Raw genomic sequence first — 72,089 nt, forward strand, 5'->3', positions numbered from 1 at the left:
CTTGGGTCTCGTTTAACATACGTTTTCTTCACTGCCTTGTATAATTTATATTCTGTGTGTTGTCTGTACTGATGTGCCTGTGACGCTGCTGCAAGCAAAATGGAGACAGAAGAGACGGCAGATGCTGGGGAGCAACACACAAGATGCTGGGGGAACTCAGCGGGTCGGGCAGCGTCTGTGGAGGGAAACGGACAGTCAACGTTTCAGGTCGAGACCCTTCACCTGGACTGGAAAGAAACAGGGGAGATAGCCGGGGGGGGGGAAGGGGTGAAGCAAGAGCTGGGGGGGTGATGGTGGATCCAGGTGAGGGGGTGATAGGTAGGTGGGGGAAGCGGGAGAGTGGGAATGATGTCAGAAACTGGGAGGTGATAGGTGGAAGTGACCGAGGGCTGAGGAAGGTGGGATCTGATAGGAGAGGACAGTGGATCATGGAATAAAGGGAAGGAGGTGGGGAGGGGAACCGGAGGGGGGAATGTGTGGGTGAGGGGCAGATGAAGAGGGCAGGGGAGGGGAAAGAGATGGGGTGATGGGGGCCAGTGGGATAAGGGGATAAAAGGGGACAGAGAGGAGGGGTTACCAGGAGTTAGAGAACTCGATGTTGATGCCGTCAGGTTGGAGACTCCCAAGGCGGAATATGAGGTGTTGTTCCTCTAATTTGTATCTAATTTAGTCCAGAATGGCCAATCCAGATGAAAGGATCTTGACTCAATACGTCGACTGTCCATTGCCCTCCACAGATGATGCCTGACCCACTGAGTACCTACAGCACCTTTTTAGTTTTAAATTGTAGCTGTAAGCATTACCAAAGACCCCACCCACCCCGGACATTCTCTCTTCTCCCCCCTCCCATACAAAAGCCTGAAAGCACGTACCACCAGGCTCAGGGGCCGCTTCTATCCCGCTGTTATAAAACTATTGAATGGTTCCCTAGTACAATAAAATGGACTCTTGACCTCATAATCTACCTCGTTATGACCTTGCAATTTATTGTCTGCCTGCACTGCACTTTCTCTGTAACTGTGACACTTTATTCTGCATACTGTTATTGTTTTCTCTTGTGCTACCTCAATGCACTGTGTAATGAATTGACCTGTACCATTGGTATGCAAGACAAGTTTTTCACTGTACCTCGGTACAAGTGACAATAATAAACCAATTTCCCTTACTGTACCTGTGCACGTGACAATGAGCTCGACCTGACTTGAGTGTTTTCTGTTTTAATTTTCAGAATTCCAGCATCTGCATTTTAATTTTGATTTAAATCCAGCTGTTGAAGCATTTTTTGCTGCTTTCTGGTTGAGTGCACTTTCCACTTCTGTTGCTTATCTTCCGGCTCTGGGGAGAGAGAGAGAGAGAGAGAGACAAGTGTGGCGAGCAATTTTATTTGAGCAGGTTAACTCGCCTGTGAAACGTCAGGGTTATTGGGGAGCTGGCTGGCAGGACGAGGAGCCGTGAGCGGCCTGAGAGAGGACATCGGGAGGCACCCATTCACCGGGTCTGGGAGCTCCTGCTGTCGTGGGATCCTCCCGTGTCAGTCGCAAGGAGGGGCCAGTGTGCAGGGTTCAGTGACTCGCCGCGTTGTTTCCTATCACGGGAGGCTTCCTCGCTGAGACGCGAGCCTGGTCAGTTCCAGCACGGCGTGGCTGGAAGACAAGAGGGGACTCCGCGGTTGGTGACTCGGGGGCAGAGGGTTGAGGAGGGTGAGATCTCGGCCAGAGCTCCGTCCCCAAGGTCCTGAGAAGTCCACGGTCACCCTCCCCTGCTCCAGGACGCCGGCCAACAGAAGGCGAGAACCTCCTTCCCCCCTTTGCTTGCCTCTCCTCCTGCCTTACCAGGTGAGCCAGAAATCGGGCGTAAGTGGTTGAGGCAACCTCTCGCAAACCCCCTTCTCCCCGTTGCGAGAGGTCCGTCCAAGAGTCTGATAACGGTGGGAGTCTTATAGAAGCTGGTCCTTGATCCTGGTGGAACGTTTGTATCTTTTGTCTGATGGGAGAGGGGGGACCAGAGAATGTCCGGGGTGGGAGATGTCCTTGATTATGTTGGCTGCTTTCCCGAGGCAGCGAGAAGTGTAGACAGAGTCCATGGAGGGAAGGCTGCCCTCTTCACGTTACTGCCATCGGGGAGGAGGTACAGGAGCCTGAAGACGCACACTCGATGATTGAACGGTCCATGAACCCTACCTCGTAATTCCTCTTCTTTTTCTACTATTTATTTATTTTGTAATTCATAGTAATTTTATGTCTTACACTGTACTGCTGCTGGAAAACAACAAATTTCACATCATATAAGTCGGTGATAATAAATCTGATTCTGAACGGGATGCTTTCTATTGTGCATCTGTAACAACTGGTGAGGGTCAACGGGGACATGCCGAATTTTCTTAACCTTCTGAGGGTCTGTTCCCACCCACGCTTGGCAGGTGGGAACAGACGTGTGGGCCAAGGGTGTGTTATGACACTTTCCCATTTCCTCCAGGGTCCGTTCCCAACTTTTCCCACGTTGCTGGTTTCTGGGATTGTCCTGGTGGAGAGGCTGGTAAGGAAAGCATATAGTATACTTGCCTTCATCGGTCGGGGCATTGAGTATAAGAGTTGGCTAGTAATGTTGCAGCTGTATCAAACTTTGGTTTGGCCACACTTGGAGTAATTTGTGTAATTCTGGTCACTGCATTACAGGAAGGGTGTGGAGGCTTTGGAGAGGGTGCAGAAGAGGTTCACCAGGATGTTGTCTGGATTAGAGAGTATGAGCTATAAGGAGAGGTTGGACAAACTTGAGTTGTTTTCTCTGGAGCGTTGGAGGCTGAGGGGAGATCTGATAGAAGTTTATAAAATTATGAGAGGCAGAGATAGGGTAGACAGAATCTTTCTCCCCAGAGTAGAAATGTCAAGTACTAGAGGGCGTAGGTTTAAGGTGACGGGGAAAAGTTCAAAGGAGATGTGAGGGACGTTTTATTTACACAGGGAGTGGTGGGTGCCTGGAATGCACTGCTGGAGCTGGTGGAGGAGGCAGATACGACAGAGGCATTTAAGAGGCTTTTAGATAGGCATATGTGCAGAGAATGGAGGGATATGAACCTTGTGTAAGTAGATGGTACATTTAGAATGGCACCATGGTCAGCACAGACATTGTGGGCTGAAGGGCCTGTTCCTGTGCTGTATTGTTCTATGAATCACAGGTCACTCCCCCAGGATGTTGTAGGAAAGTATTGGATGGGTGGGAAGGAAGGGAAGAGTCCCTCCTCCCAACCAAGGAGAAGATACTTCCAGCTAACGAAGCAGTTTAAACACAGTTTATTTTATTTTAAGTGAGACACATTTAACTCTAGTAAGTAATTCTTAACAATGACTTGTAACTTACAAAGGATTTCCAAACACAAGTACAATTCTTACAAGCTAAAAAGTCAAACCAACAAGTTGCAAACGAACAAGTCGTCCATTGCAAAAAACAAAGGCTGAGGAATGAATTCTAGATCTTCTCTCTGCCATTCCCCCCTACCCTGACTGCTTTCTAATATTTATGCTGTGTTTTCACTTAGTTGACATCATTGACTGTGATGTTTTTTCAACCACGTTTTCAGTCCAGGTGACGAGGATTTAATTCAGTAAACGTGGACCCCGTTGTTCTCCAGTTTCTGTAAAGAGGCTGAGCAGGGAATATTGGTTGGAAGTTTAACTCAGCAAACAACAAACATCTTGAGCCTTGGACAGTTTCTGCAGATTTTGCAACAGGGATTTTAGCTTAATTGCCATAGAGTCATAGAGTCATACAGCTTGGAAACAGGCCCTTTGGCCCAACTCGTCCATGCCAACCAAGATGCCCATCCAAGCTGGTCCCACTTTCCTGCATTTGGCCCGTAACCCTCTAAACCTTTCCCATCCATGTACCTGTCCAACTGTATTTGAAATATTGTTATTGTACCTGCCTCAACAACTCCCTCTGGCAGCCCATTCCACATACGTACCACCCTCTGTGTAAAAAGGTTGCCCCACAAAGTTCCTATTAAACCCTTTCCCTCTAACCTTAAAACTATGCCCTCGTGTTCTTGATTCCCCAACCCTGGGAAAGAGACTGTGTGCATTCACCCTATCTATGCCCCTCATGATTTTATACACCTCTATAAGATCACCTCTCAGTTTCCTACGTTCCAAGGAAAAAAGTCCTACCTGTCCAAACTCTGCCTATAATTCTGTCTCTCCTGTCCTGCCTACTGCCTTGTAAATCTACAGCCTTGTGACTGATAAAATGTCGGCACAACATTGTGGACCGAAGGGCCTGTACTGTGCTGTAACGTTCTATGTTCTAAATCTATTCTGCACTCTTTCCAGTTGAATGGCATCTGCCCCAGACCTCAGCTCTTCTTCTGTGCAAGTTCTTCATAGTCTTACATTCCCCAGTCTTCCAAAACAAAATATCCAGCTTCTCTTTGAGTACCTCCAATGGTCTAACCACAACCTTCCGAGATGGAGAATTCCAGACATCTACTACTCTGTTGTTTGTGGGAGCTTGCCATGTATAAACAGTTGCACTTTAACAAAGTGCTGCATGCAAACTGACAGTGTGATACGGTGGGGCAGCATTTACCTGTTACTGCCACACAGTTCCAGTGACTCAGATTCCAACCCTGATCCTCAAATGCTGCCTGTGTGGAGTTTGCACGTTCTCCCTGTGATTGCGTGGGTTTCCTCCCACACCCCGAAGATGTGCCGGAAGATTAATTTCCTCCAATACCATATCCCTGGTGTTGATGAGTAGCAGGAGAATCGAAGGGGAGTTATATAACTTATAAGTTATGTGCCCTTCATCTCATCATTAGGACCCTGGTCAGACCCCACTTGGAGTACTGTGCTCAGTTCTGGTCGCCTCACTACAGGAAGGATGTGGAAGCCAGAGAGAGGGTGCAGAGGAGATTTACAAGGATGCTGCCTGGATTGGGGAGCATGCCTGATGAAAACAGGTTGAGTGAACTCGGCCTTTTCTCCTTGGAGCGACGAAGGATGAGGGGTGACCTGATAGAGGTGTATAAGATGATGAGAAGCATTGATCGTGTGGATAGTCAGAGGCTTTTCCCCAGGGCTGAAATGGTTGCCACAAGAGGACACAGGTTTAAGGTGCTGGAGAGTAGGTACGGAGGAGATGTCAGGGGTAAGTTTTTTACTCAGAGAGTGGTGAGTGCGGGTAATGGGCTGCCGGCAACGGCGATGGAGGTGGATAAGATAGGGTCTGTTAAGAGACTTTTGGATAGGTACATGGAGCTTAGAAAAATAGAGGGCTATGGGTAAGAGGACGAGTAATTTCTAAGGTAGGGACATGTTTGGCACAACTTTTTGGGCCGAAGGGCCTGAATTGTGCTGTAAGTTTTCTATGTTTCTATTTCTAAGAACTGTCTTCACTCAGAGGGAACTGAAACTCAATCCAAGAGGGCTGTGAAGGTTCAATTGCCGAGTATAATCAAGGCAGAGATTGATAGATTTCCAGATACCAAGGGAATCTAGGAACGTGGTTAATACAGGGAAATGTTGTGGTTAAAAAAAACCAGCATGATCTTATTGAATGGCAGAACATGTGTGAAGTGACAAATGGCCGACTCTTGTTTCCATTCTTATGTTCCTCAGATAATTGGTTAAGTCAGAGCACATTTATAAATTAGTGAACAGGTTTAAGATTTCCTACAAGTATCAGAATAGTTGGAGAATCATAAGACCATAAGATATAGGAGCAGAATTAGGCCATTCGGCCCATCGAGTCTGCTCTGCCGTTCAATCAGGGCTGATTCTTTTTCTCAACCCCATTCTCCCACCTTCTCCTCATAGACCTTAACTCCCCTACCAGTCAAGAGCCCATCAACCTCAGCCATAAATACACCCAATGACTTGGCCTCCACAGCCCTCCGTGGCAACAAATTGCACAAATTCAATTCTAAAGGGACGTCCCTTTATTCTGTGCCCTCGGATCCCAGACTCTCCCACTGATGGAAGCATCCTCTCCATGTCCACTCTATCCAGGCCTTTCAATATTTGCTAAGTTTCAGTGAGATCCCCCCTCATCTTTCTGAACTCCATCGAGCACAAACCCAGAGCTGTCAGACGCTCCTCATACATAACGCCTTTCATTCCTGGGACCATTTGTGAACCTCCTCCGGACCGTCTCCAGGGCCAGCATACCCTTTCTTCAAATGTGTGGTGCAAGTCAATGAACAAACATGACAGTAATTCCCAACGATAACCTCCCTGCCTTCTAATGGGATATCCCATATATGAGCGAGCATTTCTTGACCTTTGGACAGGTCGTGCTGCTGTGCTGAAAAGCTGAGAGCTGGGGCCTGGAAAGTGAATATCCATCACGTGAAGAATTCTCTGCCCAGGGAAGAAGTAGAGGCTACTGCATTAAATCTATTTAAGACATAGATAGATTTTTGCATAGTAGGGGAATCAAAGGTTATGGGGAAAAGGCAGGTCGGTGGATCTGAGCCCACGGCCAGATCAGCCATGATATTATTGAATGGCGGTGCAGGCTCGATGGGCCGGATGGCCTCCTCCTGCTCCTATTTCTTCTGTTCTAATTGGACACTGAGAAGCAGGTGCCAGGGATCCCAAACCTTGCTTCCCCTGGTGGGGTCTTCCACGTTCACCCAAGGGAGCGGTTGGGTGATTGGGTTGGCCTCACCACCGACGTAAGGCACCGTCAGCAGCACAGTCCTCCCTTGGCGATGCGAGACTGGATATCCGTGCTCAAGTCTGAACCGGGGCTTGAACCCACAACATCCTGACTCGGGGGCACGTGTGCAGCCCACTGAGACACAGCTGACAGAAGGCAAAAGCTCTGCTTTTAATCATTGCTCCATCTGTGAAGTTTCAAGTCCTACACGCGACTGTGATTCTGTTGAGCTCAGCTAAACTTGTCCTTCAACGTAAAGTGCAAAGTCTAGTTTATTGTCATCTGCACAAGTCCATGTGTGCACAGGTGCAATGAAAAACTTACTTGCAGCAGCACCACAGACACATATAAGCAGCATTCACAAGCAAAACATAAATTAAACAAATTATACACAATTTTTACGAGAAAGAACACAATTAGAACAAAAAAAAAGTCCAATGTAGTGCAAAGTGATCAAAGTGGTCACAGTGTTGCTACACTGTAGTGATTAGGGTTGTTGTGGTTGGTTCAAGGACTGAATGGTTGAAGGGAAGTAGCTGTTCCTGAACCTGGTGGTGTGGGACTTCAGGCTTCTGTACCTCCTGCCCGATGGGAGCTGCGAGAAGACGGCATGGCCTGGATGGTGGGGATCTTTGATGATAGATGCCACCTTCTTGAGGCAGCGACTCCTGTAGATGCTGTCAGTGGTGGGGAGGGATGTGCCTGTGATGGACTAGGCTGTGTCCAGTACTCTCTGCAGCCTCCTGCGTTCCTGTGAGTTGGAATTGCCGTACCAAACCGTGATGCAATGTCGGAGAACGCTTTCAAAGAGCCAACCCAAGCACAATTGGCCAAATGGCTTCCTCTGTGCAGTATCGTTCTACAAGTTAATTCTGCGAAGGAATTGGCATTTGGAGGAGATGTGCAGAAGGCAGCTGGTCTTAAACTCTATCCCTCATACCACATCTAACCATCAGCAGGACACAGCATGTCTGAAGATCATTTGTAAGGGTGCAAAGCAGCCCAGTGATTTCCCTTGCACACTCTCCACAGTTCAGTACAGCTGTATAAAAAAGCTGACATAAACAATCCTAAATATAGACCCGTGACAAACATGTTACAACTTCGATTGAAAAAGATAAATGTGGTCTGTGTAAAGATCCAGTCATGAGTTCAGAACACTAAAAAACAAACTGCTGGGGGAACTCTGTGGGGGGAGCAGGGGGAATTGTTGATCGGATGCCCAAGGTGCTTTATGGCCAAAGAAATACTTTTGAAATTAATCACTTGCTGCACCATTGGAAACATGGCACAGCAAGCTCCCACAAACAATGACCGGCTCCAGTGGTTAACAATTAACTCCCTTATTCAATAATTGTGGGATTATTTGCGATTGTTTAATGCCAAATCTCAAAAAAAAAAGCAGCTGATAAAATGAGGGATCTGTCCAGTGATGAGAGATTGAATAAAGATGGGACCTCAATGGTTTGTGAGGTGATCTCATTGCAATGTCCGATGTTGGTAGGGTGGGTGACTCTCAACGCAGAGTTACTGGACGCGTGGGTTGGCTCCCTGAGGGGAAATTTCTTGGCCCAGTGTTGCGAATCTTTGGAAATCTCTTCAGCTATGGACTGGGGATGCTCGGTCACTGTGTACATTCAGGGTTGATAGATTTTTCAATTGGGAATCGAGAGGTATGGGAACTGAGTTAAAGCAGAAGTATATCGAATGGCAGGGCAGGCTAGAGGGGTCAAGGTCGACTGCTGCCCCCACTTCTTACATAACTGTCGGGGTGTGAGGCAGCATGATGAGAAAGGGGAATTAATATTGGGTAATGTGGAAATGGCTGAAGCCTTGAATGACTATTTTGTGTTGGTCTTAACGGTGGAGGACATGTCTAACGTGTTAAGGATGCGAGAGGCTATGGATTATCTGATGGGAGGTGAGGACCTCAATACAATCGCTGTCACTAAAGAGGTAGTGATGAGCAAACTAGTGGGCCTAAAGGTAGACAAGTCCCCTGGTCCTGATGGGATGCATTCCCAGGGTACGGAAAGAAATGGCGGAACTTATAGTAGAGGCGTTTGTGATAATTTACCTAAATTCTCTGGACTCTGGGCAGGTCCCGGCAGATTGGAAGACAGCAAATGTCACACCACTGTTTAAAAAAGGATATAGGCAAAAGGCAGGTAACTATAGGCCAGTTAGCTTAACGTCGGTAGTTAGGAAAATGCTTGAAGCTATCATTAAGGAAGAAATAGTGAGACATCTGGATAGAAGTGGTTCCATCAGGCAGACACAGCATGGATTCAGGAAGGGCAGGTCCTGTTTGACAAACGTACTGGAGTTCTTTGAGGATATAATGAATGCAGTGGATAGAGGGGAACAGGTGGATGTTTTATTCTTGGATTTCTAGAAGGTGTTTGATAAGGTGCTGCATAAAAGACTTGTCTATAAGATAAGGATGCATGGAGTTGGGGGTAATGTATTAGCATGGATAGAGGATTGGTTAACCAATAGAAGGCAGAGAGTTAGGATAAATGGTGTTTCTCTGGTTGGCAATCAGTGGTGAGTGGGGTGCTGCAGGGGTTGGTGCTGGGCCTGCAACTGTTCATGATATACATTAACGATTTGGAAGAGGGGACCGAGTGCAGCGTATCTGTTTGCTGATGACACTAAATTGAATGGAAAAGCAAATTGCACAGAGGATGCGGAGAGTCTGCAGAGAGATATAGACAGGTTAAGTGAGTGGGCAAGGCTCTGGCAGATGGAGTACAATGTTGGTAAATGCGAGGTCATCCACTTTGGAAAGAAAAATAGATCAGATTATTATTTGAATGGTGAAAGATTGCAGCATGCTGTTGTGCAGAGGGACTTGGGAGTGCTTGTGCATGAATCACAAAAGGTTGGTTTGCGGGTGCAACGGGTTATCAAGAAGGCAAATGGAAGGTTGGCCTTCACTGCTGGAGGGATTGAATTTAAGAGCAGGGAGGTTATGCTGCAACTGTACAGGGTACTGGTGAGGCCACACCTGGAGTACTGCGTGCAGTTCTGGGCTCCTTACTTGAGGAAAGATATACTGGCTTTGGAGGCGGTGCAGAGGAGGTTCACCAGGTTGATTCCGGAGATGAGGGGGTTAGCCTATGAGGAGAGATTGAGTCACCTGGGACTATACTCGCTGGAATTCAGAAGAATGAGAGGGGATCTTACAGAAACATATAAAATTATGTAAGGGATAGATAAGATCGAGGCAGGAAGGTTGTTTCCACTGGTAGGTGAGACTAGAACTAGGGGAGATAGCCTCAAGATTTGGGGGAGTAGATTTAGGACGAAGATGAGGAGCGTAGTGAGTCTGTGGAATTCTCTGCCCAGGGAAGCAGTAGAGGCTACCTCATTAAATGTATTTAAGACACAGTTAGATAGATTTTTGCATAGTCGGGGAATTATGGGGAAAAGGCAGGTAGGTGGATCTGAATCCATGGCCAGATCAGCCATGACCTTATTGAATGGCGGAGCAGGCTCAACGGGCCGGATGGCCTCATCCTGCTCCTATTTCTTATGTTCCTGTGGTGCATTGATAAAAATTGTTGAAGGTTGACGGGGACATGCCAAATTTCTTTAGCCTCCTGGCAGCTGAGTCTTTGAACATGGACCAGTCCACTGACTCATCTGTTTCCTCAGACCAGCGCTGCATGGCTCTCTGTACTGGATGCTCCCGTTTCAGTTTCTGTTTGTATGCAGGGAGAAAGAGCACAGCCTGGTGGTCTGATTTACCAAAGTGAGGACAAGGGGTGGCTCGGAAAGCATCTTTGATGGTTGTACAGCAGTGGTCAAGGGTGATACGGCCCCTGGTGGGACAGGAGACAGGCTGGTAGTACTTTGGACACACTCTTGAGGTTGGCCTGCTTGAAGTCACCTGCAATAATGAAGAGGGCCTCAGGGTATCCTTTCTCAAGGCTGTTAACCACAGAGTAGAGTTCATTGAGTGCAGGCTTCGTGTCTGTTCTCTCTGCATTCTCTCTGCTGTCTCCTGTGTCAGCATCAATGAAATGAAGAGGAAACTGGTGAGTGAGTCAAGCTCGAGTTTGTTGTCATCTGCACAAGTCAGTGTTTGCACAGGTGCAATGAAAAACTCACTTGCAGCAGCATCACAGGCACAGAGCATCAGATAAGCAGCATTCACAAGAAAAAAACATTAAACATAAATTATACACAATTTTTACAAGAAAGAACACAATTAGAACAAAAAAAAGTCTATTTTAGTGCAAAGTGGTCATAGTGTTGCTAAACTGTAGTGATCAGGGTTGTGCTGGTTGGTGCAAGAACCGAATGGTTGAAGGGAAGTAGCTGTTCTTGAACCTGGTGGTGTGGGACTTCAGGCTTCTGTACCTCCTGCCCGATGGTAGCTGCGAGAAGACGGCATGGCCCGGATGGTGGGGATGTTTGATGATGGATGTTGCCTTAGAATATAGAACACTACAGCACAGTGCAGGCCCTTCAGCCCACAATGTTGTGCCGACATTTTATCCTGCTCTAAGATCTATCTAACCCTTCCCTCCCACATAGCCCTCTATTTCTCTATCATTCATGTGTCTATCTCTTAAATGTCCCTAATGTATCTGCCCCCACAACCTCTGTGGGCAGTGCGTTCCACGCACCCACCACTCTCTGTGTAGAAAACTTACCCCTGACATCCCCCTTATACCTTCCTCCAATCACCTTAAAATGATGTCCCCTTCTTGAGGCAACGCCTGCTGATGGTGAGGAGCATGGAAAGATGGAACAGAAGGCTGAGTTGTTGGGACAGGAGGGTTACGAGGAGGCTCAGGTAGTACGTAAACATCAGCATCAAACGGATGGGCTGCACGACCAATTTGTGTTCTGTAGCACTGGACCTGACTATAAATCATTACATGAAATGGCATCTGTATCTTACACTTTAATGATTCTAGGCTGTTTGCAAAGGCAGACCAGACCGCTACACTCTCCATCTTTTTCACTGTTGACTGTGTTTTCTTTTATAACACGTATCAAGGCCTCTGCTTTGAGCATGCTCTCCCTCAGAGTATCCTGCACTCTATTGGGAAATCGCACACACTGAGAACCGAAATTGAAGAACTCTCAAAGCTGCCAACAAGTAAGATGTTTCTCTCAATCACACAGCCCAAATCCCACATAACTTCTTGAAAGAAAAAGCCCTCTTTCAAATTTCCTGGGATCTTCTTTTGTGGAGGTAGTTGCAGATAGTTATCTCGTATCTTTTGGAAACCAGGCACACTCTTCAATAAGTTGCTGGAAGATGTGAGGAGATAGTGGCTTGTTGATTCAAGTGCTCGATCAGATAAATGTTGTGAGAGTCTCTGCCTCCACCAGCTCCTCGGGCAGTGTGTTCCAGATTCCAACCCCCCTCTGGGTGAAAAAATTCTTTCTCGGATCCCTTATAAACAGCTTGCCCCTTACCCTAAACCTGTGCTCTCTGGCTGTAGACAGCTCTCTTGTGAGGAGAAATCCCTTTAGAATTCTCTACCCCAGAGAGCTGTGGATGCTCAGTCATGGAATTTAAGTCTTAGACACTGAAAGTATTGGGGGAAATACAGGTTGGTCAGGAAAATGGAGCTCACTTCGAGGGTTGATCTCATTGCATGGAAGAGCAGGCTCAGGGGTACAAATGATTTAATCCCGTTCCACATGTCCTGAGGACAGGCTCAAGGACAGCTTCCATCCCACCATTACAAGACTATGGAACAATCCCCTAGTAAGATAAAGATGGGCTCCTGACTTCGCAATCTACCTCGTTATGACCTTGCACCTTATTGTCCGCCTGCACTGCACTTTCTCTGTAGCTGTGACACTTTATTCCGCATTCTGTTATTGTTTTCCCTTGTACTACCTCAATGCACTGATGTGATGAAATGATCTGTATGGATGGCATGCAAAACAACGTTTTTTGCTGTACCTCGGTACATGTGACAATAATAAACCAATTTAGTTTACCAGTTTAATGGTTGCTAGTGTCAAACGTGTGCCAGCAATGGGTTGCACAGATCCCATTGTTTGGGTACATCGATGTCTGTGACTGGAGGATGTGGTAGCAGCAGAGAGAATGCAGAAGAGATTCACAGATGTTACCTGGAATGGAGGGCTGTGGTTTTAAGGAGAGATCGCACAAGCTGGGTTAATTCTCACTGGAACGCAGGAGGCTGAGGGGTGATCTTGTAGAAGATTATAAAATTAAGAGGGGCGTAGTAAAGGTGGATAGTCAGAATCTTTCTCCCAGGACAGGGGGAGTCGAGAACGAGGGGGGCACAGGTTTGTGAGGGGGAGAAATTTAAAGGGGATCTGAGGGGTAAGTTTATCACACAGAGTGGAATGAGCTGTCAGAGGAAGTGATGGATAAAGATGCAATGTCTAAGGTATTTGGACGGGGACTGGGATAGGAAATGTGCAGAGGGATAGGAGCTAATGCAGGCAAATGGGGTTAGCGTTGATAGGCATCACAGTCAGCATGGACGAGTTGGGCCGAAGGGCCTGTTTCTATGCTGTATGATTCTATGAATATCAGGGAGGGAGGGCAGTGGGGAGCGGAATCTGGGACTGGTCCATGGATGAAGATTAAATTGTTTTCCCAGATGACTAAAATATCTTTTCCTTCTAAGTCCTGTGTGCTGTCCAAAAGCTGCTTGGATATCCCACAACCTTTGTCTCTGTTTAACATCTGCATGAAGTCGCTGTTGTTGGACAAAAAGCATTCAGTACTTTTGCCTGAAATCTCTTGAGAAGCATTCCAAATTAGTTTCCATTACATCTGCCCACATTTGGAATAATGTGAGGGAAAAATAGATTGCTGTGTTCCTAAGGAGATCTGAACAACCCTGGCAGGTCCAATAGTATTGTACACATCTTAGTCGCCTGTCACCGTTGTAATCCTGCTGTCAATTTGTACAGAGCAAGATCCCACAAACAGCACAGAGCAGGCCCTTCACCCCACATTGACTGCATTGAAAATGATGCTGAATTAAAGCCAAGTCTCTTCTGCCTGCACATAATCTACACTGGTATTAGTATTGGTTTATTATTGTCACTTGTACCGACGTACAGTGAAAAGCTTGTCTTACAAACCAATCATACAGGTCAATTCATTACACAGTGCAGTTACATTGGGTTAGTACAGAGTGCATTGAGGTAGTACAGGTAAAAACAATAACAGTGCAAAGTGTCACAGCTACAGAAAGCTACACATCTCTCCATTCCCTGCATATTTATCTGTCTGTCTCACAACCTTTTAAAAACCACTATCATATCTGCTTCCACCAGCTCCCCTGGCAGCCCGTTCCAGGCACCCACCACTCTCTGTGTAAACAAAAAAAAACATGCCCCGCACATCTCCTTTAAACTTTCCCCCTCTTAAAATTATGTCCTCTAGTATTTGACTTTTCTACCCTGGGATAAAGATTCTGGCTGTCTACCCTATCTGTGCTTCTCATAATTTAAAAAACTTCTATCAAGTCTCCCCTCAGCCTCTGCCGCTCCAGAGAAAACATCTCAAGTTTGTCCAACCTCTCCTCATAGCTCATACCCTCTAATCCAGGCAGCATCCTGGTGAACCTCCTCTGCACCCTCTCCAAAGCCTCCACACCCTTCCTGTAATGGGGTGACCAGAACTGCACACAATGCTCCAAGTGCGTCCTAACCAGAGTTTTATACAGCTGCAAGGTGACTTCCTGGTAAGATATCTTTATTAGTCACGTACATCAAAACACACAGTGAACTATACCTTTTGCGTAGAGTGTTCTGGGGGCAGCCCACAAGTGTTGCCATGCTTCTGGCACCAACATAGCATGCCCACAACTTCCTAAAACGCACGTATTTGGAATGCGGGAGGAAACTGGAGCACCCGGAGGAAACCCACGCAGACACGATGCAGTGGAATTGGAATTGGTTTGTTATTGTCACACGTACAGAGGTGCAGTGAAAAACGTGTCTTGCATATCATCCATATAGATCGATTCATTACACAGTGCATCGAGGTAGTACAAGGTAAAACAATAACAGAATGCAGAATAAAGTGTCACAGTTACAGAGAAAGTGCAGTGCAGGCAGACAATAAGGTGCAAGGTCATAATGAGGTAGATTGTGAAGTCAAGAGTCCACCTTATCATACAGGATGTCGGTGAGGTCACACCTGGAGTACTGTACAGAGATTTGGTCCCCTAACTTAAAGGAGGATATCGTAACATTGGAGGCAGTGCTAAGGAGATTCATTGGGCTAACTCCTGGGATGAGAGGGTTGTCCTACCAAGAGAGGCTGGAGAGTTTGTGTCTGTATTTGGAGTTTAGAAGAATGAAGGGTGACCTTATTCAAACATACAAATTCTTAAGGGGGCTCAATAGGGTAGATACACACAAAGTGCTGGAGGAAATCAGCAGGTCAAGCAGCATCCATGGAGGGAAATAAATAGTTGGCGTTTCAGGCAGAGACCCTTCATCGGGACTGGAAAGGTCTCAGCCCGAAACGTCGACTGTTTATTTCCCTCCATAGATGCTGGCTGACCTGCTGAGTTCCTCCAGCACTTTGTGTGTATTGCTCCAGGTTCCAGCGTCTGCAGAATTTCTTGTGTCTTCGACAGTGCAGATGTTGGGATGTTCCCACTGGTGGGAGACTCACGAACAAGGGGACATAGCTACAGTCATTTAAAACTGAGGTGTGGAAACTTCTCTGATGGTGGCGAATCTCTGGAATTCTGTTTTCCAATATACTGTAACCATAGTTAAGGTGGAGATTGATAAAAATTTGAAAGGTCGAGGAATTGACACTCATGGGAAACTGGCACAAAAGACGCCAGCGTAGTTCAGCTATGATTATATTGAATGGTGGGTAGGAATGAAGGGCTGAGTGGCCTTCTCCTGCTCTTATTTTCTTGTGTATTAGAGAGGTGGTGGGTCGGATGGATATAAGATTTCCTGGGAGTGAATATCACCAATAGCCTGTGCTGGTCCAAGCACATAGATGCTACGGCCAAGAAAGCTCACCAGTGCCTCTACTTCCTCAGGAGGCTAAAGAAATTTGGCATGTCCCCTTTGATCCTCACCAACTTTTATCAATGCACCATAGAAAGCATCCTATCCGGAAGCATCCTGGCTTGGTATGGCAACTGCTCTGCCCGGGACCGCAAGAAACTGCAGAGAGTTGTGGACACAGCCCAGCACATGACGGAAACCAGCCTCCCCTCCATGGACTCTGTCTATACCTCTCGCTGCCTTGGTAAAGCAGCCAACATAATCAAAGACCCCACCCCCCAGACATTCTCTCTTCCCCCCTCCCATCGGGCAGAAGATACAAAGCCTGAAAGCACGTACCACCAGGCTCAAGGACAGCTTCAATCCTACTGTTATAAGAATATTGAATGGTTGCCTAGTACAATATGATGGACTCTTGACCTCACAATCTATCTCGTTATGACCTTGCACCTTATTGTCTGCCTGCACTGCACTTTCTCTGTAACTGTAGCACTTTATTCTGCATTCTGTTATTGTTTTCCCTTGTACTACCTCAATGCACTGATGTGATGAAATGATCTGTATGGATGGCATGCAAAACAAAGTTTTTCACTGTACCTCAGTACATGTGACAATAATAAACCAATTTATCAATTCACCAATATATAGGAGCAGAATTAGGCTATTCGGCCCATTGAGTCTGCTCCGCCATTCAATCATGGCTGATTTTTTTTCAACCCCATTCTTCCGCCTTCTCCCCGTAACCCTTAACCCCCTTAGCAGTGCAGAACCTATCGATCTCCACCTTAAATACATGCACATGTGTGGATGGTGGGAACAGAGCTCGCTGTTTGTTTCTCTGACCCTTTCTTTGTCCCCAAAGGTTGCGATGGCAGACGAATTGTCCCAGACTGTGGGAGTGCTGAGCGCGATGGTGGATGATACGGCCCCTGCGCACGTGTTGGAGATCTGGGCCATCGTGCTGGTGATTCTGGGCACCATTGTCCTGATGAGCTTCCTGATGTTTGGCCCGGCCATGTCCATCATCATCTACCGCATGTGGAAGTCCCCACCGCAGAACAGCGTGGCGTGACCGGAGGTCATGCGACCCCTGGCCTCGGAGGGGTCTTGACCCCCGCCATCAGAGAGGCTGTGACCCCTCTATGGTTGGAATCTGCATGACCACTGGCCTTGGAGGAGCCGTGACCTTTGACAGTGAAAGCAGCGCCACCTTGGAGGGTCTTTCACCCCTGACATCGCATGCTGGGACCCCAAGATCTGAGCGCTCATGACCCCGATATCAGAAGGGATATACCTCTAGTATCAAAGTCGAGTTTATTGTCATACACACAAGTACAGGTGCATTGAAAAACTTGCTTGCAGCAGCATCACAGGCACATAGCATCAGATAAACAACATTCACAAGAAAAATGTAAATTAAAAGTAAATTCTGCACACTTTTTACAAGAAGGAAAACCATTAGAACAAAAAAACGAAGTCCATTGTAGTGCAAAGTGGTCATAGTGTTGCTATACTGAGGTAGTGATTAGGGTTGTGCCGGTTGGTTCAAGAACTGAATGGTTGAAGGGAAGTAGCTGTTCCTGAACCTGGTGGTGTGGGACTTCAGGCTTCTGGACCTCCTGCCCGATGGTAGCTGTGAGTTGACCCCCTAACATCGAGGTGACATCAGTAGTGTCGTGACCCATGACATTGAACCAAATGAGAACCAAGATGCCAAGTGCAATGTGACCTCTGACTTTTGAGCAGTCTTCCCCAGTGTTCCTCCAAGAATTTCCAGCATTTCAAACAATTCCAAGAAAAAAGGGTTAACAAGGTGAAAGTGTTTCTCGTTGAGAAAGAGTTCACTCCGGGAATCTTGGCGATCTGTCGTGAATGTTTTCAATCAGTTGAATTCACAGCCACAACCCCTGCTCCTACTCTTGGATTCGTAGAGATAGAACCATAGAGTTGTACAGCAGGGAAACAGGCCCTTCGGCCCAACTCGTCCATGCTGACTGAGATACCTATCTACACTAATCTTACTTGCCTGTGTTTGGCCCATATCCCTCTACACCTTTCCTATCCATGTACCTGTCCAAGTATCCTTTAAATGTTCTAAATATACCCACCTCTACCACCTTGTTTCATATACCCACCACCCTCTGTGTGGAAAAGCTTGCCCCTCAGGTCCCCTTTAAATCTTTCCCCTCTCATCTGTCTTTGGCTTTGAGGTCCTGACATAGTCATCTCTGAACTGAAGCAAGTCAGAGACTTATTCTCAGAAATGGCCATCAACGTGAGCGGTTAACTCTCATTCAAGAGTTTGTCTCTGACCTAAGTGAACATCCAGCATGTTCTATTTATTTATGACAAAGACCTGGTCTACTTTACACACAATGCAAACCATTTCACCTTGCAGCTTAGAAACCAACTTAACTTGGCCTGTTAGAAAAACTCAGTGAAGCTTGTATGGGGTGTGGGATCAACTCATCATAACTGGGTACCTCTTGGCTGATACACCACAGGGTCCGGGCTGCTCTGTACTTGGGATTAAACTCTCGCTCTTGGGTTTTGATGGTCCTGAAGGTTGATGTGTATCAGGTGTAGAAAATTACACACATCAGGGTTTGGGAGTGGGACGAATTGCATGGAATCATGCAGAAAGGGCTTTACTCTACACGTAACCCACGCTGTTCCTGTCGCAGGAGTGTTCAATGGGACAATGTAGAGGGAACTTCAGTCTGCATCCAACCTATGATCTCCCTGCTCTGGGAGAGTTTGATGGGACTTTGTAGAGGGAGCTTTAATCTGTATGTAACCTGCACTGTCCCAGCACCGGGAGTGTGTGGTGGGATGGTACGGAGGGAGCCTTGTACTGCACCTAACCCGCGCTGTTCCCTTCCTTGGAGTGTGTGTGATGGGACAGTGTAGAGGGAGCTTTACCCTGTATCTAATGTGTGAAATCCCTGCCCTGGGAGTGTGTGACGGGAGAGGGTAGAGTGAGCTTTACCCTGTATCTAACATGTGATGTTCCTGCCCTGGGAGTGTGTGACGGGAGAGGGTAGAGGGAACTTTACCCTGTATCTAATGTGTGAAATCCCTGCCCTGGGAGTGTGTGACAGGACAGTGTAGAGGGAGCTTTACCCTGTATCTAACATGTGATGTTCCTGCCCTGGGAGTGTGTGATGGGACAGTGAAGGAAGTGTACTCTGTATCCAACCCATACTTTCCCTGCTCTGGGAGTGTGTGATGGGACACAGTCTCTAACACATGCCATCTCTGCCCTGGGACTGTTTGTCAATGAGCCTCAGTGGCTGAGTATAACCCGAACTCCCAGATCAAAATTGTGCACTTGCTTGAGAAGAAGTTTCATTTAATAAAAGCAATCGATGTAGTTATTTTTTCTACATTGTTCGTGTATTTTCTTCCAACATCGAAGGAGGCTGTTTGGCCCAATGAGTCAATACTGGGTCCCAGAACAGTCCCATCCCTCCACTTATTTCCATGTAACCCATTCTCTCTCACACACTCATCAACTCCCGCCGATTCTTCTGCCCTCACCTCCCCCCCCCACCCCCCCAATTGACGCCAGGGACAATTTACAGAGGGCATTTTGTGTTTTTATATTTAATTTCTCTCCCATTACCTTATTCCACAAATAGCTTCCCCAGTTTCAAAGGGACCCAGTGACACTAACCTTTCCCTTCCCACACATCCATTAAAGTGTTTACAGTTTGTCTTTAAGCTTCTCTCAATCGGTGGTGTCACAGTTAGCGTAACGCTATTACAGCACCAGCGACCCAGGTTCAATTCCGGCCGCTGTCTGTAAGGAGTTTGTTCTCCTCGTGTCTGCGTGGGTTTCCTCCGGGTGCTCCGGTTTCCTCCCACATTCCAAAGACGTACGGGTTGGGAAGTTGTGGGCGTGCTATGTTGGCGCCGGAAGCATAGCGACACTTGCGGGCTGCCCCCAGAATACTCTGCGCAAAAGATGCATTTCACTGTGTGTTTCAATATACGTGTGACTAATAAAGAAATCTTATCTTGTCTTACTCTTGTATCCTATCTTCCATTTCCTTGTCGATTCCTTGATCCTCTGAATGTTATCAAATCTCAGGTATCCTGCTGTTTTATTCAACATTATAAACCTTCTCCTTTGATCTAACATCATCTCTTGATAGCCACGGCTATATCACTGTTCCTTTTTTTGAGCCTTGAAGGGATGTATTGTATCCTGTATAATAATTCTTCAGATCACTTGATAACTGTCTTAAGGTAGTTTCCCAATCCGCCATAGCCAAGTAATGCCTCTTGCCTTTGTTTAGATATAACCCTCCATAGATGCTGCCTGACCTGCTGAGTTCCTCCAGCATTTTGTGTGTGTTGCTTTAGACATAACACCTTGGTTTCAGATTCACGAAATCACTTTCGATCTTGATATAAAATTTAATCATATTCTGATCGCTCTCCCCAACCCCTCTTCCATAACCTCGACTACCAGATTACTAATTAACCCCTTCCCATCTCGCAATCCTGAATTTAAAATAGCCTGTTCCTTTATTGGTTCCTCAATGCTGATCTAAAAATTCATCCTTTCTACACTCCATCGATTTGGGCTTCCACATTATTCCCATGCATTTGGTTGACCAGTCTGTATTTTGATGGCATGGTAGTGTAATGGTTAGTGTAACGCTATTACAGCGCCAGCGACCCAGGTTCAATTCCGGTTGCTGCCTGTAAGGAGTTTGTACGTTCTCCCCGTATCTGCGTGGGTTTCCTCCGGGTGCTCTGGTTTCCTCCCACATTCCAAAGACATACGGGTTAGGAAGTTGTGAGCATGCTATGTTGGTGCCGGAAACGTGACGACACTTGCGGGCTGTCCCCAGAACACTCTACACGAAAGATGCATTTCACTGTGAGTTTCGATGTATGTGTGACTAATAAATAAACACCTTAAGGTGTTGATCAAAGTCCCCTATGCTGATTGGATTGGTTACATTCACCTCCAGTTTCCTCAGTTATATACTATGTCTGACATTGACATTTAGGACTATATAGACAACTCCTACTAACATTTTTTGTGAAGGGTCTCAATCCAAAACGTTGACTGTCCATTTCCCTCCACAGATGCTGCCCGACCCGCTGAGTTCCTCCACCGTTTTGTGTGTTGCTCCAGATTCTAGCATCTGCCGTCTCTGGTGTCAACACTTTCTGCCCTTCTGCTGTTTCTTAGCTCCACACAAACTGATTCTATTTCTTGACTTTCCCTGCTATAACCCTTCCTCCCTGCCACCTTTACCCCATCCCCTAGTATTAGACCAACCCTCCTTTCCCATTTTGCCTGAGAATCTTTCTCTGAAAGTTAAGATTCCTGGATTATTTCATTCCCGACGTTCCGCATTTTGCAACCATGCCTCTGCAATGGCTGTTGGGTTGGATCCATTTATCACCATTAATTCACCTATCGTGTTTTAAATGCTGTGTGCATTCAGATAAAGAGCCTTCACTTTTGTCTCTCCCTGCTCTGACTTCAATTGGAGATGTATCTTTGTTTGCTTTATCCCTTCTTGTCACCTACTGGTTATTAATCCCCTTTTCTCGACCCCATGTCCTTTCACTTTAGCTTTCTAAATTTCTCCGGACCAGATTCCTCCCTTCCCTGTTTCCATTTGGTATAAAGTATTATCTACACCCTTAGTTATTCATTTCACTGCCACATTGGACCCAAACCCATTAAAATGAAGCCCATTCTAGCTGAAGAGCTTGTTCCTTCCTACTACAAGCTGCTCTCTGGTAATGAGCAGGTTGTGTTTTTACAGACATTTCTCAGTCGATTTTTGTCCGTGTGGGAAAGTACACAAAGGTCACTCGATATGGTAACAACACCTCCACAGTACTGTAATGAATGGCATCGAAAGCACACCAGACTGATAAGAAAGAATAATTACTATAAGCGGAGAGAGAGCGCGGAAACTAATTCTGCTGTTTGTAGGAACATATGTACCTACATTCAGACTTCAGAATTTAATAGAGCAATGCAGCACGGATACAGGCCCTTCGGCCCAACCAGTCCACGCCGACCATGGTGCCCACCCAACTAGTCCCAACTTCCTACGTTCAGCCCATATCCCTCTAAGCCCTGCCCCTCCATGTACCTATCCAAGTGCTTCTTAACTGATCCTGTTGTACCTGCCTCGCCCACTTCCTCTGGAAGCTTGTTCCATACACTCACCACCCTCTGCGTGGAAAAAGTTGCCCCTCAGTTCCCTTTTAAATCTTTCCCCTCTCACCCTAGACCTATTCCCCCTGGTTTTGGACCCCCCTACCCTGGGGAAAAGACTGTTACCGTCCACCTTATCTATGCCTCCTGTAATTTTAAACACTTCTATAAGGTCACCCCTAATTCTCCTACGTTCCAAGGTAGGACAATAATATTATGGGAGGTCATAGGTATGCAGAGGTGTCCATAAATCAGGCATTCATAATCCAGGGACAACCTATACTGGTACCAGTGCCACATGAATTGAATCTTTCTATCACATCAGTCTTGGAGCAATAGAACTCTGGTTAGGCTGCATTGTGTGCAATTCTGGTCACCTCACTATAGGAAGGATGATGACGCTTTAGAGAGGGTGCAGAGGAGGTTTACTAGGACGCTGCCTGGATTAGACGGCATGTGCTATCAGGAGAGGATGGACAAACTTGGGCTCTTTTCTCTGGAGCGGCAGACACTGAGGGGTGATCTGTTGGAAGTGTATAAAATTATGAGGAGCATAGATAAGGTGGACAAGCAATATCTTTTTCCCATTATTGAGCGATCCAATACCAGAGGGTATGCATTTAAGGTGAGAGGGGGTAGGTTCAGAAGAGATGCGAGGGGTACATTTTTTACTCAGAGAGCGGTGGATGCCTGGGATGCATTGCCTGATAGAGTGGTGGAGGCAAATTCATTGGGGGTTTTTAAGAGGGGCTTGGATGGGCACTTGAATGAGAGGAAAATGGAGGGATGTGGGCATTCTGTAGGTAGGAGGGATTAGCTATGTTGGCACAACGTTGTGGGCCGAAGGCCCTGTTAGAAACCATAGAAAACTACAGCACTGAAAACAGGCCATTTGGCCCTTCTAGTCTGTGCCGAAACATTATTCTGCTAGTCCCATTTACCTGCCCCCAGCCCATACGCCTCCAGACCTCTCTCGTCCATGTAGCTATTCAATTTACTCTTAAAAGTTAAGAGCGAGCCCACATTTACCACACCAGATGGCAGCCCATTCCACACTCCCACCACTCTTTGAGTGAAGAAATTCCTCTAGTGTTCCCCCTAAACCTTTCCCCTTTCACCCTAAAGCCATGTCCTCTCGTACTGTGATGTACCGTTCTATGTTCAACACATTCAGTTCTTATTGACTTTGTACCAACTTGCAAGCATCTTGGGCAGTAATCCAGAGGTTGTTACTCCTGTGGTTCTACTGCTGAATTTGGATCCAAGCTTCTCCTACTCAACATTTCAGATCCAACCAAAATTTTTCAAAGACTCTTCAGATTTTGTTCCTCTTTCTACATGACGGACTTTTGACAAAGTTAACTGTGCCTCTCTCCACAGATGCTGTGTTTCCAGCATTTACTTGTTCAAAAAACAGAGCAGGGTTTGATCCTTGTGTGTTCTGTCTGTGAGCTGGTTGCATGATTCAGTTCTCTCCTCCAGCTGCACATTGTCTGCATCCTTGAATGTGAACAGCTGTAGTTTTATTATTTTGCCTTGGAATCCACAGGCAATTACTCTCACAATCCGGCTGCTGATACGGTCTCGTCCACCTCCCAAGCACTTTGCTGCTTTAAGCAACGCCGTGACCATTTCAAAGTCATTTCAGTGAACCACTCCCTCCATCTCTTATGGGTTTATTAGCAGCTTGTGTGGCCCTCCATTCAGAAGCTGTGCAAGTTTACTAATCCAAAGTTTATTGATACGTGCGCAAGTCCGTGTGTGCACGGGTGCAATGAAAAACTTACTTGCAGCAGCATCACAGGCACAGAGCATCAGATAAGGAGCTTTCACAAGAAAAACAAACTAAACATAAATTTTACACAATTTTTATAAGAAAGAACACAAATAGAACAAAAAAAAAGCAAAGTCTGTTTTAGTGCAATGTGGTCATAGAGTTTCTAACGTAATGATTAAGGTTCCTGCCATTAACTTTAGTAGATTAGATTTGTAGTTGGTCAGAAGTTCCTCTTGAACAATCAGCAACTGAATAAGGACAAGGAACAAGCTGGTATGAACATACGGAACAGTACAGCTCAGGAACAGGCCCTTCGGCCCACCATGTCTGTGCTGACCATGATGCCAATCTAATTAATCCCATCTGCCTGCACGTGGTCCCTAACCCTCCACTCCCTGCTTATTCATGCGCCTGTCTAAATGCTTGTTAAACCCCACTATCATATCTGCTTTCACCACCTCCCCCGGCAGCCCGTTCCAGATACCTTCCCTCTCATGTGGAAACCCCCCCCCGCCCCGTACATCTCCTTTAAACTTTCCCCCTCCATCCTTAAAGCTATGCCCTCTGGTATTTGACCCTTCCACCCTGGGATAGACTCTGACTGCCTCCTCTGTCTATGCCTCTCATAATCTTATAAACTTCTATCAGGTCTCCCCTCAGCCTCTGCCGCTCCAGAGAAAACAACCCAAGTTTGTCCAACCTCTCCTTATAGCTCGTGCCCTCTAATCCAGGCAGCGTTCTGGTGAACCTCTTCTGCACCCTCTCCAAAGCCTCCACAGACAGAACTGCACCCAATACTCCGTGTGCCTTCCAAAGTCTTCTGTAGCCAGTGAACTATTTTTAAGTAACAGTGGCTATTGTAAAGTGGGAAATGGAGTGCCCAACATGCACACAGCAAGATCCCACAAACGTCAATAATCTGTTTATGGTGATGCTGGTTGAGGGGCGAGCATTGGTCCAGGATACCTAGCTTTAGCTACTGATCTCTCACTTCGTATCCATTCACAGGAGATGGAAAGCAGGCATTTGATTTAACGTCCCGTTTGCAAGACAGCACTTCTGACAGTGCTGCACCCCCTCACCACAGCACCGGGACTGTCAGCACAAACATATGAACATAGAACAGTACAGCACAGAACAGGCCCTTCGGCTCACAATGTTGTGCCGACATAGCTATTCCCTCCTACCTACAGAATGCCCATATCCCTCTATTTTCCTCTCATTCATGTGCCCATCCAAGCCCCTCTTAAAAGCCTCCAATGAATTTACCTCCACCACCCCATCAGGCAACACATTCCAGGCATCCACCACTCTCTCAGTAAAAAACTTATGTCTGTTCTGAACCTACCCCCTCTCACCTTAAATGCATGCCCTCTGGTATTGGATCGCTCAATAATGGGAAAAAGATATTGCTTGTCCACCCTGTCTATGCCCCTCATAATTTTATACACTTCCAACAGATCACCCCTCAGCCTCCACCGCTCCAGAGAAAAGAGCCCAAGTTTGTCCATCCTCTCCTGATAGCACGTGCCCTCTAATTCAGGCAGCGTCCTAGTAAACCTCCTCTGCACCCTCTCTAAAGCCTCGACATCCTTCCTGTAGTGAGGTGACCAGATGTGCACGCAATACTCTTAATGCGGCCTAACCAGAGTTCTATAAAGATGCATCATAACCTCTTGACTCCTGTACTCAATACCTTGATTCATGAAAGCAAGCGTTCCAAAAGCCTTCTTTATCACCCTGTCTACCTGTGTAGCCACTTTCAGTGAGCCATGGACTTGCACCCCAAGGTCTCCCTGCTCTTCAACACTGTTAACAGTCTTGCCCTTAAAAGTGTATTGCTCAGATCCTCAAACACATGAATCCGAGATGATGGGGAGCTGCAGCTGAACCGTCACACTACCTTCGCCTTTGGAGACCATACACCCGCTTTCCTCAAGGCACAGTGGCCTGGGCTTCTGAGAAGCTGCCGTTGACGTAATGCTCCATCACTGGGCAAGTTGAGGCAAGAGAGAGCTTCAACAATCAGCTTCAGCGAAGAGTCAGCAGACAGGGTCACACCTGAAACAGTCGTTCCAGCGGATGGAAAAGATTGTGTGCTGTCACTTGGAGGACAACTTTCAATTCCCTGGCCCCCACTACTTCATCCAGTATTGGTATTGGTTTATTATTGTCACTTGTACTGAGGTACAATGAAAAACTTGTCTTACAAACCGATCGTACAGGTCAATTCATTACATTGAGTTAGTACAGAGTGCATTGAGGTAGTACAGGTAAAAACAATAACAGTACAGAGTAAAGTGTCACAGCTACAGAGAAAGTGCAGTGCAATAAGGTGCAAGGTCACAACAAGGTAGATCGTGAGGTCAGAGTCCATCTCATTGTATAGGGGAACCATTCAATAGAACTTATCACAGTGGGGTAGAAGCTGTCCTTGAGTCTGGTGGTCCGTGCCCTCAGGCTCCTGTATCTTCTACCCGATGGAAGAGGAGAGAAGAGAGAATGACCTGGGTGGGTGGGGTCTCTGATTATGCAGACCCTATGCACTTCCACAAGGCCCTAAGGCTCTTTGTTTCTCTCCAGAATACAGATCCAACCAGTTAGTAAACACTCTCCTCCGCCTGGCAGAACTTGTGGCTCCTCTCGCTCCCTGCAAATCAAAGGTGAAGGCATGGGCACCTGCACGAGCCCCAGTTATGCCTGCCTTTCCACTGACTACGTGGGGCAATCTTTGTTCCAAACCTACCCTGGCACCACTCCCCAGCTCTCTCTCCACTAAAAAATAAAGTCTTGTGCCTCCAGATCCCAGTTGGAATGAGCACATTGTATTGCCTTCTGAGGAAAGATTGGACAGGTTACACCAGAGTTTAGAAGAGTGAGAGGGGAGTTGATTGAAAGGTAAGAGAGGCGGCCCAGTGGCACAGCGGGTAGAGCCGCTGCCTCACAGCTCCGGAGACCCGGGTTTGATCCTGACCTCCGGTGCTGTCTGTGTGTGGAGATTGCTCACTCTCCCTGTGACCCTTCCCCTTGGTTTCCTCCTACATCCCAGAGGTTGGTGGTGGTGTGTACTGAGAGACGGTGGTGAGTACGAAGGGGTGTCTGGGGGGAGGTGTAAGTCAGAGGATACGAATGAAATTCCAAACGCAGGAGGGGAGAGAGGGGAAAGAAAAACTGGAACTGAGACCAGAGCTCTTCAGCCAAGTCATTGTCACTGCCACAGTCAGTCAGCACCAAATACAGGAGTGTGGGTGAACCATCACCTGGGGGGGGGGGGGGGGCGATGGGTCACAGGGCAATGGGAGGCGAGTGGGGAGAGGGCAGGTGTTCTGTCTCCTGCAGTTGTGGGGTAAGTTCTGTGAGAAGGGAGTTGTTGGTGGGGCCAGAGTGTCCTGACTGAACAAATGAACGAACACAGATTCACAGACACACACACACACACACACTCAGACGCATACAGACATGCATGCACACACACACACACACACACGCACACACACTCAGATGCACACACATACCCATTCTCAGACACACACACACACACACGCTCAGACACATACAAACACACACCCAGAGACAGATGCACACACTCACACATACAAACACACACAGAAACTCAGATACACACACAAACACACACACAGATACACACACATACACACATTCACCCACACTCAAACACACATTCAGATACACACACGCACACACGCACACAGAGTCATGCATACACACATTCACACACACATGCACGCATGTACACTCAGATACACACATACATGCACAAACATGCACACATATGCTTGGACACACACACACCGTCAGCAGTGGGGTGAAGGTCCCAGATTTGAGGAGCACACTCCCTCTGGCCACCTGCCCTGAGCCAACCCAAGTATCCCCATCGCTTTGCAGATTGCAGGAAAGCAGGGAAGGTTCACAAGAAGTTGTTTGGATTCTGACTCTATGGAAGTAATTAGTGTTCACTCGGAGAGATCAGCGTATCGCCGCTGGACATTGAGATGTCTCCAGCTAAAATAAACAAATATTCCGTGTCTGGGAATGGGAACTAAATTAGATTCTGCTTTTAAGTGGATTCATCAGTTAAAGCATGAAATAGTTTTCTGTTTCTGAAGGCTTCCTGGATCCTTCTGGTTTTCATTCAGCGGGCAGACATCTCTCCTTCGTTCTCTCACTCTGAGTCAGCAGATCAAGCACAAACCTGGGCTTCAGTTTTACATTTCCTCTGGGAAACGGTGCCTCTGACAGTGCAGCACTCCCTGTGTAGTCAGTGTCAGGACTCTGGAGTGGGGCTTGAACCCATGACACGAGGAGATACCAGCACAGGGGAGCAAGAGCCCAGTCAAAGAAGGAGGAGAGAGGGGTGGTGAAGTTCAGGGAGGGAGTTCCCCAACCCAGGACCTTGGCAGCTAGCGGGCATTGACTCAAAGGCCAGAACTGGAGGAGAACAAAGGTTTCAGAGAGGAGGGGGTAAGGGGATAAAAATTTTCATTGCCGAGAAATCTTCGGTCCGAGAGTTGACATGGCTCAATGTTCAACATATTCTCACAGTGCACTAGAGATAGGACATAGAACAGTGCAACAGAGGAACAGGCCCTTCGGCCCACCATGTCTGTGCCAACCACGATGCCAAATTAAACTAATCCCATCTGCCTGCACGTGGTCCATCTCTCTCCATTCCCCGCCTGTTCATGTGTCTGTCTAAATGCCTCTTAAACGCCTCTATATCCCTGGCAGCCCGTTCCAGGCATCCACCACTCTCTGTAGAAAAAAAAACGTGTCATAAATCTCCTTTAAACTTTTCCCCTCTCACCTTAAAACTAAGTGCTCTAGTATTTGACATTTCTACTCTGGGGAAAAGATTCTGGCTGTCTGCCCTATCACTGCCTCTCATAATTTTATAAACTTCTATCAGGTCTCCCCTCAGCCTCTGCCGCTCCAGATAAAACAGCCCAAGTTTATCCAACCTCTCCTTATAGCTCATACCCTCTAATCCAGGCAGCATCCTGGTGAACCTCTTCCGCACCCTCTCCAAAGCACTCAATTCTCCAAAGTTAATGGAGGATGTTTTCCTGAGATGTTCTGCCTATGGTATTGGAAGTGCACCTTGCAATATTTGCGACTTTCAAGTAATAAAATAAGACTTGAATTTACAAAGGATAACAGAGGGTAAGGGTTAAGTGCCATAATTTTAGTAACAAGTTAGAGAGAGGTTTGGAGAACAACTGCTGAATGTTAACTGGTTAATTCTAAGTGTGTGGTCTAATGGTTAAAAACCTTTAAGATTGTAGCAGTGAATGCGACCATTCAGGATTAACACATCGATAGAGAGAGAGGGAGAGTGAACAAGGGCTCCCACGTTTCCAGGACAACCACTTGCCAAGAGACTGTCTGAGCAGATCCTGTGAAAGTCAGACATTCCTTTCCTGATTTCCGTGATCAACTGCATGCACACACATGCACACACTCTCTTAAAAACGCACACATGCGCACATTCTGTATCTCACACACACACACACACACACACACACACGCATGCACACGCAAACACACACACAGAACATATACTTGTGTGCACTCTCACACACACACAAACACTCACACACAGACACACACTCACACTGTCATACACACACCACACACAGACACATTCACACACACACACTCATATATACACAAGAAACAAAGGACTGCAGATGCTGGAATCTAGATAAAAATTCTCAACATGATACTGGAGGAACTCAGCAGGCCAGGCAGCATCCGTGGAGAAAAGCAGGCGGGTCAACGTTTAGGGTCAGGACCCTCCTTCAGGACTGAAGATAGGAAAAGGGGAAGCCCGATATATAGGAGGGAAAAGCAGAGCAGTGATAGGTGGACAGAAGAGGGGAGGTGGGGTGGACATAGGGTGGTGATAAGTAGATGCAGGTAAGAGATAGTGATGGGCAGGTGCGGGGGAGGAGGGGAGAGCAGACCCACTGGGGGATGGGTCAGAGGTAAGGAGAGAGAGGGGGAAAAGGGCTAGTAAAGGGAAGAAGAGAAGAAGCGTGGTGGGGGGGGGGGGTTTGTGGGGAAGGGGGTGGGAATTACTTAATGTGGGAGAATTCAATGTTCAATCTGTCCAGTTCCGCACGGGTACAAGAGGTGGCACCAATGCAGTCGTCGATATAGCGGAGAAAGAGTTGAGGAACGGAGCCAGAGTCGGCTTGGAACAGAGACTGTTCAGCGTAGCCAACAAAGAGGCAGGCGTAGCTGGGGCCCATACGAGTGCCCATGGCTACACCCTTGGTCTGTAGGAGGTGAGAAGAATCAAAAGTGGTTTATGGTGAGGACAAGTTCGGCCAGGTGGAGGAGAGTGTTAGCAGAAGGGGACTGGTTCTGTCTCTGATCAAGACAGAAGTAGAGGGCGGTGAGGCCATCTTGATGGGGAATGGAGGTGTATAGGGACCATGGTGAAGATGAGGTTGTGCATGCCAGAGAACTTAAAGCTGGAGAGTGCGTGATGTGTCACGGATGTAGGTGGGAAGGGATTGGACTGGGGGAACAGGAATTCTTCCACTTTAAGTAATCCCAACCTCCGAACCCTCTTCCCCACCCCCCCACCCACCCCCCCCCCACCCCCCCACCGCGCTTCTTCTCTTCTTGCCTTTCCCAGCCCCTTTTTCTACCTTTGTTTCCCCCTCTCTCCTCCCCTCTGACCCATCCCCCGGTGGATCTGCTCTCCCCTCCTCCCCCCCACACCTGCCCATCACTGTCTCTGACCTGCATCTACCTATCACCACCCTGTGCCCACCCCATCTCCCCTCTTTTGTCCACCTATCACTGCTCTGCTTTTCCCTCCTATATATCGGGCTTCCCCTTTTCCTATCTTCAGTCCTGACCCGAAGCGTTGACCGCCTGCTTTTCTCCACGGATGCTGCCCGGCCTGCTGAGTTCCTCCAGCATCACCGTGTTTTTCATCTCTCATATACACACACACACACACACACACAGAGTCATATCCACACACACACACACACACACACCCACACACACACACACACCCCCACACACACACAGAGTCATATCCACACACACACACACACACACACACACACACACACACACCCACACACACACACCCACACACACACCCACACACACACACCCACACACACACACACACAATATCTGAATTAGTGACAATGGCTAACACGAGGGGACATAATTTTAAGGTGATTGGAGGAAGGTATAAGGGGGATGTCAGGGGTAAGTTCTTTACACAGAGAGTGGTGGGTGTGTGGAACACACTGCCGGCAGAGATTATGGGGGCAGATACATTAGGGACATTTAAGAAACTCTTAGATAGACACATGAATGATAGAAAAATGAAGGGCTATGTGGGAGGGAAGGGTTAGATAGATCTTAGAGCAGGATAAAACGTCAGCACAACATTGTGGGCCGAAGGGCCTGTACTGTGCTGTAGTGTTCTCTAGCTCTGTAACTCCTCTGCAAAATCCAGACCCTCGTTCAGAGATAAAAGTAGAAAATATTGGAGATACTCAACAGGTCAAGAATCATCTTTGGAGAGAGAAACAAGGTTAATGCTTCAGGCCAATAAACTTTCATCACTGTGTGAGGGTCAAAGATGTATTCATCAGGTCATCAGATATCCTCTGGCAGTTGACCTGATGGGTGTCCCAGGAGATTAGACCCACATCAACAACACATTACACAGCCACAGGAGCTTAACCTGATCCCACCTACCACATGACGTCACACCATCAGAGAAATGTTGTTTGTCACATGTTGAGAATGCCTGTGGTCTGATAAATAAGTTCGCTGGCAACCCGGGATCAATTCCAGCCGCTGTCCGTAAGGAGTTTGTACATTCTCCCCGTGTCTGCGTGCGTTTCCTCTGGGTGCTCCGGTTTCCTCCCATATTCCAAAGAAGTACAGGTTAGGAAGTTGTGGACATGCTATGTTGGCGCCGGAAGCGTGGCGACACTTGCGGGCTGCCCCCAGAACACTCTACGCAAAAGATGCCTTTCACTGTGTGTTTCGATGTACGTGTGACTAATAAAGGTATCCTGAAACTCCTAGAGAAATAAAGGACTGCAGAGGCTGGAATCTAGATTAAAAACACGGTGATGCTGGAGGAACTCAGCAGGCCGGGCAGATCCGTGGAGAAAAGCAGGCAGTGGAGTTAAAATTGGTGGAGTTGTAGACAGTGAGGGTTGTTGCCAAAGGATAAAGCGGGACAGAGATCAGCTGGAAAGTTGGATAGAGTGGTGGCAGATGGAATTTAATCCAGACAAGTGTGCGGTAATGCATTTTTTGTTGTCTAATACTGGCTAGATGTGACAGGGAGCTGAGATGTGTTGATGTTCAGAGGGACCTTGGCGTCCAAGTTCATAGCACCCTGAAAATGGTGACACGGGTGGATAGGGTAGTGAGCCTGCTTGCCTTCACAGGCAGGGGTATTGAGTATAAGAGTTGTTGCAGCTAGTTGGACATTGGTTGGACCACCCTTGGAATATTGTGTCCTATTCTGATCCCCACACTACAGGAAGGCTGGGGTAGCGCTGGAGTGTGCAGAAGAGATTCACCAGGATGTTGCCAGGACAGGTGGGTGTTGGTTACAAGGAGGGGTTAGACAGGCTGGGACTGTTCTCACTGGTTTATAAAATTATGAGGGACATAATGAGGGGTAGAAAATGACTGGGTTAGGGGAGTCTAAAACTAGAGGGCACGGGTTTAAGATGAGAGGGCAAAGAGTTAAAGGGGACCTGAGGGGCAACTTTTTCACGCAAGAGGGTGGTGAGTGTATGGAACGAGCTGCCAGAGGAAGTGGTTGTGGCAGGTACAAGAACAACATTTCAAAGACATGTGGACAGGTACATGGATAGGAAAGGTTCAAGAGTGATTTGGGCCAAATGTGGGCAAATGGGACTAACTTAGATGGGCATCTTGGTCGGCAGGGACCAGTTGGGCTGAAGGGCCTGTTTCTGTGCTGTTTGACTCGATGACTCTCAGTGCAAACTGAATTTTGTGTGATTTTCAATCTCTGCTACAAGGGGAAATGTCATTTTTGTTCTAATCCCCGCTCAGAATCCTGTCCTGGTGTTTCCTGGAGCGTTGGCTTCCTGCTGTTCCAACAATCAGACTGAGCCAAAGGCTGACCTCCAACCACGAGTAAAGCCCTGCCAAATTCCTTCACTGCATTCCCAGAAGGATTATGGACACAGCAGGGCTGTGTGGGGAGTTACAGTTCTGTCAAAGGCTCCCAAGATCTTCCAAGAGGCGGAAAGCCTGTTACATTCTCCTGCTGCAAGCACACAGAATGTGGAGCACTCACAGGGTGGATTGAACATCCCAGAGTTTCCATAACACACCAGGAAGGCTGACCATTGAAACTGTAGGTTATCACAAAGACCCAAATGGGTCACCCCCCTCGGAAAGAAAATGGTTTGCATTTCTGTGACGCCCTTCACTCCTGCCAAAACACCAGTGAGTTATCTGTTGGTGTTTGGTTCCCGCTGTGAAGTCAAGTCGAGTTTATTGTCATGTACACAAGTACGGTGAGGTACAGGTTCAATGAAAAACTTGCTTGCAGCAGCATCACAGGCACGTAGGTACAGATAACACACAGAACGTAAATTGTACAAGAGAAAAAATAGCAGTCAGAATCACAGCAGCCGATCCCAACATTGGCAAAGTGCGACCTGGCGACCTGTTCTGGTGATGTAGATCGAGGGGTAATTATTGGCTGTTGGTCTCCAAGGGGACCTGATCTCACCGTCACACCAGAACCCTTCAACTCATCTTCAATGGGCAGGCACGGTAGTGTAGCGGTTAGGGTAACGCTATTACAGCGCCAGCGACCCATGTTCAATTCTGGCCGCTGTCTGTGAGGAGTTTGTACGTTCTCCCCGTGTCTGCGTGGGTTTCCTCCGGGTGCTCCAGTTTCCTCCCACATTCCAAAGACATACAGGTTAGGAAGTTGTGGGCGTGCTATGTTGGCGCCGGAAGCGTGGCGACATTTGCGGGCTGCCCTCAGAACACTCTACGTAAAAGATGCATTTCACTGTGTGTTTTGATGTACATGTGACCAATAAAGAAATCTTAAAAAGTAGGGGCTGTTGGAATTGCTGGAGTGAGCAGGAGGGAGTTTTGGGTTAAGGTCTTTTCCGAGTGAGACCGGATTTGGCAGAGCAAGGTTTGGGAATTCCTGCCAGCCTCGCTTAGTCTCGTCCCTTTTCCTAATCCACTCCTCTCATTTCGTTAGCTTCACTCCCTCCCCCTTCCACCTCTGTTTCCCCACACCCCCAACACCTGGAGTACTGTGTGCGGTTCTGGCCACCCGGGTATCGGAAGGACGTCATTAAGCTGGAGAGGGTGAGGAAAAGATTCACGAGGATGTTACCGGGACCGGAGGGCTTGAGTTATGAGGAGATGTTGAATAGGCTGGGACTGTTTTCCCTGGAGCAAAGTAGGCTGAGCGGTGACCATATAGAGGTTTATAAAATCCTGAGGGGCATGGATAAGGTCACAGTCTTTTACCCAGAGGTAAACTAGAGGGAATAGATTTAGGGTAAGAGGGGAAAGATTTGAAGGGGACACGAGGGGCAGGTTTTTTCACACAGAGGGTGGTGGGGAAATGGAGCGAGCAGCCAGGGGAAGTGGTAGAGGCGGGTACAATTACAACACTTAAAGGCCATTTGGACGGGTACATGGATAGGAAAGGTTTAGAGGGATACGGGCAAATGGGACTAGTGTAGATAGGCGCCTTGGTCAGCAAGGACGATTTGGGCTGAAGGCCCTGTTTTTCCTTGCTGTATAACTCTTGCTCTAACTCCCCTCAAGAGTTAGAGTCAGAAAGCACGAAATAGGCCCTTCAGCCCATCTAGTCCATGCCAACCACCATTACCAACTCCCCCCAGATTCTGCCACTCACCTACACACCAGGGCGATTTACCCACCAACCCTCTCATATTTGGGACGTTGGAAGAAATTAACTTGCCCGATTGGGGGGGTGGGGGGGAGGTGGGTGTCTGTGGGGTCAGAACTCCCCAGATTCACACGCCTCTTGGTGAAGAAATTTCACCTGAATGGCCGCCTTAGACTGACGAAAGAGTATCAACCCTGCCAAGTCTTACATAAAGCACGTTTTCACTGAAACGACCTCATTCTGGTAAACTCCAGAGGTTACAGACCCATTGTACACATCGATCCCCAGGAACTGCACCCGAATCAATATTCTTTCTATGATGTACCTCGTCGTGGCCCTTGCACCTTACTGTCTGCCTGCACTACACTGTAACTGTAACACTTTATTCTGCATTCTGATTTGTACTACCTCCATCAGAATCAGATTTTCTCGACGTACTTATGTTTGGAATGCTCTGTCTGAATGGCATGCAATCAAAAGCTTTTCACCATATATCAGTTTTAGAGATAAATCAAGTTTATTATCACTGACATATGTGGTGAAATGTGTTGCTTTGCGGCAGCAGTACAGTGCGAGACATAAATATTACTACAAGTTACAAACATAAATAAATAGTATAAAAGAGGAATATCGAGGTAGTGTTCATGGACCGTTCAGAAATCTGATGGCGGAGGGGAAGAAGCTGTTCCAGAATCGTTGAGTGTGGGTCTTCAGGCTCCTGTACCTCCTCCCCGATGGTAGTAACGAGAAGAGGGCATGTCCTGGATAGTGAGGGTCCTTAGTGATGGATGGCGCCTTCTTGAGGCACCGCATCTTGAAGATGTCCTTGATAGCGGGGACGGCTGTGCCCGTGATGGAGCCGGCTGAGTCTACAACCTTCTTCAGCCTCTTGCGATCCTGCGCATTGGAGCCTCCATACCAGGCGGCGATGCAACCAGTCAGGATGCTCTCCACCACACATCTATAGAAATTTGCAAGTGTCTTTGGTGACATACCAAATCTCCTCAAACTCCTGATGAAGTAGAGCCGCTGGCGTGCCTTCTTCGTGATTGCATCAATGTGTTGGGCCCAGGATAGATCCTGTGAGATGTTGACACCCAGGAACTTGAAGCTGCTCACCCTTTCCACTGCCTTTTGTCATTGTAAACAAATTACAATGACAAATTACAATCCTTTCCCCTGCACGGATACTCCAAATGTGGTCTCACCAAACCGATAGATAGTTGCTCCAAATATAAACCTCCCCTTCCCCCTCCTCTGCCCCCACATTTCCCACTTCTAAGCCTGCTTGATCTTCCTGTCAATACAGCCTTCCTCTATTTACAACCTCTTCATCATCTCACTAGTGAAATAACATTGTGGTTAGGCTACTGAGTCAGTGCTTAGAGCACAAACCCAGCTTCAATTCTCGCTATGCCAGAGGACTGTCACAATGTCACACAAAGAGCGAGATCGCAGAGAACCCAAATGCAGAACACCAGAACGAGACTGGAGTCAGGATGCTTCCTCGGTACCGAATGCAGAACGGCAAACAGAAGGAATCTTGCCTCGGGACTCTGAGATGGAGTCCTGACATGGAAACCGGGACTGCTCTTGCATTAATACCTCTAAGCAGCCAGGAGATGAGGTATACCCTGAGATAGACCAATAATCTAGCAACCAGTGTTTGTGAAACCAGGGTTCTTATACTAGTCTCCTGATGGAACTCAGGTGTGTGTCATTAGGCAGATAGTAGTGCATGGAAACCATGTGCTGCACACAAGGCCCCATCAATGGGGATAAGGGGCAGAATCGAGAACCAGCACTCGGAACCATGACAAGGACGAATTTAAGTTTAGTTAACCGAGTAAATCTTAAATTATATTAGTAACGGTAAACATGAAACAACTGGACTGCTTAAATAAAAACATTTACTTCACTAATGTCCTTCAAAGAATAACATCTGCATGAAATAGACCTTGACCTTGTCCATATCAGAAAATCTAAAACTGCAGATGCTGGAAATCGGAAATAAAATAGAAAATGCGAGAAACACTCAGCAGGTCGGGCAGCATCTGTGGAAAGAGAAACAGAGTTAATGTTTCAGGTTGGAGACTCTTCTTCACTAGGAAACTATAGATTTATATGTTTGCAGCTCTATAGAACGCTTTGCAGCTCTATCGAACTCTGGTTCGACCACACTTGTGTTCAGTTCTGGTCGCCTCATTATAGGAAGGATGTGGAAGCTTTAGAGAGGGTGCAGAGGAGATTTACCAGGATGCTGCCTGGATTGGAGAGTGTGTCTTATGAGGATAGGTTGAGTGAGCTCGGGCTTTTCTCTTTAGAGAGAAGGAGGATGAGAGGGGACTTGATAGAGGTGTACAAGATGATAAGAGGCATAGATCGAGTGGACAGTCAGAGACTTCTTCCCAGGGCGACAATGGCTAACACGAGGGAGCATAACTTTAAGGTGATTGGAGGAAGGTATAAGGGGGATGTCAGGGGTAAGTTTTTTACACAGAAAGTGGTGGGTGCGTGGAACACACTGCAGGCAGAGGCTGTGGGGGCAGATACATTAGGGACTTTTAAGAGACTCAGAGAGGCACATGAATGATAGAGAAGTGGAGGGCTATGTGGGAGGGAAGGGTTAGATAGATCTTAGAGCAGGATAAAATGTCGGCACAACATTGTGGGCTGAAGGGCCTGTACTGTGCTGTAGTGTTTTTTTTTAAATTTTATTTACAGTGTGGCAACAGGCCCTTCTGACCCAACGAGTCCGCACTGCCCATTTTAAACCAATATTAACCTACCCGTACGTCTTCGGAATGTGGGAGGAAACCGGAGCACCCGGAGGAAGCCCACGCAGACACGGGAGAACGTACAAACTCCTCACAGACAGCGACGGGAATCGAACCCTGATCGCTGGCGCTGTAATAGTGTCGCGCTAACCGCTACGCTACCGTACCGCCCCCTATGTTTATATGTTCTATGAAACTCTTTCCACTAAGAAACAGTTAACATTTCAACAGTTAACAGAAGCCACAGGAAATGTGATTTCCCTTCTGTCGTTGAAGGAGTTCTCACTCACATTTCCTCCACTTCCCACCCCTGTGCTCTCACCTCGCCCTTCCCCCAGACAGAACAGAGAAGAGCTCCCTTTGTTCTCACGTTTCACCCCTCCAGCCTCTCCATCCAGCACAGTCCTTTGCCAGTTCCGCCAACTGCAACGTGATCCCCCCACCAGACCTTCCCCTCTCCCCCATCTCTCTGCTTTCTGCTGGGACCACTCTCTCCGTGAATCCCTGGTCCTCTCCCACCCCACCCCATCCCACCCCTCCTAGACCCCTGGCACATTCCCCAGCAACCGCAGGAGATGTAACACTTGTCCTTACATTCTTTCCCCAGTAACCCATTCTCCCCACACTCTCTATCAACTCCCCCCAAATTCTACCCCTCACCCACACTGGGGGCAACTTACAGAGACCAATTAACCCACCAACCTGCACGTCATTGGGATGTGGAAGGAAACTGGGAGAACGTGCAAACTGCACACACACACACCCACACACACACACACACACCCACACACACACACACACACACACACACACACACACACACACACACACACACACACACACACACACACACACACAGTGCCGGAGGTCAGGATCGAACGGGGGTCACTGGAGGACTGGAGGTCTACTAGCTGCACCAGTGTTCTGTCTATATAGAGTACCGGAGGATTGCAAGATGTGTTTACGACCATTTCTGCTCACATCTACCACAAGCGAAACTGGTTCTCTGTCAGTGATTATTGTTCTTGGCTTGCCTGACACAGTAGTGTAACGGTTAACGTAACGCTATTACAGTGCCAGTGACCCGTGGTCAATTCCAGCCACTGTCTGTAAGGAGTCTGTACGTTCTCCCCGTGTCTGCGTGGGTTTCCTCTGGGTGCTCCGGTTTCCTCCCACATTCCAAAGACGTACGGGTTAGGAAGTTGTGGGCGTGCTACGTTGGCGCCTTGAAGAGTGGCGACACTTGCGGGCTGCCCCCAGAACAGTCTATGCAAAAGAGATGTATTTTACCGTGTGTTTTGATGTACATGTGACTAATAAAGATATCTTATCTTGTCTTTTCTTCACGTCCATGCCAACTATTAAGTACCAATCAGTGCTGACACAAACAGGAAAGGCAGGTTATCTGAAATTGTTGAAGTTGGGCAGGCTGGGACTTTATTCCTTGGAGAGTAGGATATCTTATCTTATCTGTGGTACTTTCCATGGTGATGAATCAGAATCAGAATCACAATCAGAATTAGTAGCACTGACACATGACGTGTTGTTTATACAGCAGCGGTACAGCACAAAGACATGAAGTTACTAAACTGCAAAATAACTAAATAGTGCAAAGACAAGGAAGGACAGAGTGGTTTTCATGCGGCGTTCAGAAATCTGATGGCGGAGGGGAAGAAGCTGTTGTTGAATCACTGAGTGTGGGTCTTCAGGCTCCTGTACCTCCTCCCCAACGGTAGTAACAAGAAGAGGGAATGTCCCGGATGGTGAGAGTCCTTAGTGATGGATGCTGCCTTCTTGAGGGTCCGCCTCTTGAAGATGTCCTCGATGGTGGGGAAGATGTCTCAAGGGTCTAATTCCAAACCGCTTAGGTCCTCTAAGGATTCTGAACTACTCAGTGAGGTCTAATTAGCTGGCTGGGACATGTCTACACATGAATGGGTGTTGATCTGCACTGCTGACAGTACACTGACTCATCAGCACACTGCTTGTTCAGATCCTGATCCAGACTTGGCCAATATACAAACCCGCTGGTCTTCACTGCTCCTCTACTAGTGTGTTCCCTACATAATTCAGTATCTTTAGTCTTAAAACAACAGGTAGCACCACACCTTACTGTCTACACCAATGGTGCTGAGGTCGAGAGGGTCGTGAGCTTCAAGTTCCCAGGAGTGAACATCACCAATAGCCTGTTCTGGTCCAACCATGTAGACACCATGGCCAAGAAAGCTCACCAGCGCCTCTACTTCCTCAGGAGGCTAAAGAAATTTGGCATGTCCCCTTTGACACTCACCAATTTTTATCGATGCACCATCGAAAGCATCACCTCTGGATGCATCACGGCTTGGTACGACAACTGCTCTGCCCAGGACCACAAGAAACTGCAGAGAGTTGTGGACACAGCCCAGCAGGTCACAGAAACCAGTTTCCCCTACATGGACTCTGTCTTTACCTCTCGCTGCCTTGGTGAAGCAGCCAGCATAATCAAAGACCCCACCCACCCGGGACATTCTCTCTTCTCTCCTCTTCCATCGGGTAGAAGACACAGGAGCCTGAGGGCACGTACCACCAGACTCAAGGACAGCTTCTATCCCATTGTGATTGGACTATTGAACGGTTCCCTTATACAATTAAATGGACTTGTTTGACCTTGCACCTTATTGTCTACCTGCAATGCACTTCCCTGTAGCTCTGACACTTTACTCCGTATTCTGTTATTGTTTTTACCCTGTACTACCTCAATACACTCTGTACTAACTCAATGTAACTGCACTGTGTAATGAATTGACCTGTATGATAGGTATGCAAGACAAGTTTTTCACTGTACCTCGGTACAAATGACAATAATAAACCGATACCAATATCTGACAATTAATTTTGGGGGAGTTGAATGGTCAGCTAGTCGTCTATCCAGCAGTGTCTGGAATTGGATCAACTCACACCTGGACCTTTTGTGTTTTCTCTGCAATTTCCGATGTGCTCATTGGGAGACCATCCCTCATGGAGTTGGGATCTGGATGGTACTTCCACATGCTGCATTGGAGCTCTCGTGGAGTAGTCTCGACAATGCATCATCCACCACAGTATTCTTTGTGGTCTTGTCCTACAGTCATAAGAGTCAAACAACACAGAAATAAGCCCTTCATCCCATCATATCTATACTATTCCCATTTACCAGAACTTGGTCCTTTGCCTTCTATGCCTTGACAATGCATCCAGATACTTTCTAAGTGTTGTGAGATCAGCCTCCATCACCCCCTCGGACAGCGAATTCCAGATCCCAACCCCCACTCCTTGGGAAATTGTTCTTCCTTTGACTTCCTCTAAATCTCCTACTCCTTACCTTAACCCTATGCCTTCTTGTTTTAGATACCTCTGCTATGGGAAACTTTTCTTACTGTCCACCCCATCTATGCCATAATATTGTGCACCTTGTGAGTTACAGGGAAAGGTTGAATAGGTTAGGACTTCATTCTCTGGAGTGCAGGAGAATGAGGGGAGATCTTATAGAGGTATACAGAATGATGAGGGGTACAGATAGGGTGAATGCATGCAGGCTTTTTCCCCTCAGGTTGGGTGAGACTAGAACTGGAGGACATAGGTTTAGGGCGAAAAGTGAAATATATAAGGGGAATATGAGGGGGAACTTCCTCACTCAGAGGGTGGTGCGAGTGTGGAACAAGCTGCCAGCGGAAGTGGTAGATGTGGGTTCAATTGTAACGTTTAGAGGAGGTTTGGATAGGTACATGGATGAGAGGGGTTTGGAGGGATATGTAGATGGGACTAGGCAGAAGATCAGGTCAGCATGGACTAGATGGGCTGAAGGGCCTGTTTCTGTGCTGTAGTACTCTATGCCTCTATGACCTCTATCTGGTTCCCCCTCAGCCTCCTCCTCTTCAGCGAGGACAGACCCAGCCTCTCCAGTCTCTCCTCATAACTGAAACACTCCATCCCAGGTAACGTCTTGGTGAATCTCCTCTGCTCCCTCCCCAGTGCAGTCACATCCTTCCTATGGTGACCAGAACTGCACACAGTACTCCAGCTGTGGCCCAACCAATGCTTGACCAAAACCTCCCTGCTCTTATATTCTGTGCTGTGGTTAATGAAGATAAGTATCGCATCTGCCTTCTTCACCACCTTATCTAACTATGCTGCCATCTTCAGGGAGTTGGAGAAGTCCCTTGGGGCCCTACCACTCATTACGTATGTCCTCCCAGAGTGAATCACCCCACACTTGTCCATCTTATCCTGTAGCCTCAGTGACCCACCTGACTATCAACACCACCAACTTTTGTGTCATCTGCAAACTTACTAATCATACCTCCTCTATTCAGAACTGTTAATATTTGTAACAAACAGTAAGGCTCCCAGCACCAACCCCTGTGGTACCTCATTGCTCTGTAACAAACCCTCCCCCATCTGCCTCTGTTACCAAGACCACTTTTGGATTCGATTTGCCAACTTGATTTGGATCCCATGGAGTATTGTGTGTATTTCTAGTCACCCCATTACAGGAAGGATGTGGAGACTGTGGAGAGGGTACAGAAGAGGTTCACCAGGACGCTGCCTGGATTAGAGGGCATGAGCTATAATGGAAAGGTTGGACGAACTTGGGTTGTTTTCTCTGGAGCGGCAGAGGCTGAGGGGAGACCTGATAGAAGTTTATGAAATTAAGGGAGGCATAGATAGGGTAGACAGTCTTTCCCCCAGGGTAGAAATGTCAAATACTAGAGGACATGCTTTTAAGGTGCGAGGGGGAAAGTTTAAAGCAGACGTGCGGGGCAGGTTTTTTACCCAGAGAGTGGCGGGTGCCTGGAACGTGCTGCCAGGGGTGGTGGTGGAAGGAGATGTGATAGCAACATTTAAGAGGCTGTTAGATAGACACACGAATATGCAGGGATTGGAGGGATGTGGATCATGTGCAGGCAGAAAGGATTAAATTTAATTTGTCGACACAATTACTAATTACCAATTACCTTTCCCTTTGCACTACCTCAATGTACTTATGTTTTGGAATGAGCTGTCCGGATGGCATGCAAAGCAAAGTTTTTCACTGTATCTTGGCACATGTGACAATAATAAATCAATCACCAATTACCACTGAGATACAAGTCAAGTCAAGTCGAGTTTATTGTCATGTGCACAAGTGCGGTGAGGTGCAGGTACAATGAAAATCTTGTTTCCAGCAGAATCACAGGCACGTAGGTACAGACAACACAAAGAACATAAATCATATATAACTTGTACGAGACAGTGAAGAACTAAACTCTGCAAAACAAGACATTAGTGTAAAAAAAACCACGGCAGTGCAAGAGGCGGTCTGTATCATTCTGTTGCTGAGGTAGGGTTAGGGGTGTGCAGGTCAGTTCAAGAACCTGATGGTTGTAGGAAGGAAGCTGTTCCTGAACCTGGGGTCATCACTGGATCACGAATGGTTCATTGTTGTGTTTGTGGTGCTGCGATTGGAGGTATGGCTGATTTGGGGCCCAATTTACCAGTAATGGTTTGTGATTGGCTACTGATGTCAACTGCCTTCCAGTCAGGTACAGATGGAACAATCCGACACTGGATATGTTGACAAGAGCCTCCTTTCAACATAGAACATAGAACATTGCAGCACAGTACAGGCCCTTCGGCCCACAATGTTGTGCCGACGTTTTATCTTGCTCTAAGATCTATCTAACCCTTCCCTCCCACGTAGCCCTCCATTTCTCTATCATTCATGTGTCTATCTAAGAGTCTCTCAAATGTCCCTAATGTATCTGCCCCCACAACCTCCACGCACCCACCACTCTCTGTGTAAAAAAACTTACCTCTGACATCCCCCTTATACCTTCCTCCAATCACCTTTGGTCATAACTAGAGGTGATTGTCATCTCTTGGACTGTACTCATTGGAGTACAGAAGGATGAGAGGAGACCTCATAGAAACATTTCGAATGTTGAAAGGACTGGACAGAGTAGATGTGGCTAAGTTGTTTCCCTTGGTGGGTGAGTCCAGGACTAGAGGGCACAGTCTTAGAATTAGAGGGTAGCCATTTAGAACAGAAATGAGAAGAAATTTATTTAGCCAGAGGGTTGTGGATTTGTGGAATTCGTTGCCATGTACAGCTGTGGAGGCCCGATCATTGGGGGTGTTTCAGGAGATTGATAGGTATCCAATTAGTCAGGGTGTCAAGGGATATGGGGAAAAGGCCGTGAATTGGGGCTAGATGGGAGAATAGTTTAGCTCATGGTGAGGTAGCGGAGCAGATTCGATGGGCCGAATGGCCGACTTATGCTCCTTTGTCTTGTGATCTTGTGAACTTTGTTATGACTTTGGTCATAACCTTGTTTGCCTTCTGCCAAAGTTCACAGCTGATGTCAGGATGGACAACAGAGAGTTTTACCGCCCACTGTAGCTTACACGTACCACAAACAGACTGTTCCACTTTGTCGGGCTTCCTTCTGTGACTGAAGTTGCAGGGACCTGAGTCAAATCCAGTAGCAAACGTGTAATATTGTGGAGCAACACACAAAAAGCTGGAGGAACTCAGCGGGTCGGGCAGCATCTGTGGAGGGAAATGGACAGTCGACGATTTGGGTCGAGACTTCATCAGGCCTGGAAAGAAAGAGGGGAGAGGGCCGGTATAACAAGGTGGGTAGAGCAAGAGCTGGCTGGTGATAGGTGGATCCAGGCGAGGGGGGGGGGGCTGACAGGAGGATGGGGGAGCGGGAGAGTGGGAACGATGTCGGAAGCTGGGAGGTGATAGGTGCCCTTTGTTGCTTCCAGCTATCAGCTCCCAGCTTCCGACATCATTCCCACTCTCCCGCTCCCCCATCGTCTCGTCACACCCCCCCCCTCGCCTGGATCCACCTATCAACTGCCAGCTCTTGCTCCACCCCTTCTCCCCCACCTTTTGAGGAGAGGACAAGAGGACCACGGACAAGAGGGAAGGAGGTGGGGAGGAGAACCAGGGAGGGAGGAACATGCAGGTGAGGGGCAGATCAAGAGGGCAGGGGAGGGGAAAGAGAAGGGGTGATTGGGGGGCCGGTGGGATAAGGGAAGAATATTGTACCATTCCCGGAAATGACATTCTTGGAGTCGCGAGAGTTTATAATGGTTTGTATTGTGGACAAGCTGCACATAATGCTTACCCGCTCTTGAGCCAAGATCAACATGTTATCTGGAGGCACACACATGTAATGCCTGTGCAAACCCAAATGGAAGCGTGTCCCATTCCAAAAAGTCACCAACCTGAAACATGAACTATTTTTCTTCATCTGACCTGTTGAGTTTTTCCAGCATCTTCAATTTTTAATTCAGTTTGTTTTTGCTTGTGGTTTAATGGACAAATGAGTCATCAGGAGTCCAGGCCAAGATATTCCCACAGAATATGCAAAGAGAAAGGAAAGATTTGTATTTGTGTAGCACCTGCCACTACCTCAGCCTGCCTTAGAGTTCATTACAGCTAACAGACTTTAGCAGGTCAGGCATCAGCTGTGGAAAAAGAAAGAGAACTAACATTCTCATGAAAGATTCTTGACCTGAAACATTAAATGTTTCTCTCTCCACAAATGCTGTCTGACCTGATGAGTGTTTCCAGCATTTTCTGCTTTTATTTCAGATTTTCAACACCTGCAGCTTTTAAAAATATTTTTGACTACTTTTGAAGTTTTCTTGGTGTTCTAGGAAAGACAAGTTTTTTACACAGAGAGTGGTGGGTGTGTGGAACGCACTGCCGGCAGAGGTTGTGGGGGCAGATACATTAGGGACATTTAAGAGACTCTTAGATAGACACATGAATGATAGAAAAATAGGGGGCTATGTGGGAGGGAAAGGTTAGATAGATCTTAGAGCAGGATAAAATGGAGGCAGAACATTGAGGGCCGAAGGGCCTGTACTGTGCTGTAATGTTTTATGTTCTATGTTCAGACATCCAATCACTGGCAAGCAGCAAGCTCTGGTGAATAGAAATGTGATAACAAGGACTCATTTCTACTCCAAGATCCTGGTTTGACATGGGATCCAAAAACCGTACCTGACTGACTAAATTTCCAGCATCTTCTGGAGATGGGAAATTTAAATTCATTAACACAAGGCAGATGGAAGAAATGTTTTCACTTTGAGTTTTTGGGTTTGGGAATGTTCTCCCTGAAAAGATGTGCTGGTAATGTCAACATTTAAAACCACCTTAGAGTCTTAGAGTCATAAAGCTCTCCGACCCATAATGTCCATGCCAACTATTGTGCCAATCGGTGCTGACACAAACAGGAAAGGCGGGTTATCTGAAATTATTGAAGTTGGGCAGGCTAGGACTTTATTTCCTGGAGCGTAGGAGACTGGGGGTTAATTTTATAGAGGTGTATAAAATCATGAGGGATATAGATAGATGTGGGTACACCCACAATGCTGTCAGCAAGGGAGTTTCAGGATTTTGACCCAGTGACGGTGAAGGAACGGAGATATATTTCCAAGTGTTGGTCATCCCGTAATAGGAAGAGTGTAGAGGAGATTTACGAGGATGTTGCCGGGACTCGAGGGACTGAGTTAGTGAGAGAGGTTGAGCAGGTTAGGACTTTATTCAGTGGAGCGTAGGAGGCTGAGGGGTGACCTTATAGAGGTGTATAAAATCATGACGGGCATAGATAGGGTGAATGCGCGCAGTCTTTTTCCCAGGAACAAGAACTAGAGGGCATAGGTTTAAGGTGAGGGGGGAGAGATTTAATAGGAACCTGAGCAGCAACTTTTTCACCCAGAGGGTGGTCAGTATATGGAACGAGCTGCCAGAGGAAGTGGTTGAGGCAGGTACATTAACAACATTTAAAAGACATTTGGACAGGTACACGGAGAGGGAAGGTTTAGAGGGCTGTGGATCAAACACGGGCAAATGGGATTTGAGGAAAGTTCCGAAGGCTTTGGAAAGGGTGTAGAATGGTGCCCTCTGGCTTACATCGCCTCCTCTCATTAATCCCATCAGATTCCAACCCTTCACATTTCTCAATGTTAAACTTCTTCTGCCAGCCTCTATACTTGCTCAGAAGGCTAAGGAGATTTGGCAGGGCCTTGTTGACACTCACTAATTTTTATTGACACACCACAGAAAGCATCCTATCTGGATCCATCACGGTTTGGTATGGCGACTGCTCTGCCCAGGCCTGCAAGAAACTGCAGAGAGTTGTGGACACAGCCTAGTAAATCATGGAAACCAGCCTCCCTTCCATGGACTCTGTCTACACTTCTCGCTGCCTTGGGAAAGCAGCCAACATAATCAAAGACCCCACCCACCCTGGATATTCTCTCATCCCCCCTCCATTCGGGCAGAAGATACAAAAGCCTGAAAGCACGTACCACCAGGCTCAAGGACAGCTTCTATCCCGCTGTTATAAGAATATTGAATGGTCCCCTAGTATGATAAGATGGACTCTTGACCTCACAATTTACCTCATTATGGCCTTGCACCTTACTGTCTGCCTGCACTGCACTTTCTCTGTAACTGTAACACTTTATTCTGCATTCTGTTATTGTTTTCCCTTGTACTACCTTGATGCACTGTGTAATGAAATCATCTGTATGGATGCCATGCAAAACAAAGTTTTTCACTGTACCTCAGTACACGTGACAATAATAAACCAGTTATCAATTACCAGCCAGCTACCCGTTCCACCAACCTGCCTATACCTGGTAGTCTATAACTATCCTCCTCAAGTTCACAGTCCCTCCATGTTCTCTGGAGACGTGTGTCTCTGAGGAGGCTAACAATTACATAGCGGCAAGTTGGTCATACTCTGGTCACAGGGGTGAGATTTTTCGCTAAAGGATTCCCCTGAACCATGGAAGTTTTTACTAGAACCAGCAGTCATGGAATCATGGAGTCACACAGCACAGAAACAGGCCCTTCGGCCCATCTCATTCATGCCGACCAAGATGCCCATCCAAGCTAGTCCCCTTTACCCTCATTTGGCCCATATCCCTCCATGTACCTTTTCAATGTTGTTAATGTACCTGCCTCGACCACTCCCTCTGGCAGCTCGTTCCATATACGCACCACCCTCTACCTGATGAAGTTGCCCCTCAGGTCCCCTTTAAATCTCCCCCCCCTCACCTTAAACCTATCCCCTCTAGTTTTTGATTCCCCTTTCTGCAGAAAAAAAGGACTGTGCATTCACCCTTTCTACGCCTCTCATGATTTTATACACCTCTATAATCTCCTATGTTCCAAGATACCGTATAAAGTCCGAGAGAAACAACGGACTGCAGATGCTAGAATCCAGATGAAAAACACGATGATGCTGGAGGAACTCAGCAGGCCAGGCGGCATCCGTGGAGAAAAGCAGGCGGTCAACGTTTCGGGTCAGGACCCTTCTTAAGATAGGAAAAGGGGAAGCCCGATATATAGGAGGGAAAAGCAGAGCAGTGATAGGTGGACAAAAGAGGTGGGCACAAGGTGACCATCCAGAAGGGGTGAGGTTGGAGTGGGTGAAGGGAGAAGAAAAGTCAAGGTGGCTGATGTTGCGCCGAGAGCACCTGCCTATCATTAACCATCCTTAACCTCCTAATAAAGTAAAGGAAGACTCCAAATGACAGCAAGAATATTTCCAGAGATGGATGGCTGCTGAAGTTCAGAAGGTTCTTTTGCTGTCAGTGGAACAACCGACCGTTCATCACTCGGAGAATGCCAACCCTTCCGATTCCAGGCCACTGTCCAACCAGAAGATCGAGTGCATTAGACGGTGATCCAAGATCATTGCACGTACAAACAGCTTCTGAATACCTCGGGGCTGGCATAGGGCTTTTGTTCCTTGGGAAATGGGTCTGGTTAATGGATGGACTCTAAACTGGAGCACTCGGTTCCACTGGGATTCTGAAACTGAGCTATCAATAAACTTACAGAGACGTAACTCATCACACATAGAGGACCCTTCGGGATTGTTTCCCTCAGAGTAAAGGAAGTTCAGGAGAGATTTAATGAAGATCGTACAGCACAGAAACAGGCCCCTTGGCCCACCCCGAGTCTGTGCCGACATCCAGCACCATTTACACACGATGCCCACAACGCTTCCCCACCCCCAGCCTCTACAGATTACAGGGTTACAGAGACAGGGAGGGGTGCAGGGGCCGGAAGGAGTTACAGAGACAGGGAGGGGTGTAGGGGCTGGAGGGGGTTACAGAGACAAGGAAGGGGTTCAGGGGACGGAGGGGGTTACAGAGATGGGGGGCAGTGTTACAGAGATAGGGAGGGGTGTAGGGGACGGAGAGGGTTACAGAGACAGGAAGGGGTTTTACAGACAGGGAAGGGTGTAGAAGCGGGCTGGGGTTACAGATATTTTGTTTTCTCACCTGACCCACTGGAACCAGACCCTTGTACAATACGTGCTCCTGTACTGTAAGTGTCTGTTCCAGAAGTGTGTCCCAGGGAGTGACCCTCACTGTGACCGACAGATCCCTGTCCTCTCTGAGGAAGGATTATCTTCAAGAGAATGAAATGGATTGAGGACTCCTTAGGTATCAGCTGCCAGATGCTGGGATTCATGGCTTTTATGCCTACTTACTGTGAGACGTGGCCCCTTGACATGGAGAAGGAGGGGCTGGGTGAAGAGCCAAGGTGTGGGGCAATTGTCTGGGTGAAGGGAAAGGTGGGGCTGTGTTGAATGGGGTGTGAGTCAGGACAGAGAGGAGGATTCAGTCTCAGGCCGTGATATTTTCATGTGCGGACTCTCCTTGTCCTTAGCAAAGGGGTGGGAAGTGCAGTGTAAAAGATAACTGGGAATGCAAGGGTTAATGACGGGCAATATAAGGGTTCATGGTGTGCAGCTATTCTTCCCATGGTATGAAATTACCTCAGCCATGGGGTGACTATAGTTATGGCTGGAAGAGAGGCCAGGTGCGGGTGAGAAAGAAATAAGTTTTTTAGACGTATCTTGTTTTGTTAAAAGCTTGCTGTAAGCAACTGCCTTAAGTAAGTGCAACTTCCCACGAAGGTTTCTCATGAAGGGGGTATAAAAGTACACACTGACTGGGGCATCTTTGAGTGGGATCAGTACAGAGCTCGGGTTACACTGTTTACTCTTTCTCTGTATCCCTCACTCCCGCTAGCGTTAAACTAATAAAGCATTAATCGTAAGTTATTTGCTTCTGCTGTTGTCTGATTTATTACAGAGTGCAGGTCGACTTTCACAGCAGTTGGAGTCTCCTGGGCAAGTAACTGTAGTGCATTGCGCATTGCGTCATACAGATGCTCCCTCAAGGGGGCATCTATCATCAAGGATCCCCAGCATCTGCGCCATGCCATCTTCTCGCAGGCAGGAGGTACAGAAGCCTGAAGTCCCACACCACCAGGTTCAGGAACAGCTACTTCCCTTCAACCATTCAGTTCTTGAACCAACCGGCACAACCCTAACCCCACCTCAGCAACGGGACACTATGCACCACCTCTTGCACTGCCGTGGACCTGTCTCTGATTGTGTCTTTTCTTGAACTAAGGTCTTGTTTTTGTAGTTTCTTTTTCACGGTCTTGTACAATTTTTGTGTAATTTATATTCTGGGTGTTGTCTGTACCTACGTGCTCTCCGGGACTGAGGTAACATCTTCCACATGGTCCTCATAGTAGATGTCCCTCAACAACAGAAAGTCCAACTCAGGGTCAGCATTTCCATTCCTTTACCAAGAAAAGAAACACAAAGGTGGTACACAGAGTCATCGTTATACAGCACAGAAACAGGCCCTTCAGCCCAACTCATCCGTGCTGACCAAGTTTCCTACCTGAGCTAGTCCCATTTTCCCACATCTGACCCACATCCCTCTAAACTTTTCTTATCCATGTACCTGTCCAAACAGGTACATGTACCTGTAATTGTACCCGCCTCTACCACTTCCTCTGGCAGCTCGTTCCACACACCTACCACCCTCTGTGTGAAAAAGTTGCCCCTCAGATCCCCTTTAACATTTTCCCCCCTCAACTTAAACCTAAGCCTTCTGGTTTTAGACTCCCTCATCCTGGGAAAAAAATTGTGACCATTCATCCTATCTATGCCCCTCATGATTTTATAAACCTCTATAAGGTCACGCCTCAGCCTCCTTCATCCCGGGGAAAACAGTCCCAGCCTATCAAGTATCCCCTTATAACTCAAACCCTCCAGTTCTGGTAAACGTATGAATCTTTTCTGCAGCCTTTCGAGTTTAATGACATCCTTCCTGTAGCTGGGCCACCAGAACTGTGTACAATACCCTTGTACTCCTGTCCCAATTCCGGTACTCAATGCCCTGATTGATGAAGTCAAGAGTGCCAAACACCTTCTTCACCACCCTGTCTACCTGTGTCACTACTTTCAGAGAACTATGTACTTAGCCCCGAGGCCTCTCTGTTCTACAACACTCCCCAGGTCCCTACCATTGACTGTGCAAGTCCTGCCCAGTTTTGACTTACCAAAATGCAACACTTCACACTTGTCCGAGTTGAACTCCATCTGCCATTCCTTGGCCCACGTTCCCCGTTGATCTAGATCTGGCTGTCATCTTAGCTAACAGCAAATATAGATAATTTCTCTTCACTTGTGCAGAGGTTCACTCTCCTTATCTCTAATCCCCTCTCCTCCTCCTCTTCAAGACTGCTGCTCTCCTCCAACTCTGGGCGTCCTCAATTCCTTTGCCCCCTCCTTTGGTGATCGTGTTTTCAGGTAAGTTCAAAGCTCTTGAAATCCCTGAATGTCTCCCCCGTCTCTCCTCCTTTGAGATGCTGAGATGCTTAATCAGAATCAGGTTAATTATCACAGACTTAGATGATGTGAAATTTGTTGTTTTGCAAAGACATAAAATTACTATAAATAACAAAAATAAATAAATAGTGCAAAAGAAAAGAATAACAAGGTAGTTCCTCCAGCATTTTGCGTGTGTTGTTGCAGATTCCAGCATCTGTAGGATCTCTTGTGTCTCTGATAATGAGGTAGTGTTCATGGGTTCATGGACCGTTCAGGTATCTGATGGCGGAGGGGAAGAAGCTGTTCCTGAATCATTGAGTGTGGGTCTTCAGGCTCCTGTACCTCCTCCCCAGTGGTAGTAACGAGAAGAGGGCATGTCACGGGTGGTATTGGTATTGGTTTATTATTGTCACTTGTACCGAGGTACAGTGAAAAACATGTCTTGCATACCGATCGTACAGGTCAATTCATTACACAGTGCAGTTACATTGAGTTAGTACAGAGTGCGTTGAGGTAGTACAGGTAAAAACAATAACAGTACAGAGTAAAGTGTCACAGCTACAGAGAAAGTGCAGTGCAATAAGGTGCAAGGTCACAACAAGGTAGATCATGAGGTCATAGTCCATCTCATTGTATAAGAGAACCATTCAATAGTCTTATCACAGTGGGGTAGAAGCTTATCACAGTGGGGATGGTGAGGTCCCTTAGAGATGGCACTGCCTCTTGAAGATGTCCTCGATGGTGGGGAGGGTTGTGCCCATGATGGAGCTGGCTGAGTCTACAGCCCTCTGCAGCCTCTTGCGACCTTGTGCATTGGACCCTCCATACCAGGCTGTGATGCTTAACATATATTTCTGACCAATCACTTGAACAGAATAATTAGGAGCAGGAGTAGCCCATTCAGCCCCTTGTGTCTCCTCTGCTGTTCAATGCCAACATAGCCAATCGCCACTCTACTTTCTCTCCATTTCCTAAATCCTCTGCTTCCCCCTGGTGTCCAAAAACATACCGCTCTCCATCAAGAACGTCCTCAATAACCTGAGTGTCCACAGTATAGTTTTGCACTCCCTCTAGTGGATTATGTATCTTAGCCCTGGGTCTCTGCATCATTCCTGCACCGTTGTGTTGTGTACAGTTTTGGTCACTCTGTTATAGAAAAGACATTATTAAGCTGGACAGAGCACAGAGAAGATTTACGAGGATGCTGCCAGGACTCGAGGGCCTGAGTTATAGGGAGAGGTTGGGATTTGATTCCTTGGAACATAAAAGATTGAGGAGTGACCTTATAGTGTATAATATTGTGTGAGGCATAGATAGGGTGAATGCACAGTCTTTTTCCCAGTGAAGAGGAACTAAGAACTACAGGGCATAAGTTTAAGGTGAGAGGGCAGAGATTTAAAAGGGACCTGAGGGGCAACTTCTTCACGCAGAGGGTGGTGGGTATATGGAACGAGCTACCAGAGGAAGTGGGTAAGGCAGGTCCAATGACAGTACTTAAAAGACACTTGGATAAGCACGTGGATAGGAGGGGGTTGGAGGGATACGGGCCAAATGCGGGTTAGTGGGACTAGCTTGGTGAGCGCCATGGACGAGTTAGGCTGAAGGGCCTGTTTCCATGCTGTATAAACCTATGAGTCTATGACTCCGTAACTCTTATGACCTTATGACTGACCACATCCATTTAATATCTTTCACATTTCCGCCCACTTATTAAACTGTGTCTGCCACCTGTTTGCCCACTCTCAAATCGGCCAAAGTGGCTTTTAGACAGAGACAAATAGTCAAGACACAGAAGGATATGGTCCTGATGCAGGCAAATGGGTTTAGTGCAGATGGATAAAAAGATCCGCATGTCCGTGATGGACTGAAGGGCCTGGTTTTGGGCTGTAGAACTCCACCACTGTAGATCTGGTCTCCCAATTTAAGACTGGTTATTTACTTTTGTCTGAGGGAGTCCCACAAAGGTCTGTCAGATTGATTCTTGGGATGAGGGGTGATTGTTCAACAAGATTGATTAATTTAGAAGAATGAGAGGTGATCTCACACAAAATCCTTATGGGCATTGACGGTGTAGAGGTTGGGATGTTTCCCCTAGCTGGGGTGTCTAGAACCAGGAGTCTTGGTCTCAGGATGTATGGTCAGCCTCAGTGAGGAGAAATTTCTTAGACTCACAGAGTAATACAGCACAGAAGCAGGCCCTTCGGCCCAAATCATCCATACTAGCCAAGATGTCTTCTTGAGTTAGTTGCATTTGCCTGCATTTGGCCCATATCCCTCTAAACCTGTCTAAATATCTTTTAAACATTGTAATTGTACCCGTCTCTACCACTTCCTCTGGCAGCTCGTTCCACACACCCACCACCCTCTGTGTGAAAAACTTGCCCCTCAGGTCCCCTTTAAATCTTTCCCCTCTCACCTTAAACCTGTGTCCTCTAGTTTTAGACTCCCCTATCCTGGGGAAAAGACTGTGATCATTCGCCTTATCTGTGCCTCTCATGATACACGCTCCAGGGAAAACAGTCCCAGCCTCTCCTTATAACTCAAGCCCTCCAGTCCCGGTAACATCCCCGTGAATCTTTTCTTCACCCTGTCCATGTAGTGTGGTGACCAGAACTGCACACAGTGCTCCAAGTGCAGCCTAACTGATGTTTTGTACAACTGTAACATGATGCCTCAACTTCTGTCCTTGGTGCCCTGACCGATGAAGGCCAGCGTACCAAACGCCTTCACCACCCTGTCTATCTGTGTCGCCATTTTCAGGGAACTATGTACCTGTATCTTTGGGTCCCTCTATCCTAAAACATTCCTCGGGCTTGAGGCAGAGATGATGCAAAATTTTTATTTCCCTCAGTTATGTCTTTGGAACTCTCTCAGCCCATTAGTTTCGTTTTATAGTTATCCAGCTCCAAATAATGGAGCATAACACAGTCCAGGCCCTTCGGCCCACAATGTCTGTGCCGACCATGATGCCAAATTAAACTAACCCCTTCTGCCTGTATGTGGTCTATATCCCACCATTCAAAGTCAAAGTCATCGTTGAGTTTATTGTCACATGCACAAGTACGTGTGTGCACAGGTACAATGAAAAACTTACTTTCAGCAGCATCACAGGCACATGGCATCAGATAAGCAGCATTCACAAGAAAAACATAAAATTGTAACGGTTAGCGTAACGCTTTACAGCGCCAGTGACCCGGGTTCAATTCCAGCCGCTGTCTGTAAGGAGTTTGTACGTTCTCCCCGTGTCTGCGTGGGTTTCCTCCGGGTGCTCCGGTTTCCTCCCACATCCCAAAGACGTGCGGGTCGGTGGGTTAATCGGCCGCTGTAAATTGCCCCCAGTGTGTAGGTGAGGGGTAGAATCTGGGGGGAGCTGATGGGGAGAATAAAATGGGATCGGTGTAAGTGGGTGGCTGGTGGTCAGCATGGACTTGGAGGGGCCGAAGGGTTGTATGACTCTATGAGTTCAGGGCAGGGTTTTAGCAAGCACATGTGACAAAAGGCAGACGGACAGGAAGAGAGAAGGAGGGAGAGAAAAGAGAGAGGGAAAGAGAAAGCAGAATGAAGATGAAAAGTGTTCGGTGGGGAGCATTCGAACTGGTTGCATCACCGCCTGGTACGGAGGCTCCAATGCACAGGATCGCAAGAGGCTGCAGAGGGGTGTAGACTCAGCCAGCTCCATCACGAGCACAACCCTCCCCACCATCGAGGACACCTTCAAGAGGAGGTGTCTCAAGAAGGCAGCATCCATCACTCAGGACCCTCACCACCCGGGACGTGCCCTCTTCTCATTACTACCATCGGGGAGGAGGTACAGGAGCCTGAAGACCCACACTCAACGATTCAGGAACAGTTTCTTCCCCTCCGCCAGCAGATTTCTGAACGGTCCATGAACCCATGAACACGACCCCGTTATTCCTCTTTTGCACTATTTACCTATTTTGTAATTGAGAGTAATTTCATGCCTTTGCACTGTGCTGCCGATGCAAAACAACAAATTTCACGACATATAAGTCAGTGATAATAATCCTGATTCTGATTCTGATTCTGAAATAAACTAAGAAATAGAGAGATTAGAGAAAACCAAGGAAGAAAAGGAGGGTGAGAGAGAGGAGAGTGGGGTGTGTGGAAGGAGAGAGATTGGTCAGAGTACCTGAGCTGTGACATGGCACATTACGGGCAGTAACTGTTGGTTATTGGATTCCGAGGTCCCTGTTGTGGCCACACTGTGGGGAACTGGTGCCGCGCAGGTTGTTGGATATCTCCATCCGCTGTCCCAGGAGACCAGTGCAGGTACCAGGTGGGAGAACATTCTGAGATATCCCTTAATACACACTTCCTAAACCAAATTATGTGGTCATTAAAACACACTGCTGTGTTCCAACTGGCACTTGGAGAGAGTGTGGAAGGGATTCACCAGGACGTTAGCTGGATTGAAACATTCCGGTTATAAGGAGAGACTGGATGGGATAATAAAAATCTTTTTCCCATGGTGAGGGTGTCTAAGGCAAGAAGGTGTAGGTTAGAGGTAGGAGGTAAGGAGGGATCTCAAAGGGGATATCCTGTACCCGGAGGGGCTTGCAATCTGGAACGCACTGTCTGAGGGAATTGTGGAGGTAGAGACTCTCAGGACATTTAAGAAGCGTTTAGTCAAGGACTTGAATTGCAAAGGCAGAGAAGGCTGCAGCCCTACTGCGTGTAAATGGGATTAGTGTAGATAGGTACATTGGCTGTGAGGGACATGGTGGGCCAAAGGGCCTGTCTCTGCAGACACAAGAGACTTCAGATGCTGGAATCTGGAGCAACAAACAATCTGCTGGAAGAACTCAGCAGGTCAAGCAGCATCTGTGGGGGTGGGGGGAAGGAATCATCGACGTTTCAGATCAAGACCCTGAATCGGGTCCCATTTCTACGCCGCCACAGTTCTCACATTGCAACGCTCCAACAAGTCCCTCCTTGGCTGTGGATGACCGGAGATTGTCCACCTGTAAAAGAGTTTCGTTAACGCTGTTGATCAGGGAGGAGTGGTTTGGTTTCCAGTGGAGAAGTCTCAGGGTATCCGCCCACTTCCGTGCTATCTGTGGGGAGGTAAATCAAGGAATAACTGGCAAAAATGGAGATCAGACATCAACATGGATCAGCAGGACTGCCAAAACCAAGGATCGATCTGTCCCTCTCTAAACAATTCCGCCAATGTAGGTATATTGGTACTGGTATATTGTTGTCACTTGTACCGAGGTACAGTGAAACACTTGTCTTGCATACATATCATACAGGTCAATTCATTACACAATGCAGTTACATTGGGTGAGTACAGAGTGCATTGAGGTAGTACAGGTAAAAACAATAACAGTACACTTTACAGAGAAAGTGCAGTACAATAAGGTGCAAGGTCACAACAAGGTAGATCGTGAGGTCAGAGTCCGTCTCATCGTATAAGGGAACAGTTCAATAGTCTTATCACAGTGGGATAGAAGCTGTTCTTGAGTCTGGTGGTACGTGCCCTCAGGCTCCTGTATATTCTACCTGATGGGAGAGGAGAGAAGAGAGAATGTCCCGGGTGGGTGGGGTCTTTGATTATGCTGGCTGCTTCGTCAAGACAGCGAGAGGTAAAGACAGAGTCCAAGGAGGGGAGGCTGGCGTCCCCACACATGACTCTACTCCAGAGTGTTGTGGAGGCTGAATCAAGAGAAGCATTTGAAATAGAGGTAGATAAATTCTTGAAAATCTCGGAATTGAGGGTTTGAGGAACTGGCAGAGAAAAGCAGTTGGCGAGTAGGGTTAAGGAGAATCCCAAGGCTTTTTTCTCGTACGTGAAGAGCAGAAGGACGGCTAGAGTAAAGGTAGGTCCGATTAAAGACAAAGGTGGGTGGATGTGCCTGGAAGCTGTGGAGGTGGGTGAGGTTCTCAATGAATACTTCTCTTCAGTATTCACCAAGGAGAGGGGCCTTGATGATGCTGAGGACAGTGTTGGTAAAGGTAATGTTCTCGAGTATGTAGATATCAAGAGAGAAGATGTGTTGGAGCTGTTAGAAAATATTAGGTCAGATAAGTCCCCGGGGCCTGATGGAATATTCCCCAGGCTGCTTCGTGAGGCGAGGGAGGAGATTGCTGAACCGTTGGTTAGGATCTTTGAGTCCTCGTTGTCCATGGGGATGGTACCGGAGGATTGGAGGGTGGTGAATGTTGTCCCCTTATTTAAAAAAGGTAGTAGGGATAGTCCAGGGAATTACAAATCAGTGAGCTTTACGTCTGTGGTGGGTAAGCTGTTAGAAAGGATTCTAAGAGATAGGATCTATGAGCATTTAGAGAATCATGCACTGATTACGGACAGCCAGCATGGCTTTGTGAAGGGAAGATCTTGCCTCACAAGCCTGATAGGGTTCTTTGAGGAGGTGACCAGGAAGATTGATGAGGGTAGTGCAGTGGATGTGGTCTACGTGGATTTTAGTAAGGCGTCTGATAAGGTTCCGCATGGTAGGCTTCTTCAGAAGGTCAGAGGCCAAGGGATCCAGGGAGGCTTGGCCATGTGGATTCAGAATTGGCTTGCCTGTAGAAAGCAGAGGGTTGTGGTGGAGGGAGTGCATTCGGATTGGAGGGCTGTGACTAGTGGTGTCCCACAGGGATCAGTTCTGGGACCTCTACTTTTTGTGATATTTATTAATGACTTAGATGAGGGGGTGGAGGGCTGGGTTAGCATGTTTGCAGATGACACAAAGATCGGCAGTGTTGTGGATAGTGTGGAGGACTGTCAAAGCTTGCAGAGGGATATCGATAGGATGCAGCGCTGGGCTGAGAAGTGGCAGATGGAGTTCAATCTGGAGAAGAGTGAGGTGGTACACTTAGGAAGGACAAACTCCAAGGCGGAGTACAAGGTACATGGCAGGATTCTGGGCAGTGTGGAGGAGCAGAGGGACCTGGGGGTTCATATCCACAGATCACTGAAAGTTGCCTCACAGGTGGATAGGGTAGTTAAGAGAGCTTATGGGATGTTAGCTTTCATAAGTTGTGGGATCGAGTTTAAGAGCCGTGAGGTAATGATGCAGCTCTACAAAGCTCTGGTTAGGCCAAACTTGGAGTACTGTGTCCAGTTCAGGTCACCTCATTATAGGAAGGATGTGGAGGCATTGGAGAGGGTGCAGAGGAGATTTACCAGGATGCTGCCTGGTTTAGAGAGTATGGATTATGAGGAGAGACTAAGGGAGCTAGGGCTTTACTCATTGGAGAGGAGGATGGGGGGGGGGGGGAGACATGATAGAGGTGTACAAAATATTAAGAGGAATAGATAGAGTGGACAGCCAGCGCCTCTTTCCCAGGGCACCAATGCTCAATACAAGAGGGCATGGCTTTAAAGTAATGGGTGGGAAGTTCAAGGGAGATATTAGAGGGAGGTTTTTCACCCAGAGAATGGTTGGGGCATGGAATGTGCTGCCTGGGGCGGTGGTGGAGGCTGATACATTGGTCAAATTCAAGAGATTGTTAGATAAGCATATGGAGGAATTTAAGATAGAGGGATATGTGGGAGGAAGGGGTTAGGTAGTCTTGGGTGTGGTTTGAAGGTTGGCACCACATGGTGGGCCGAAAGTCCTGTATTGTGCTGTATTGTTTTATGGTTCTATGGTTATGCCAGTGGAGATCCACTGTGTGAAGTGGAGGTCTTGGAGGAGTGAGGGGTAGGAGGAAGGGGGAGGGTCAGGGTGAGGAAGGGAGGTTGGCAGGTTGGATGGATACCCATCGAGGGTGAGATGACTACTGACAAAGGAGAAGGGGGCAAGGGATGGGTAAGAGGATGGGGACAGAAAGTGTGTGCGAGTGGGTGAGCAGATTGGGGAGGGGGGCATTATTCAGAGGGTCAAACCATTTCTGCTGACAGCTGTCTGCCCTTGCTTAACTGCCAACCATCTAACCTTATCTAACTTTTAAACTGATAGATACTTCAGGTTATCCCCTAGAACATGCTGAGAAATTTTTGTATTTGTGTAAATGCTTTTTTGTCTCGTACATTTTAACTATAAAAATGAGTGTAATCCTTTGTTGAGCAGAGTCTTGGAACTCCACTTTTAGGAGCCTGAGCTCTCCATGATATCATGCTACAATAAAGGCTTTCTAAAGCAGACGCCCTCTGGGTCCGAGTAATCCTTTTCTGCGACAGGTGGTGCCAAGGGGAAGAATTGGCAGAAGGATTGCAGAGAATAGATGGGCCGATGGGACGCTACGAGAGAGGGAGCAAAGCGAGGGGTGAGTGGAGGGAATAGGGAAGGGGAAAGTCATCCCGACAGGGGGGTACAAGGGAGGGGGGAGGCGTTGAAGGGGACCTCCCGAATTATTTATCGATTTTTATCGATGCACTATCGAAAGCATCCTATCACAGCTTGGTACGGCAACTGCTCTGCCTGGGACTGCAAGAAACAGCGGAGAGTTGTGGACACAGCTCAGCACATCATGGAAACCAGCCTCCCCTCCATGGACTCTGTCTACACTTCTCGCTGCCTAGGGAAAGCAGCCAACATAATCAAAGACCCCACCCACCCCGGACATTCTCTCTTCTCCCCTCTCCCATCGGGAAGAAGATACAAAAGTCTGAAAGCACATACCACCAGGCTCAAGGACAGCTTCTATCCCGCTGTTATAAGACTATTCAACAGATACCTAGTACGATAAGATGGACTCTTGACCTCACAATCTACCTCATTACGGCCTTGCACCTTATTGTCTGCCTGCACTGCACTTTCTCTGAGGCTGTAACACTTTATTCTGCATTCTGTTATTGTTGTACTTTGTACTACCTCGATGCACTGTATAATGAAATGATCCGTATGGACAGTATGCAAGACAAGTTCTTCACTGTACCTTGGTACATGTGACAATAATAAACCAAATTAGCACATGAGGGGGAGGGACAACTAAGCCCCAAGACCCAACTGGAGGACCGGGCCCTCCTCCTACGCTAAAGATCAGTGATAGGGACAAGAAGATAGAGGCCCCATCCACCTCCCCTCCTCCTCCCCCCAACAACAGCTCTCAACAATGGATTGTGGAATACAGGAGGAGTTACACCAGCTGAGCATCACCACGGCAAGCAGACCAACACTGTATAATCATGGGGTAAGGAGCAATGATATTTGAAGTTACAATAACAAATTCTGGTTTCTTTCTTCCTGTGTTAAAGTAGATGCCTAGGTTTGTCCCTTACAAACACAATTTACAACTCCAGAGTGGGCCATTTTACCATTGGATCTGTCTGGGTGCATTCACTTCGCCTGAGCCTCACCTTGTCCCAAGTGCTGATTCTCCCACCAGTTCCCAAACCACCTCATACTCAGCACTCTTCCCACTGCCCCCTCCTCCAACCCTCCTCACATCCCAGAGTTTACCCAGCAGATAATTCTTACACACACATCCTCTGCAGGGGACCTCCTGTGGTGATTGCCCGACCCCCTTAACCTCCCCCGATTGATATCCCCATCGTCCCACAACTTCCCCTGCATCTTAACACCTTGTTTACTGCAAGCTTTTCCCAGTCCTGGTAAAACATGCAATAAGGTGGACACTTGACCTCACAATCTACCTCGTTATGGCCCTTGCACCTTATTGTCTGCCTGCACTGCACTTTCTCTGTAACTGTAACACATTGTTCTGCATTCTGGTATTGTTTTCCCTTGTACTACCTCGATGCACTGTTGTAATAAAATGATCTGCATGGATGGCATGCAAACCAAAGTTTTTTGCTGTAACTCGGTACATGTGACAGGAATGAACCAATTTGCAAGTCAAACTGTCTGTCTCCACATGATGTACAGAGTGATCTTGGCATCCAAGTCCATAGCTCCCTGACAGTGGCTGCACAATTGATAGGGTTGTAAGGCATTAGACTGGATAGTTCAGCTGAAAAGGAGTCACTGACTAGAAGAGCTTCACTCTGCACCATAAACGTTTATGATTCCTAGGTATCTGGGTCAATATATCTGTCCTTCACCATATAAAGATTGCCCCATGTTATCTAATCACTGCCACTTTGGTGGTCATGGAAGTCTCTAAGGATTGACTATCTAACTTTCATGTACGATAAGCAATGACATACAGGTTCCAAAACATTTTAAGGTGTTCTCAAATTTGAAATTTGTGGGCAGGAAAATAGCAGATGGAGTTTAATCCGGGCAAGTGTGAGGTGTTGCACTTTAAGAGGTCAAATGTAAAGGGACAGTACACAGTTACTGGCAGGACCCTTAACGCCATTGATGCACAGAGGGATCTTGGGGTCCAAGTCCATAGCTCCCTGAAAGTGTCCGCAAAAATTGATAGGGTGGTAAAGCGTATGGTGTAGTGGCTGCTCCACGATGTGAAAACAAGACACTAGTCGAAGGGTTTCAGAACAAAAACTCGTTTATTTTCCCGCCTTGTGTGGGCCTTTTAAGAGAGCCTGTTCCCGCCCACTCAAAACGGCAATGACGTATACGCTACGTCATCAAACCTTTCCCACGTGCGGGTTCTCCCTGTCGCTCGGGGAAGACGAAGGCCCACCGCCATCTTGGGCCTCGCCGCTCCGACGACACGCGTCCGACAGCTGAGCCGGTTCGCTTGCTCGGATGGTGAGTCGCTACACAACCCCCCCCAAGAACCGGCGATACGGTCCCCATGCTCCGCGGGCTGTGTTAGCCGTTGCTTAGGAGGTCGGCCTCTGCATCGCGGAGTTGAAACCTCGACCGGTTGTTGTAGATCTAAATGGGCCGGTTTGAGACGTTCCGTCGTGAAGACCTGTTCCTTGCCCCCAATGTCCAAAATAAAGGTGGACCCATTATTCCTGATGACTCGGAACGGCCCCTCATGTGGTCGTTGCAACGGTGCCCGAGGTGTGCCCCTGCGAACGAAAACAAACTTACAGTCTCGTAGTTCTTTGGGCTTACAGGATGGGGCTTGACCATGCCGCGAAGTGGGAATTGGGGCCAAGCTGCCGAGCCTCTCGCACAGTCTTTGCAGGACTGCCGTGGGTTGTTCCCCCTGGTCCCGAAGGGCGGGTAGGAAATCCCCTGGGACGACCAGGGGCGCCCCGTACACAAGTTCAGCTGATGAAGCGTGGAGGTCTTCCTTGGGGGCAGTGTGTATGCCAAGCAGGACCCAAGGCTCAGAGACTTTGGCTCTGACGAGCAGACCAGGGATCAGAGACTTTGGAGAAGGCGAAGGACAAAGGCTTATGGTCAGTGAAAGCGGTGAAAGGCCTGCCTTCTAGAAAGTACCGGAAATGCTGGACCGCGAGGTACAGTGCTAGAAGTTCCCGATCAAAAGCCCTGTATTTCAGTTCGGGTGATCTAAGGTGCTTGCTGACAAATGCCAAGGTTTGCCAATAGCCTTTGATTACTAGTTCCAGTACCCCACCAACCGCGGTGTTGGATGCGTCCACCGTGAGGGCGGTTGGGACGTCTGTCCTAGGGTGTACAAGCATCGCGGTGTCTGCCAGGGCGTCCTTGGCCTTAACGAAGGCAGCCGCAGCCTCGTCGTTCCAGGCGATGTCCTTGCCCTTGCCAGACATCAGCGAGAACAAAGGGCGCATGATACTGGCTGCTGCAGGGATGAACCGATGGTAAAAGTTGACCATCCCCAGGAATTCCTGCAGGCCTTTGACCGTGTTGGGGCAGGAAAAATGGCGGATAACATCTACCTTGGCGGGTAGGGGTGTTGTCCCGTCACTGGTGATTTTGTGGCCGAGGAAATCGATAGAGTCAAGTCCGAATTGGCATTTGGCCCGGTTGATCGTGAAGCCGAAATCATAGAGACGGGAATACAGCTGGCGGAGGTGGGAAAGGTGTTCCTGGCGGTCACGGCTGGCGATTAGTATGTCATCTAAGTAAATGAACACGAAGTCCAGTTCTCGGCCTACTGCATCCATCAGCCGCTGGAAAGTCTGCGCGGCGTTCTTAAGGCCGAACGGCATTCGAAGGAATTCGAAGAGGCCGAATGGGGTGATAATTGCAGTTTTGGGGACGTCATCTGGATGGACCGGGATTTGGTGGTATCCCCGAACGAGGTCCACTTTGGAGAAGATGCGGGCCCCATGTAGGTTCGCTGCGAAGTCCTGTATGTGAGGGATGGGATAGCGGTCCGGGATGGTGGCGTCATTCAGCCTGCGGTAGTTGCCGCAGGGCCTCCACCCGCTGGTGGCTTTGGGGACCATGTGCGGAGGGAGGCCCAGGGGCTGCCTGACCTGCGAACGATTCCCAGCCCCTCCATGTGACGGAACTCTTCCTTTGCCAGGCGGAGCTTGTCTGGAGGTAGTCGTCGTGCTCGGGCATGAAGGGGTGGCCCTGTGGTAATGATGTGGTGTTGCACCCCGTGTTTGGGCCTAGAATTTGTAAACTGAGGTGCCAAAACTGATGGGAATTCGGCTAGGAGCTTGGTGAACTTGTTGCCAGACAGGGAAATGGAGTCCAGGCTCGGGGCTGGTAGGCTGGTTTCTCCCAGGGGGTAGGTCTGGAAAGTTCTGGAGTGGACTAACCGCTTCCCTCGCAGGTCGACTAACAGGTTGTGGGCCTGAAGGAAATCGGCTCCTAGGAGTGGTTGGGCAACGGTGGCAAGGGGCACTTTACCCTATCAATTGTGCAGCCACTGTCAGGGAGCTATGGACTTGGACGCCAAGATCACTCCGTACATCATGTGGAGATAGACAGTTTGACTTGCAAATTGGTTCATTTCTGTCACATGTACTGAGGTACAGTGAAAAACTTTGTTTTGCATGCCATCCATGCAGATCATTTCATTACACAGTGCATTAATGTAGTACAAGGGAAAACATTTATAAGTCGAGGCACTGAGTTTAAGAGTCGGGAAGTTACGTTGCAGCTTTATAAAACTCTGGTTAGGTTGCATCTGGAGTATTGCATTCAATTCTGGTTGCCCCATTATAGGAAGGATGTGGAGGCTTTGAAGAGGGTGCAGAAGAGGTTTATCATGATGCTGCCTGGATTAGAGAGTGGGAGCTATAAAGAGAGGTTGGGCAAACTTGGGTTGTTTTCTCTGGAGCGGCAGAGACTGAGGTGGTGAGACCTGATGGAGTTTTATAAGATTATGAGAGGAATAGATAGAATGGACAGTTGGTATTTTTCCCCAGGGATGAAACGTCTTATACTAGAGGCCACGCATCTAAGGTGAGGGGGGGATCGTTCAAAGGCGATGTGCGGGGCAAGTTTTTACACAGAGAGTGGTGGGTGCCTGGAATGCGCTGTCTGGGGTGGTGGAGGAGGCAGATATATTTAACATGTTCTTAGATAGACACATGGGTGTGCAGGGAATGGAGGGATATTGACCATATGCAGGCAGAAAGGTATTGGTATTGGTGTTGGTTTATTATTGTCACTTGTACCGAGCTACAGTGAAAAACTTGTCTTGCAAACCGATCGTACAGGTCAATTCATTACACAGTGCAGTTACATTGAGTTAGTACAGAGTGCATTGATGTAGTACAGGTAAAAACAATAACAGTACAGAGTAAAGTGTCACAGCTACAGAGAACATGCAGTGCAGTAAGGTGCAAGGTCATAACAAGGTAGACCGTGAGGTCAGAGTCCATCTCATTGTATAAGGGAACTGTTCAATAGTCTAATCACAGTGGGGTAGAAGCTGTCCTTAAGTCTGGTGGTACGTGCCCTCAGGCTCCTGTATCTTCTACCTGATGGAAGAGCAGAGAAGAGAGAATGTCCCGGGTGGGTGGGGTCATTGATTATGCTGGCTGCTTCACCAAGACAACGAGAGGTAAAGACAGAGTCCAAGGAGGGGAGGCTGGTGTCCGTGATGCGCTGGGCTGTGTCCACAACTCTCTGCAGTTTCTTGCGGTCCTGGGCACCTCGTTATACAGCAAGATCTAAACAACACTCAGGCACAGGCTGACAACACTTACACCACATAAGGACAAGGTAATGACCATTTCCAACAAGGGAGAGTTGAAAGTTTCCTGACTGGTTGCATCACGGTCTGGTACGGCAAATCGAATGTGCAGGAACGTAAGAAGCTGCAGAGAGTAGTGGACTCTGCCCAATACATCATGGGCACATCCCTCCCCACCATCGGTAGTATCTACAGGATGCGCTGCCTCAAGAAGGCAACATCCATCATCAAAAAATCCCCACCATCCGGGCCGTGCCATCTTCTCACAGCTCCCATCAGGCAGGAGGTACAGAAGCCTGAAGTCCCACACCACCAGGTTCAGGAACAGCGACTTCCCTTCAACCATTCGGTTCTTGAACCAACCAGCACAACCCTAATCACTACAGTTTAGCAACACTGTGATCTCTTTGCACTAAAAAGAACTTTTCTTTTTTTGTTCTAATTGAGTTCTTTCTTGTAAAAACTGTAGAATTTATGTTTAATTTATATTTTTCTTGTGAATGCTGCTTATCTGATGCTATGTGCCTGTGATGCTGCTGCAAGTAAGTTTTTCATTGCACCTGTGCACACATGTACGTGCAGATGACAATAAACTTGACTTTGACTTTGACTTTAGAACATGGAACAGTACAACACAATACAGACCCTTCGGTCCACAATGTTGTGCCGACCTTTAAACTTCACCTAAGACTATCTAATCCCTTCCTCCCACATATCCCTCTATTTTAAATTCCTCCATATGCTTATCTAGTAATCTCTTGAATTTGACCAATGTACCTGCCTTCACCATCGCCCTAGGCAGCACATTCCATGCCCCAACCACTCTCTGGGTAAAAAACCTTCCTCTGATATCTCCCTTGAACCTCCCACCCATTACTTTAAAGCCATGCCCTCTTGTATTGAGCATTGGTGCCCTGGGAAAGAGGCACTGGCTGTCCACTCTATCTATTCCTCTTAATATTTTGTACACCTCTATCAAGTCTCCTCTCATCCTCCTTCTCTCAAAGAGTAAAGCCCTAAGTCTCCCTCTAATGCATACTCTCTAAAACATGCAGCATCCTTGAAAATCTCCTCTGCACCCTTTCCAACGCCTCCACATCCTTCCTATAATGAGGCGACCAGAACTGGACACAGTACTCCAAGTGTGGTCTAACCAGAGTTTTGCAGAGCTGCATCATTACTTCACGGCTCTTAAGCTTGATCCCACGACTTATGAAAGCTAACACCCCATAAGCTTTCTTAACTACCCTATCCACCTGTATGGCAACTTTCAGTAATCTGTGGATATGAACCCCCCAGGTCCCTCTGCTCCTCCACACTACCCAGAATCCTGCCATGTACCTTGTACTCCACCTTGGAGTTTGTCCTTCCTAAGTGTACCACCTCACACTTCTCCAGATTGAACTCCATCTGCCACTTCTCAGCCCAGCGCTGCATCCTATCAATGTCCCTCTGCAATCTTCGACAATCCTCCACACTATCCACACCACCAACCTTTGTGTCGTCTGCAAACTTGCCAACCCACCCTTCTACCCCCTCATCCAAGTCATTAATGAAAATCACTAAAAGCAGAGGTCCCAGAACCGATCCCTGTGGGACACCACTAGTCACAGCCCTCCAATCCGAATGCACTCCCTCCACCACAACCCTCTGCTTTCTACAGGCAAGCCAATTCTGAATCCACATGGCCAAGCTTCCCTGGATCCCATGCCCTCTGACGTTATGAAGAAGCCTACCATGCGGAACCTTATCAGACGCCTTACTAAAATCCACGTAGACCACATCCACTGCACTACCCTCATCAATCTGCTTGGTCACCTCCTCAGAGAACCCTATCAGGCTTGTGAGGCAAGATCTTCCCTTCACAAAGCCATGCTGGCTGTCCGTAATCAGTGCATGATTCTCTAAATGCTCATAGATCCTATCTCTTAGAATCTTTTCTAACAGCTTACCCACCACAGACGTAAGGCTCACTGGTTTGTAATTCCCTGGACTATCCCTACTACCTTTTTTAAATAAGGGGACAACATTCACCACCCTCCAATCCTCCGATACCATTCCCGTGGACAATGAGGACTCAAAGATCCTAGCCAAGGCTCAGCAATCTCCTCCTTCACCTCGTAGAGCAGCCTGGGGAATATTCCTTCAGGCCCCGGGGACTTATCTGTCCTAATATTTTCTAACAGCTCCAACACATCCTCTCTCTTGGTATCAACATGCTCTAGAACGTTAACCTTACCAACACTGTCCTCAGCGTCATCAAGGCCCCTCTCCTTGGTGAATACTGAAGAGAAGTATTCATTGAGAACCTCACCCACCTCCACAGCTTCCAGGCACATCTCTAATCGGTCCTACCTTTACTCTCGTCATCCTTCTGCTCTTCATGTACGTGAAAAATGCCTTGGGGTTTTCCTTAACCCTACTCGCCAAGGCCTTTTCATGTCCCCTTCTTGCTCTCCTCAGCCCCTTCTTAAGTTCCTTCCTTGCTACCCTTTATTCCTCAAGAGACCTATCATGTTTAGAACATAGAACAGTGCAGCACAGTACAGGCCCTTCGGCCCACAATGTTGTGCTGACCTATATAAACCTACTCCATGTTCAGTCTAACCCTTCCCTCCTACACAGCCCATAACCCTCCATTTTTCTTACTTCCATGTGCCTACCCAAAAGTCTTTTAAATGTATCAGCGTCTACCACCACCCCTGGCAGTGCGTTCCAGGCACCCACCTCTCTCTTTGTGAGAAACCTACCTCTGACATCTCCCCTAAACTTTCCTTCTCTCACCTTAAACAGATGTCCTCTGGTATTGGCCATTGTCGCCCTGGGGAAAAGGTACAAAAGATATTTAAAAAATTCTTCGTTGGGCAGAAGATACAAAAGCTTAAGAACACGTACCACCAGGCTCAAGGACAGCTTCTATCCCGCTGTTATCGGACTCTAGAATGGACCTCTCATCTGCTAAAGGTGAACTCTTGATCTCTCAATCTACCTCGTCATGGCTCTTGCACATTATTTGTCTGCCTGCACTACACTTTCTCTGTAAGTAACACCATTCTCTGTATTCTGTTTTCCTTTTTATCATTTCACTGTACTTATGTAGGGAATGATCTGTCTGGATAGTATGCAAACAAGAGCCTTTCATCGTATCTCAGTACATGAGATAACAATAAATCTATTACCAATTACCAGAGCAACCTGAGGAGACCCATGTGGTGAGTGGGGGAACGTGCAACTTCCACACAGCCAGCACTGGGAGTCAGGAATAGGAATTGGGAATCTCTGAGCCCAACCTGTCCTGTTATTTTGACAACACAAAGTTTATTATTGAATTACACAGTGTTCAACGCCTGAGAGCTTATAATCAAACCATGTTAAAATGTAGACCCAAAGCAAACAGCCCAGGCTTTGTGTCTGGATCGACAGCTTATTTGAATCAGATGCAAATAACACATGCAAATTGCAGCAGGGTATCTGAGCAGCTTTTTCTGCCGTGTTGGCTGAGGAGAGGTCCGGGGAGTTTTCGAGTTGAACCATTGTTGTGTGAGTGGTTTGTCTCATTCACAGGAAGTTGCCATTGCTAGCAAGGCCACGATTCAATGCTCATCTCCACTTGCTCCTGAGAAGGTGGTGGGCATCAAGTCGTAGAGTCACACAGCACGGAAACGGGCCCTTCAGCCCAACCTGTCCATGCCGAACAAGATTCCCATCTAAGCTTCTCCCGTTTGCCCATATTTGGCCCACATCCCTCTAAACTTTTCGTGTCCATGTACCTGACCAAATACCCTTTAAACATTGCAATTGTACTCACCTCTACCACTTCCTCGGGCAGCTCGTTCCGTATACCCACCACCCTCTGTGTGAAAACCTGCTCCTCAGGTCCCCTTTAAGTATTTCCCCTCTCACCTTAAACCTATGCCTTCTAGTTTTAGACTCCCCTACCCTGGGGAAAGGACTGTGACCATCCACCTTATCTCTGTTGTTCATGAAGTTATAAACCTCTATAAGGTCAACCCTCAGCCTCCTTCACTCCAGGGAAAAAAGTCCCAGCTTACCCAGTCTCTCCTTATAATTCAAGCCCTCCGGTCCCGGTAACTCCTCATGAACCTTCCTTGTACCCTTTCCAGTTTAATGACCTCTTTCATTGCATTGAACCATCTCCTTGAACTGCTGCAGTCCTTCTGGGGAAGGTGCGCCCACGGTGCTGTTGGGGAGGGAGTTCTGGGATTTAGACCCAGTGAGGATGCAGGAATGGTGATATATTTCCAAGGTGGGACGGTGTGTGACTTGGAGGGGAACCTGCAGGGAGTGGTGTCCCCCTGTGCCTGCTTGTCCTTCTCTTTCTTGGTGGGAGAGGTGGTGCGTTTGGGAGGTGCTGCCAGAGTAGCCTGAGCAAGTGACTGCTGTGCATTTAGTTGACAATGCACACTGCAGCCATTGGTTAGGGGAATAAATATTGATTAAACAGAACTTCAAATTACAGCCAATTTAACACTGGGCAATAATGTAGGAGCCAGTGGGGACTCAACCTTTAAAGCTTGACTGTTCCAACTTTCTTTGACTGGTCTCCCACTTACAATCTGCAAATGAGCTTATCCAAAGACCTGTTACCCATGTCCTAACTCACACTGGCTCCTATGGACTCTTCACTGCTTTGCTCGTTGACATCTAAGCTAGTCCCATTTGCCCGTGATTGGCCCACCTTTCCTATCCATCTACCTGTCCAAGTGTCTTTTCAATCCTGCCTCAAACACTTCCTCTGGCAGCTCGTTCCATATACGGACCAACCTCTGTGTGGAAAAATTGCCCCTCATGTTCCTATTAAATCTTTACCCTCTCATCTTAAACCTATGCCCTCTAGTTCTTGATTCCCCAAACCTAGGAAAAAGACTGTGTGTATTCACCCTGTCTATTCCCCTCATGATGTTATACACCACTTATAAGATCACCCCTCGGTCTCCTACACTCCAATGAATAAAGTCCTAACCTGTTGAATGTCTCAGTCCCTCCAGCCCTGGACACATCTTTGTAAAGCTCTCTGCAGTCTTTCCAGCTTAACAGCATCTTTCCGATAGCAGAGTGACCGACACTGAACACAATACTCCAAATGCAGCCTCACCAACGTGTTGTACAACTGCAACATAACATCCCAATTCCCACACTCAGTGCCCTGAGTGATGAAGGCCAATGTGCCAAAAGCCTTCTTCACCACCCTATCTACCTGTGACACCACTTTCAAGGGACAATGTACTTCTAGGTCCCTCTGTTCATCAACACTCCCCAGGTTACTGTGAAAGTCCTACCCTGATTTGTCTTCCCAAAATGTAACACTTCGGTCTTATGTGAATTAAGCTCCATTTGCCATTCCTTTGCCCACTTACCCAGATCCCTCTGTAGCTTCTGATAACTATTTTCACTGTCAACGACACCACATATTTTAGTGTCATCTACCACTTACTAGCCACGACTTATAGTGTGGAGGATTGTCCTACGCTACAGGATGACATTGAATGGTTGGCAAGAGGGTCAAGCAATGGCAGGCGGACTTTAATCCTGATAAGTGCAAGGTGATGCACTTCCGGGTAGGACTTACACAATGTATGGTAGGGCTGTAGGGAGAATTGAGGAACAAAGAGACCTTTGTGTACATGTCCAAGGATCCCTGAAGGTAGCAGCAAAGATAACGTGGTGAAGAAGGCAAACCTTCATCAGCCAGAGAATGGAATATAAGAGCAGGGAGGTTATGGTACAGCTTTGGTTAGGAGACAGCTGGTGTCTCTGTGCAGTTCTGTTCACTGCCTTGAATGCAATTTCATTGGGATTGCAATGGAGAAGGTGCAGAGCAGGTTCGCTGGGATGCTGCCTGGGGTGGAGTGTTTTGGTTATGAGAGAGATTGTAGGCTGGGTTTGTCAAATCTGTAGTGGAGGAGGATGAGGTGTGGTCTGATAGAGGTGCATAAAATTATAAAAGGAAACCTTCCCCCGGAGCACAGATATCTAAAAGTAACTGCTCTGTCCGTGACTACAAGAAACAGCAGAAGAATTGTGGACACAACTCAGCACATCACGGAAACCAGCCTCCCCTCCATGGACTCTGTCTACACTTCTCGCTGCCTTGGTAAAGCAGCCAACATAATCAAAGACCCCACCCACCCCGGACATTCTCTCTTCTCCCCTCTCCCATCAGGCAGAAGATGCAAAAGCTTGAGAACACGTACCACCAGGCTCAAGGACAGCTTCTATCCCGCTATTATAAGACTATTGAACGGTCCCCTAGTACGATAAGATGGACTCTTGACCTCACAATCTACCTCGTTATGACCTTGCACCTTATTGTCTGCCTGCACTGCACTTTCTCTGTAACTGTAACACTTTATTCTGCATTCTGTTATTGTTTTACCTTGTACAACCTCAATGCACTGCATAATGAAATGATCTGTATGAACTGTATGCAAGACAAGTTTTTCACTGTACCTTGGTACATGCAAAAATAATAAACAGATTTACCAATTTAGGTTTAGAGTGACGAGTAGGAAGTTTTGAGGGGAGAATTTTTTTCTCCCAGAGGGAGGTTGGAATCTGGAAAGCACTGTCCGAGGGGGTGGTGGAGGCAGAGACTCCCACAACACTTGAGACGTCTTCAGTCAACCACTTGAATCATTGGGGCAATGAGGTTTAGTGGCTGAGTATTGGTATAGGTGGGTACTTGATGGTGGGCATGGAAGGGGAGGACCATAGGGCCTGTTAGTATGCTGGAGACTCTGTGACTCCATGACCACTGGAGGCTGTGTTCAGTTACCAATTACCTTACTGAATTGTGGAGAAAGCTTCAGGGACCAGCTCCTGTTCATTTTCCTTTCACACTTCTGACACAATGTCTCAGTATGCCTCTTTGCCACTCTCTAAAGTACTGGAAGACAGGCAGTAACTTTACCAAACAAAATAAAAGGACTTATATTGTGCAAAGCTCAGAAATACTTCACTCTAAATCTGGTTGCAACATAATCACAGAGGGGGACAATTTTTAAAGGGGTACACATCCAATATTACAAAAGCCACAGGAGTCACAGGAACTCTATTATAGGAAGGATGTGAATAACTGGAAAGGGAGCAAAAAAGATTTACGAGGATGTTAACAGGACTCAAGGGACAGAGTTTCAGGGAGGGTTGGGCAGGCTGGGAATTTATTCCTTGGAGTGTAGGAGAC

At 47.5% G+C, this 72,089-nt stretch overlaps 1 protein-coding gene across 1 annotated transcript; it reads left to right on the forward strand.

Annotated features, from left to right (window-relative positions):
* The first annotated feature begins 2,446 nt into the window (after positions 1-2,446).
* Positions 2,447-19,027, forward strand: LOC127569312 (small integral membrane protein 3-like). Its single transcript, XM_052013830.1, has 2 exons — positions 2,447-2,535; positions 16,514-19,027. The coding sequence occupies exons 1-2, from the start codon at positions 2,452-2,454 to the stop codon at positions 16,721-16,723; spliced, it is 294 nt and encodes a 97-aa protein (XP_051869790.1). The 5' UTR covers positions 2,447-2,451; the 3' UTR covers positions 16,724-19,027.
* The last annotated feature ends 53,062 nt before the right edge of the window (positions 19,028-72,089 follow it).

Source organism: Pristis pectinata, chromosome 4 (assembly GCF_009764475.1).
Source record: "Pristis pectinata isolate sPriPec2 chromosome 4, sPriPec2.1.pri, whole genome shotgun sequence".
Taxonomy (NCBI): domain Eukaryota; kingdom Metazoa; phylum Chordata; class Chondrichthyes; order Rhinopristiformes; family Pristidae; genus Pristis; species Pristis pectinata.

Coding starts and splice junctions, on each gene's coding strand:
- LOC127569312 (XM_052013830.1), top strand. CDS start 2,452: ATGACACTTTCCCATTTCCTCCAGGGTCCGTTCCCAACTTTTCCCACG. Junction 2,536..16,513: donor TTGTCCTGGTGGAGAGGCTG/GTAAGGAAAGCA, acceptor TTGTCCCCAAAG/GTTGCGATGGCAGACGAATT.